Source organism: Crocuta crocuta, unplaced genomic scaffold (assembly GCF_008692635.1).
Source record: "Crocuta crocuta isolate KB4526 unplaced genomic scaffold, BGI_CrCroc_1.0 scaffold72, whole genome shotgun sequence".
In the NCBI taxonomy this organism is placed as follows: Eukaryota; Metazoa; Chordata; class Mammalia; order Carnivora; family Hyaenidae; genus Crocuta; species Crocuta crocuta.
In genome coordinates, this window is record NW_027529427.1 from 532519 (window position 1) to 604607 (window position 72089).

A 72089-nucleotide genomic window follows, 5' to 3' on the forward strand; every position below is an offset into this window, starting at 1 on the left:
CTTTTTCCCTAGATATCTAGACTTCCACCAAAATCTTACTGATATTACATCAACTCACTTGTTACTTCAGGTCTATAAAAACTTAAGATGTTCACATAACCATTCCCATAATGTTAGCAAACCAGATTATCATGTGCTCCATGGAAATGATTATACTTCTGATCATGATATTCTCTCTTTCATTTTACAAAAATGAATATGGTCAAAGGGACCCAACTATGCCCAACTATGTCCTATGCTTAGAATACACTGGATATTTCTTTTTATGTGGAAAAAAGTGCATATTCTATACTTCCCCTTAATTGGGAGGGACATTGTGGGATCGTTGCCCTCACTCCTGATGCCAAAATTAGAAACACTCTCTTCGAGCCCAAATGTTCATCTACAGATGAATGGATAAAGAAGATGTGGTGTATATATATACACAATGGAGTATTAGTCAGCAATCAAAAAGAATGAAATCTTTCCATTTGCAACAAATGTGGATGGAACTAGAGGGCATTCTACTAAGTGAAATTAGTCAGTCAGAGAAAGACAAATATCATATGACTTCACTCATATGAAGACTTTAAGATACAAAACAGATGAACATAAGAGAAGGGAAGCAAAAAGAATATAAAAACAGGGATGGGGACAAAACATAAGAGACTTAAATATGGAGAACAAACAGAGGGTTACTAGAGGGGTTTTGGGAAGGGGGGTGGGCTAAATGGGTAAGAGGCTTAAGGAATCTACTCCTTTTTTTTTAATGTTTTTTTATTTATTTCTAGGAGAGAGAGAGAGAGAGAGAGAGAGCGTGAGCAGGGGAGGGTCAGAGAGAGAGGGAGTCACAGACTGAAACAGGCTCCAGGCTCTGAGCTGGCAGTCAGCACAGAGCCTGATGCAGGGCTCGAACCCACGAACCGTGAGATCATGACCTAAGCAAAAGTCGGACGCTTAACCGACTAAGCCACCCAGGCGCCCCTTAAGGAATCTACTCCTTAATCACTATTGCACTATATGATAAGTAACTTGGATATAATTTTTTTAATTAAAAAAAAGAAACTCTTTTCTCTATTGCTTATATACCTAAAGTAGAGTCTTTCTCCTATCAATTTAAAAGGAAACAGCAGAACTGGGAAGGTTATAATTTTGAGTGGATGTCTACAAATGTCCCTATAGTAGATAGAAAGAGTTAGGGGCATGCTTTCTCCAGAGACTTTTGAGCTTGGATTGGAGTAGCAGACCTTGAAAAAGCAATCTGTGATCTCTCTATAGTCATGTCTACCACTTTCAATGCTTCTGTCCGAGCTTTTGACTGTCAACATGTCCAAATAAGCCTTCCAGGAGTAGTGCTACAATACTGCAGAGCCCTAATTCTGCTCCACAGGGGGAATATGTTCCCCCTTTGGAAAATAATGTTGTTTTTATGTCTGTAATCTGAAAAAAATAACACAAGCACTAAAAATAATGAAATACCATATCAGGCTGCTAGCAGAATTTGGCCAGACTCCTGGAACTTGAGACGTTTTTGATCTACTAAGCATAGGCAATTGGGCAAATTGGCTGAGAAGTACATTTTAATCACTAGCTGTCATTGAGGTTTTGGTCATCAGTTTACTTGTTTTCTTAAATTCCTATGGTTTTGTATAAGTAAATAAATGTCTTCTTCCCAAATGCAGGTACAAAATAAAGTTCTTTTCCTTTCAAAGGCTTTTCCTGAAACTCAACTAACCATGGAAATGAAGCCATCCACCGTAGAGGGACATAGCTGGGATCCTTCGTTTTCAACCCTCTTGTTCAAATAAGGCCAGTGAAATCCCATATCATGTCTGTCCTCTGTGGAACAAGACACATAAGGATGGTCCTCCTCGGCTTCACGGAAAAGGACCCCTGCACCTGAGTTCAGCCCTTGTCAGCTCCATGGAACATACACAATCTCTAAAGAACTATACTTTTATAACAAAAATTAACAAACAGCTCCTGAATGACATAATTGATCAGCATTGTTTTCTATGAAAGATCTTGATCAAAGGGGGAAATGTGGGGGGGAGGGAGAGGGAGACTGATGTGAAAGAATTTCTAAAATGGAAAATGGAAAATCTCATGCATGTGCCTTCAAGAGAAAAAAACATAAGGAACGAGAGAGAGGCTGATTTCCCATAACACTGGGATTCCTGATTTCCTGATAACAGATAATGTTGGACTTTTCTTAAATGATACAGAATTGGTCAGGAACATTGTGGAAATTTTTGCTTATGGTTTCCAGAGACACGAGCAATGAACTAGGTCAGGACGATCTCACAAAAAGTTGACTTGAGATTTATGTGTATGATTAAACTGGTTTTTTCTGCTTGGGGACTTGTCAACGCTGGTCTATGCCTTATATTTTAACAGATTCTAAGTGACTTCTTCCCCCTTTCCATTCCCTTCCCATAAATACAGCCAACCCCAAACCCTCAACACACTTGCCTGTAGCTTGCTAGAGTTTGTGTGTCTGAATTGCAATTCCTCTGCAATTCCCAAATAAATTCATCTTTTTCTGAAAAATTTGAGCTTTCCCCGGTTTACTTCTTTATTAGGTCAACAACTGCTTTCTGCTTTTTACTACTTTGTCTTATTTTTCATATTTGACCTTTTTTCTTTAGCACACATTTATTTTTCTCTTTTTCAGGTTTCATTTTTAACTTGTTCATTATTTTAACAGTATATTACACGATTTTAACCATATCTCTAATTATTTCACCTTTTCATGGAATTACCTGTTTTGCATTAGAAAGCATTACCCTGAAAGTACAATTGTTTCAATTTCTGGACTTTTCTCACAATCTTGCAAAAGTTCTAACTTCCTTTTTTTTTTAATGTTTTATTTATTTCTAGGAGAGAGAGAGACAGCGTGAGCAGGGGAGGGTCAGAGAGAGAGAGGGAGTCACAGACTGAAACAGGCTCCAGGCTCTGAGCAGGCAGTCAGCACAGAGCCCGACGCGGGGCTCGAACCCACGAACCGCGAGATCATGACCTAAGCGAAAGTCGGACGCTCAACCGACTACACCACCCAGGCGCTCCAAAAGTTCTAACTTCCTTAATATCCACTCTGTTATCTCACTTTCAGCTTCCGCTTTCTCAATCCCCGTGCTATAAATTTGAAATAGTAATTCTAAATATTTATAACCCCAAATCTCCACCACTATCCCACAGTACTCACACATCAATGATGACTGTGCTGTCTTTTTTGTCCCATTCCATGCATAGTCCAATTCTTCCAAGAGAACAAATGAAATATAAAACACATAATATCTTACATACAATTGCTCAGTGCTGATTAAACCCTGAAAAGACATTATTGAATAATAGGAAAGAGAGATTGCAATTTACAGAGAAATCCTAAAAATAATTCTCAGATTTAAGTGTTAATAGTAATCAGCTTACTTCCAATAGCTTCATGGGGCTTGTTTTTCCCTGTTTCTTGTAATACATTTGTCAATTGATTTGCCAACAGATAAGTAAGAGAAAGAACCTATTTTTGTTAGTCTACATTTTTGGCAAATAGAGTTCCATCTTTCTGTTTCTGATTTGGTGAAAAAAAATAATATCATAAATATAATGATACAATAGTAATGTTGGATTGATTTCTTGGGAAAGATGTGGAGTGAAATGCACAAGAAGCTCTTATGGAATTTATTTTAAACATCTCAAAATTGGGGGTGCCTGGGTGCCTCAGTCAGTTAGGCATCAGACTCTTGATTTCAGCACAGATCTTGATCTTAGAGTCATGAGTTCAAGCCCTGCATTGCTCAGTGCTGGGTGTGGAGACTACTTAAAAATAAATAAACAAACAAACAAACAAACAAACAAACAAATGACAAAATAAGCAGTTATTTAAAAAACACTTAAAACTTCGCAATTTTGTCTCGAAATCTTGACTGATAAATCCCCACAAGAATCTGTGAAAAACCTTGAAATCCTGCACACTACTTGGAAGTCCCCAAAGAAATCTGGTGTATATGGAACATGGAGGATAGAGAGGGGATGATCTTCCATCCAACTGCCCTTGCCTTGTTTCTTGGCATGAGGAGTTTCACCAGGCTTGTTGTTCTCAAAAGTCTTAGATCAAAAGATAGGCAGCAATTCCCCTGTTGGTGGATTTTCCCTGCCCGAAGGATGGACATTTGCCATGATGTAATTGCCGCATTGTTGAATACAACCTAGTAGTTGGAGAAGGCACATAGGGCATAACTTCTTTTTCTCACAACATTTGTCCCTCTTTCCTCTAGCTTGGAGCTCTTTTAGGAGATCTGGGTAACTAAAAGATCCCTTTTAAAAAGATTTTCAGCATAAAACATCTGTCCCTGAAAACAATAAACTTTTTTTTTTTCTGAGTTGTTCCTTAAAAATGTATGCTTACTGGGGCTCCTGGGTGGTTCAGGTCATGATCTCATGGTTCGTGAGTTCAAGCTCCATATTGGGCTCTGTGCTGACAGCTCAGAGTCTGGAGGCTGCTTCTGATTCTGTGTCTTCCTCTTTCTCTGCCCCTCTCCCATTCCTTCTCTGTCTCTCAAAAATAAATAAATCTTTAAAAAAATTTAATGTATGCTTATCGTCTTCTTAGAAAATTGCAGAATAGCATCTCTCAGAGTCACACTTTTATTTGGAAAAAAATCAGGATTCAGAAACTGTTATGTTACTCTTAGTTATTGCTATACACTATTATTTTATTACAAAACCAATTATGAAAACATGTTTACCACTGACACTGACCTTTGACCTTGACTCTCCGGTCATTCACTGGCTATGGAATAAGTTATCTGGACTCAAAAAAAGAGTTTTCTATCATTTTACAAAAGCTTTATTTTAAAAATACCTGAAAAATATTATTATATAGAAATATTCTACCATCAGAAACAATAATAAAATCAGGACAAGTATGAAAGAGAACTGCATTTCTATCTTTCTTACATTAGCTGATATCTTGACCATTTAAAAACATGTTTACATGTACAAGATATGTATTTTTTCCCATGTCATTGGCAAAAAGGAAGCAATGTCCTGTGTTCTGTTGATAAAAGTATATAATTGAATCTTGTTAGGTGATTTCTTGCAGAAAGACAAGCTCAACAATACATTAGGTAAATCTTAACTCATTTGAAATGTTATTGTTTGTTCCATATCAAATATATACCTACAGTTCCATTGATTCTTTTATAATTTTTATTTACTTTGTAAGAGAGAAAAAGCAAGTGTCATGTCTCATGGGCTCATGTTTCTTCATTCATTTACTCAACAATGATTGGATGCTTGTTATTATTGGATATAGTTCCCATTCACAAGAATCAGTGATCAGCAAAACATAATTTATATTCCAGTGAGAGGTGCCAGGCAATAAGCAATAAATATAATAAGAAAGGCATTATATAACATGTCAGAAAATGATAAGCATTATGCTGATCACAGCTTTTAAAATGGCTGTCTACCTCCCTATCTTGTGGTACTACTGACCTCCCTTGCTCTGTTAGTAATTGCAAGCATTAACTCATTACTCATTGAATAAATGAGTGAAGAATCGTGTGCCCATGAGGCATGACACTTCTCATTGAGAAGATGATAGGTAAGCAAAGGTAGAACGTGAGGAAGTTCGCCATGTCAGCATCTGGGAGAAGAGGAATCCAGGTGAAGGGAATAAAAAGCACAAAGTTTTTAAGGTGGGAAAGCTTCTAGGTCCTGGAGGAAAGTTAGTCCAGTATGGCCAAAGCAGACAAGGTGGAATCAGCAGTTTGGGCATGAGGAGACTCGGGATTGCAGGACTGTGGGGGAGGGCTGTGCGGGCATGGAAAATGTGATTCTCCTGAGCAAAATTTCCAAATGAGTAATCAGAGGCAGGAAATTGAACTGCAGACAACATTACTTTGCCACTGGAGCAGTTTTCAATGATGTCCATGAAGAAAATACTACTGCAATCTAAATAAAGAATCACAGCTCAGCTGACAAGCCCGTTGGCCTGATCTCTGAATCAGCATGGTGATATTAAACATGAGTCTTTCTAATAAGACCCTTCCCTCCCCAAAAAGCATATTCGTTATATTCTTGTTATCATTCGCCTTGCTTCTCAAAATCTAACTGGAAATACTTAACAGATAAGAATGTGTCCTTTATGCCCCAGAATTTTCCAGCCTGCTCTCTACTAAGTCAAATAGTCACAGGGAGAAAAAAATAGATACCCCAGATCAGCAATTTATTATAGAGGATAAATGATCACAGCCTGGATTTCTGCTTCTTTTATCCATTAAAAACATTGCTATGAATGTCCCATGTGTGTTAATATGAGTTTTAACTTTATTCTACACCTGGCAATGCTTCTAACTCTCCCCCCTACTCAACATACACTAAGGTGGCAAGGACATTCATTCTCACCCACTCACAGTTGCTCAATGCTCTGTAAATATACTTTTCTTTGAAAATAACATTGGTTTAGAAATCTGTCCAAAGGTAATGATGACTTTCATAAAGTTTTTTAAAATAGATTTAAGAATTTTAAAAAAATTGATCTGTTCAATTAACATTATATCAGCATTATTAGTAATACAAAGTCAACTCTTCATGTTTTCTTATTCTCCTCTAATCTTCATTTATGTAAATATTTAATGCATGATTAGAGCCATAATTTACGTTTTGTTCTCTTTTTCATGTAGCAGTAAATAACAGTAATCATTTGCATGTTAACGGATGTAATCCAGTCATACAGCAATTATTGTTATTAATTCAATTTTACAGGTGAAGAAGCAGAAGCACTGAGAGGTTGTGCAATTTGCCCAAGACGGCACAGGAAGCGAGAGACCTGGGATTTCATCCCGGGCAGTTCAACAAGTGAGTCTATTGTGTTAACCCCTGGTCCTACTTCAAGTTCAGTTATAATATTCTCACATTGTATTTCACATTTCTTCTTTTCTAGACACTTTTCTTGCTTATATGAACATGATTTTAGCCAGGAAATGATGTCAAACTACTTTATTTTTTACTTCATTCAACAAATATTTATTAAGTGTCTATTAAACTGATGCTTGGAATTTCATTACTCTATGTTCATTCACGTGAGTTTCGTGGCTACCTACTATTCAAAATCAGAATACTGTGACATTGATCTCTGACCTTATCATTTGGCTAAAACCTGTCTTTAACATTCAGCTTTGGCCTCAACCTATTTCAACATCATTTCTGAATCCCTAAAAACTGCATGATCAATAGTCCTATGATTTTTGTGGGTAACGATTATATAAAATCATTATCATAATGTTGATACTATAATCGCTTTTCAGCCTTTGGGCTAAGACCAAGTGCATAATGTTGATAATATAATCAAAGCACAATTTGCATATCTATTTTAATATATGAACTTTAACTTATACTTCTATGTATTTTAGATCTATCTTGCAATAGAAATCTTCTTGCTCACCTCTTCCAAAAGGACAATTCAAAATATTGATATTTGCAAAAATTCCCTTAAGTCATCAAAGCTCATTGTTGACCTTATTCATCCATCTGTCTTAAACCTATTCCTGGCATAAAAAAATATAACATTATAAATAGGTAATTTAGGCTCATTTTTGAATTCTCTGTACTCACACATATCATAAGGGTGGGTGGCAGAAATAACTATCATGTAAATCCCCCACCTCTTTTCTGCAACTCTGGTCAATGTCTATTGCTCCTGAGAGTTCCATAGGAAGAAAGCAGAGAGCATGAGAAGAAATACTGAAGCCAACTGTCTACATCTAGACAACAAATACCCAGGAAGATCCTACTTTATCTCAGAATTTAGAAGTCAGACAATTGTCATAGGGATGCATATTTATAGGCTTATTAGAATTAAAAATGAAGGAATAGTTGTACTATCAGAAATGTTTCATTTGACCAATTATTTTGACAACAAGAACTGGCTTTGCAAAATTAGCTTTATTGGCAAACATTCTCTAGAAATTTAATCAGTTAAATGTGTAAGTCATCATTTACAAAATAAGCTAAGGAATTTTATGAGTTTTATATTTATAAAAGTATAATCAAATTAAAGATATTTCAATTTTCCAAAATTTCTTAAGTATATTAAGTGTGTGTCTTTAAGTAAGAAAGCAACAATCAGGTGCCATTTATAAGTGCTGTTAAGTATTTTTTGTGTACTTTCTAGGGACTGAATATGAGGGTGATTCTAATGCATCATCCAAATTCTTTAGCAATTGACCTAGTTTCCAATACTTGGCTCTCAACAAAATTAAGGAGGCTATTTTTTTAGCTGATAGGTAACTAAAATTATTTTAATAATTATTATAATGTGACCTTTGATTTATAACCTAGATGCCTAAATAATTAAATGATATTGTTCTAATAGAACTTCTCTCATTTCTGTGTCTTTATTTTAAAAAGTTGCCTTGGAGCCTACACCTTTATGACAGGAAACAGAACAGGAATATTTTAGAATAAAAATAGAATAGAATCGGGTCACCTGGGTGGCTCAGTTGGCTAAGCATCAATTCCTGTTTCAATTCAGGTCATGACCTCACGGTTCGTAGATTCTAACCCCACCTCGGGTTCTGTGCTGACAATGCAGAGTCTGCTTGGGATTCTCTCTCTCAGTCTCTCTCTGCCCCTGCCCTACTCATGCTCTCTCTCTCCCTCAAAATAAATAAAGGTTTAAAAAATTAGAATCAGATAGAAAAAAACAGGATGTAAATAGAGAGCGGAAACTTGTCTCAATCGAGCAATAAATAATATTCATCCAAGGATACAAAATTCATCCAAGGTACCAGATGGATGAAATATACAATTTTTTTCATGAAGAAGTTATTTTCAAACAAAATTTTATCTCTGGTGCTTATTTATTAAGATTGTAGTATATATGTATGATCTTAATAAGTATCATTACAAGTAATGATAAGTCAACCCAAAAAATTGTATTCCTACTCAGAGCCTTACAGGTACAAAAAACTTTTTTTATAATTTTGATTATCTTTAGTTACAGAAATGAATGATAAGGTATTCATTAAGGTGTACTGAAGAATAACACCAGGATAAAATTATGTGGGGAATTAGGATGGAAATACAAGACCAAGAAGAAACAAGAATGATGTAAAATTTCCAACTGGTAACAAAGGAGTTCATGTATGTTTTAAATGGATGATGGTAGGCAATAAATGACCATGGTATTCCCATTTCATCGCATGTGTTTGAAAAATGATATTGCAGTTTTATTTTTTAAGTATCAGGATTTATAATACGCTTTTTTGTCATCTTGCACACGGTTAAAAATTTAGGTTAAGGAAGTGTGAGGAGTTATATGTTTAATAAAATTCTTTTAGGGAATATAAGAAGGAAAGGTTGAAGACCAAAGTGTATAAAAACCTTAGCTGAGAATTCTGGAAAGAATATAATAAACATTTTAAATGTACCTGAAAAAACTTGCAATTAAAAAATCAAAATGATAAGGGTGCCTGGGTGGTTTAGTCGGTTAAGTGATTGACTCTTGATTTCGGCCCAGGTTATGATCTCACAGTAGTGGGATCAAGCCCTGTGTCAGGCTTCATGCTGAGGTCCAGCCTGGGATTCTATCCCTCTCTCTCTACCCCTCCCCTGCTCATTCTCTCTCTCTCTCTCTCTCTCTCTCTCTCTCTCTCTCTCTCAAGATAAGGAATTAACCTTAAAAAATCAAAATGGTAAAGTCTTGATGACACCCAATATATTCTTCCATTCTCAAAGTTCAAGCTATGATGATGATTTTTGTTTCATCCAAATACAGATTTTTATTTTCCATTATTAGGCATTTGGCCAACATAGAGGGTGGTTGGACATCCAAAAAGTTTAATTATGCCTGGGAAAATAGCATAGGGTCCTCTTAAAATCATTCATTATTTATTATAAGTTAATCGATCCAACATTAAGTCGGTAGAGGGTAATGGTGTTATTTATGGCAGTACAGAAATGGGGGAGAGGGAGCACTGAGGAAATCAATAGAAAAGAACATAAAGATTCTAGTGACGGTGCCGCCCAAAATGAAACAGAAGAGTTTTACATTCGTTCATCAAGCATCTGCCAACTACTAAGGGCTAAGACAATGTGTTATTACAGTTTATTCTGTTTGGCTTGGCATTATATCTCCCATTGAATTTATTATCCTCCATGACATTTTTAAAATCTTAGGTATCTGTAGTTTTACAGTTCGCAAGAGTTGCCATGTAAATTATCTTCACTTCTCACCCTTTCAGGTTATTCACAAAAATGTATGTCAAAACCAAAATATACTTCCTCCACAGAAGTGCCTGTATTTCATCACATCATATTTTAGAGCTTAAATCGATTCTCTATTCAAAATATGCACTCTTCATTTTGTGGGGTGTTCAATTCATGTAATAGTGGGGATCTTTCGTGTTTGCAGGATTCCATAAAAATAGATTCTAACACCTGAATCTCCTTGGAAAGTCAATAGGATGATGAGTCACTATTGATAAATATTTTTACATTGCTCAAGGTAAAATTAAATAAGAGCATTCATCAAGTAAAGGTCATTTCCTTAGGGAATGAAATGGATTAATTGGCTTTATATTCTAGATGTTCACTGAACTAAGAAACAATAAGTATGTATTACATGGGTTGTATCCTAATGAATGATCAATTTTCTTTATAAACAAACATAGGATAACTATAAAAAAATGCAAGCTTTAAACTGCTAAGCAAGGGAGAGATTGTCTTTCAAGTTATTGTGTTTAAAATCCTGTGATAAATTTCACTTCTTTGTTTCATCAAAGAACCACATGGGATGAAGCCTGTTCCTGGGACTATCAAGAAGATATTTGGGATATGTATTTACATTAATAGTTCTTTTTTTTTTTTTAGTATTTTTATTAATTTTTAGATGAGGTTATTTTTTTTTACAAATAGTTTATTGTCAAGTTGGTTTCCATATAACACCCAGTGCTCATCCCCACAAATGCCTTCCTCCATGCCCATCTTCCCCCTAGTTCTTTTTAAAAATTGAAAGTCAAGAATACTAATTGAGGGGCACCTGGGTGGCTCATTTGGTTAAGGTGAAAACTTCTGTTCAGGTCATCATGGTTCACGGGATTTGAACCCTGCATCAGGTTCTCCACAGGGTGGCTCAGTCGGTTAAAGATACAACTTCTGTTCAACTCGTCATGGTTCACAGGTTCGAGCCCTGCACCAGGCTCTCAGCTGCCAGCTCAAAACCTGGTGCCTGCTTCAGATTCTGTGTCTCCCTCTCTCTCTGCCCCTTCCCCACTTGTGCTCTATTTCTCTCTCAAAAATAAATAAACATTAATTTTTTTTAAAAAAAGACAACTAATTGATTTCCTCAAGTCATATAATTCATTTTGCTCCTTCTTAAAAATACGTAAGGTACTGATTAATAATCAGAGCCAATGTAGCTTGGAAGTAATATTTTTCAAGGACAGAACATTTGAGAAAGTGGATAAAAGAATACTGATGGTCATAGAAATAATCTGGAATTGATTTTTTTATACTGGAAGTAGTTAATATGTTACAAAACTAAATGGTTAGCAGTTTACTTTCACTGCCCACCAGGTGAAATAAAAACCGGTGAGTCTAGAACAAGAACAGAGTTCAAGGAATCAAGGGCCCAGATTCCTGTTATTTCCTGTTTCTCTCCACAGCATGAAGGGAAATCAACTGCCCAATCCACTCTTGATTCTTTTTTTCCTGGTTCTTCCCAGAGATGCATCCACTACCTCAAAACCGTAAGCAACATTTTCAGAAAATTCTGTTGTCCTTCTCTTTCCCATTGTTTTATCTGCTTCTTGATATTTCTCTCTTATTTATTTGCTGATGTCCTGTGAAATTATCTGCTGTTGTAGGAGCTTAGAAAGGTCAACAAGTTGTTTTTGCTCATGTGGAAAGAGGCATACTCTAATTCTAGAAAGCACAGAGACATAGGGCAGTAACATTTATGAAACATTCACCAAATAAGAATACAGAATTATACAACATTTGTTAAATAATAATATAGAACTCCTACCAGGAAGGAAAACAAGGATACATTCTTTTTTTTAAATATTTTATTTATTTTTGAGAGAGAGATAGAGACAGCATGAGGAGGGGAGGATCAGAGAGAGAGGGAGGCACAGAATCTGAAACAGGCTCCAGGCTCTGAGCTATCAGCACAGAGCCCGATGCGGGGCTCGAACCCATGAACCGTGAGACCATGACCTGAGCCGAAGTCGGACGCTCAACCGACTGAGCCACCCAGGCACCCCAAGGATACATTCTTTATTGGCTCATGAAAAGGGCTGCAGTGTCAGTCCATTGTGAGAAAACCCAGTCTCTGTATTTTTCCCCAGAGATCACCAAGGTGTATGCATCACTCTCAGAGAAGCCAGGATTCTTGTGTCACATCACTCACCTCTTCAGCAAACCTGTAGGGGCTGGTGTTAGATCTTGAGAATACATGGATTAGCAAAATGTGGACCCTGTCCTCAACCTCTCACAGTATGGAAAATAGAAAAGGATAGTGTGCAGATAAGGGAAGACAGCGCAAAACCAGAAGCAAGCATTGCAAGATTCTGTGAGAACGCTCACAGAGACGACCTACCTCCTCCTGGACCCTGTGAGGGATACAAGGGAAGAGGCATCACCTAAGTTTTCAGAGAGAAACTTGTGTGGCGATAAGTCTTATGAAACAAAGAGAACTTAATCCAGATAGACAATTCATTGGTGAATCACATTTTGTTGTTCCTTAAAAAAAACCAAAACATATGTTTTCAGCCTTATAGATAGATACATAATTGACAATTAGAATTATAAGATATTTAAAGTGTACAACGCGATGGTCTGATTTGCACAGATAATGGAAGGATTCCTCCCATTGGCTTAATTAACACATCCATCTCCTTGAATATTTACTCTTCTCTTCTTTTGTGTGTGTGTGTGAGAACAGTCTAATTCTACTTCCAGCAAATTTCATTCATACAATGCAGAGTTATCGACTATAGTCACCGTGTTACACATTGTATCCTCAGACTTTATTCATCTTATTATAACTGAAAGTTTGTACCCTTTTACCAACCACTCTCTATTTCCTTCAACAGCAGCTCCCCCTCGCCCCACCCCAAGCAATCATTCAACCATTTTTTATTCAGTTTCTATGAATTTGACTTATTTTTAAAGAGTTTATATAAGTGATAGCATGCAATATTATCTTTCTGTGGCATATTACACACACACACACACATATATATATATCTTTAGAGAGAGTGGGAGAGTGCACATGAGTGGGAGAGAGGGACAAAAGAATGGGGTGGGGGAGAGAATTCTAAACTGGCTCCACACTCAACACAGAGCCCAACACAAGGTTCAATCCCATCTCAACTGACTGAGCCACCCTGGTTCCCCTGGTATATTTCACTTATAATGCCCTCAAAGCCCATCCATGTTGTTGCAAACAATAGGATTTCCTTTTGCTAAAGGTGAATCATATCCCATTATATATCATCCCATTTTCTTGATCTGTTTCTAAATTTTAAAGCACATAATGACTCACAGATTGCTTCTCCATAGCTTAGGAATAGTTCTATGTTTGGTGATTACAGAAAAGATTATCTGGAAAACAGCCACAATCATGATGTCTTTTTAACCTTTCCGTGGTTGACCTGGGCCCCTCTTCTCCACAGGCAGTACCTGGTGCTGGTCCCATATCAGCTGTACACTGGGGTTCCTGAAAGGGCTTGTGTCATGCTGAGTCGCCTGAATGAGACAGTGACACTGAAAATAATTCTGGACTACGGAATGCAGATCAGTACCCTCCTCACAGAGACACTGACAGAGAAGAACGCCTTCTTCTGCAGCCCCTTCACTGTCAGTAGGACTCTTTGGGATCTGGAAGTTCAGTAGAGAAAAAGCATATTAGCTAATGCCTTATAGTCTGACCCCCAGCAATAAAAAAGCATAATGAAAAATATGAGAAGTACAAAATAAATTTCAAATTAGATTCCAAAAAGGAAAGTTTCTACTGAATACACTTTCATAATATTTACAAACAGTCCTAGTGCAATATATGAAAGGGAATAGTAGTTAGAGGAAAGATTTCATTGGCTCCTACCCTTCAGAGGTAAATAAAGCCCATGCCGTTTTCCATTACAAGCACCAAAATTCATAAATTTAAATGACTTAAGATCTCACAAGTGGTTGATGGTTACTGTACTGTCCTTAAACTTTTTACTACATAAGGTATTAAACGGTATTAAAAGTATTACTCATACTGGCTTATTACCAATGACAACATGTAACAGTAATGTTGACCATTGGAAAATAGCATTTGATAATTACTTTAAGGCAATCATATGGAAATTAGAGTTTGTTATTGCCTTCCCTGTCATGACCGTTTGAATAGTTGTTTTTTTTTTAATAGTTTATTGTCAAATTAGTTTCCACATAACACTCAGTGCTCATCCCCACAAGTGTCCTCCTCCATGCCCATCCCCCCCTCCCCCCACATCCATCAGTCCTCAGTTTTTGTCAGCTTGAATAGTTGGTTTTATTTCAGTGACATATTCCCTTTAAATCAGCAAAGTGTTCCTGTCATGTTACAGAAGCAGAATTGTCCAGAATTCTTGATTTATCCCTTACTAATGCTCTGGGACTAACCAGAGAAAAAAGAAAGTCAGAAAACCTGAGCCGTTTAGAGGACTTTTGACGTTCGCGGCAGACTTTTCAATGCTTTTCTGTTTTACAGATTCCAAAGCTGTTCACTTCCTCAGGGGTCATTACTGTGGAGGTGAGAGGGCCAACCCATCAGTTCATAAAGAAGAAGATAATAAATATACGGAGAGCAGAAAGCGTTGTCATTGCCCAAACAGACAAACCCATCTACAAACCAGGACAAGAAGGTATAAGGAACCAAATTGGCAAGGGCAACTTTAAGGAGTGGGTGGGTGGTTGTCTATTACTTTATTCGGCGGTCATGAAAACTTAAGCATGCTGTTATCTGTGTTACTACCTTGGATTCCCCACCGGAGGGCTTCATGGGAAAAATCTCTATGTTTCAGTGAGATTCCGCATTGTCTCTGTGAATGTCAATTTTCACCCTGTGAACGAAACGGTAAGTCTCCTAACAGTGGATGAGTTGGGGGAAACCAGATACAAACTTAAGGCCCATTCTTCTGAAAACCGTGAGACCAATCTGATCTCATAAGAGTACCGCTGCTGGAGAATGAGATCATTGATCAACTACATTATCAAAAAAATATTCAGTTGAAATTATCTTTTTAAAGATCCCAGTAATTTGGGGGGCCAACCCCGGGAAGCTCAGTCTGTTAAGTGTCCGACTTCAGCTCAGATTATGACCTTGCAGTTCCTGAGTTCAAGCCCTGCATCGGACTCTGTTGTCAGCCCAGAGCCAGCTTAGGATCCTCTGTCTTTCTCTCTCTCTGTGCCCCTAACCTCTCTCCCTTCCTATTCTGCTCCTGTATGTGCACATGCTCTCTCTCGCTCTCTCTCCCTCTGTCTCAAAAAATAAACATTAAAAAAATATTTTAATGTTTATTTATTTTTTGAAAAAGACAGAGCATGAGTTGTGAGATGGCAGAGAGAGAGAGAGAGATGATGCAGAATCTGAAGCAGGTTTGAGGCTCCCAGCTGTCAGCACAGAGCCTGACACATAGCTCAAACCCACTAACTATGAGATCATGACCTGAACCGAAGTCAGTCGCTTAATGAACTGAGCCACCCAGACACCCCAAAAATAAATAAACATTTTTTAATCCCAGTAACTTTTATGAAACAAAAGAAACTAAGTGAACTTGATTTCTCTCTTAGACAGATGGAGAATTTCTCAGAGATAAATTTTATCTGCAAAAGGAACTCACTATTTTGACCTTTTTACCTAAGTATAAGTTTCCTCCATTGTACATTATTTCATAAAAGGGAAGTCATGACTTCTCAAGAGATATATGTCCCAAACTAAACATGTGAAGTGCATGCAAACCAAACTGGGGCACATTTCCTTGTTAGAAAAAAATATACACAGACTCATGTCCTCTGATCCAGATAGGCTATCAATGTTGATGTTATGGCTTTCTTTTTCGAACTTCTACCTCACACTCATACTTTTGTTTCTCTTTACAGTTCTCGGTGGTTTATATTGAGGTAGGTAAGACCTTATGCATCTCTGTTGGGTAGTGGACTTACTACACGTTATGTTCCATCGCCTCCTGCCACCTCCTTTCTCCCTAGTACTTCACCAAAACAAAACCCTGTTTTCCCTCTCTATCTTAAATCATCTGAAGAGTGGATAAAATGTAAATAAAAGAACAAAATTCCCTGAGATGATACAATTTAGTGACTCTTCCAATATTTCTGACCAAAACAGATGCCCGTGGTCTCAAAAAAGGTACTGTAATTTGTAACATCTCATAGCTAGTAACCTTGATGCCTTTTTCTCAGCAAAGAATTCCTAGAAACCTTTGGTCAACACGTTTGGTGTCAATTTGCCAACTGACTGTCATCCAACTCCCCGTGCGTCCTCTGTGAAAAGCTGTCCCTCTACTCAAAATATGTATTTCGATGGTCTCCATGAACTCATGTTTTTACCCATAGAATCCCAAGAAAAATCGAATTATCCAATGGCAAAGTGTCAGACTGCAAGGAGGACTCAGCCAGTTCTCTTTCCCACTCTCGATGGAGCCCACCCTGGGCACTTACACAATTAAGATGGAGAAGGAGTCAGGAGGAACACTACAGTTCCCCTTTGAGGTGAAGGAATATGGTAAGAATTCTGCATGTGACCGAGACATTTATGACAGTACAGTAGTTAAGAGTTTAAGAGTTTTTATACATAGGTACAAGCAAAAATCTAGCATATAATAGTTGAAAAGTAGCACTTTTTTTTCCATTTACCTAAATATTCACTAAGCGCTTTTCACGCACTATCTTGTTTAATCCTCACATAACCATCTGAGGCAGATGCTGTATTAGCCCCGTTTTCCAAGGACACCGGTACTAGAACTGTTAGTAACTTACTAAAATCACAGAGCCAGTAAGAGGCAAGAGATTTTAATAGGTCCATTTGACCCTCTTCAATCAGAAATTGTTAACCAATACAAGAAATATGTACATGCACCTGTTGATCTATATCTTATAACTGAAGGTGCCTCCTGGCCGCACCTATGACCTATGCCTATACGACTCTAATCAAAGTAGTCAGACATTGAAGCCCCCTTATTAGTTATTTGTTATGTGGGTTTTCTAATGTAAATTGAACATGGATGAAGAGACTTCATCACAAAAGCAGGATTCCCCATATTCACCAGAACCACCACAGGAATTATAGAACAAGGATTTATCATAGGAGCAACTAATCTTACACAACTGTGAGAGAGGCTGGAAAAGTAAGGGGACAGTAGAAGGAGCTAATGAATCGGAGGAAATTACTAACCAGTTCTCCTGAAGCATCAGTGGGGACAAATAAGTTAACACCTACAAGAATACCTTCAGATGTCAAAGGGGACCACAAAGGGCCACGGCCATAGAACAATCTATGGCAGACCATATGTATATGCACCTCTTCATATCTACCACTCTAGTATTTCTGTAATCAAGTGTCTAGTGGTAGATCTTGTGCCTGTATCAGTCGACAGTTCTAGCATCTGGGAAGAAAAGGACACAGAGAGGGAAAGAATTAGGACACGTTGAAATCAAACAGCCTCTCTGTGCCTGTCACCTCATCTCACCATGATAATCTTTAGAGACTAATGGCACTTCTTTCCTTCCATCTTTGATACTATGGTCATAAACACATCCTTGTCAGTAGTGGTTCTGTTGTCTCTTATTGTAATTGAAATCATTTCATGTGATCCTATGTTATAAGGTTCTGTAATAGAATCATTCCTAATACTTGGAAGATAGGCCGCTCACCTTCATCTCTTTCTTCCTTCTGTTGACAACAGTTTTGCCCAGATTTGAGGTCCAAGTGAAAATGCCCAGGACTATTGGCTTTCTAGATGAAGAATTTGTGGTAACCGCCTGTGGCCTGTGAGTTACATTTTTTTTTATCCCATTGTTATTTCCCTGCTCTTTTTGCATTGCAAATAACTGTTCACTGGATGTCAAGGTATTTTAGTTAGAGAATGAGTTTCTCCAACTAGGAAGCATGAGCACTTTTACCACTAAGAGTAAAAGTATTGACTGACCCCTGAAAATGTGCGAGACCACGTTTTAAGCTCCTTGCCCCTATTAACATCTTTGTTCTCACACTAACCTTGTGAGATGGGGATAGTTATCCTTAGTTTGCAAATGAGGAAACTGTAACACATAGAGGATTAAGAAAAACCTGCTCAAGTTTCTACATTCTGAAAACGGCAAACTAGAATTTAAATCCAACAGTCAGGCTCCAGAGCCTGAGCTTTTCACCCCTATCATACATTGCCTCTACAATTAAAAAAAAAAAAAGAATCTAGCTTCATGAAACTTTCTACAACCCAGACACTGTGCCCAACTGAGTGCAAGACATTCAACTCAAGGTCATGCTCATGCTCACAAATTCTGTGTTATTCTGTGTCCTGTAATTCCCATGTTTTTATTGCTCCTGAATTCGGAAACTATGGAAAATCAGAAAAAGTTAAGCAGAACTTTTCTTAAATAGATATATAATGTATAAATATGTAGATATATATAGATGTATATACGTGTCAGTTATTTCTTCCCTGGTTGCCTTTAGGCGCAGTAGGACAGTCTTCACATGTACTGAAGAGAGACACTTTACTGCTTGGTTTTGAAAGCAATGTGATGATCATCACATTTTCATCTTTCTCTCCAATTTTGATGCTTTAGATCTTTTCCTCTGAAGGCGGAGCACTTTCAGTCAGGTTTAAAGATTCCACAAAGTGAGATTCAGTAAATAATTTATTGCTTTATTAGCACTTCTAGAAACTGGGGGTGGGAGGGCTATAAGTAGAGGAGGATCAGGGCCAGGAAGCCAACTCTCATCTACCTTACCTCACAGTTTTGGCTAAGCAACAGGTCTCAAACTTAGGTGAGCATCAGAATCTACTGAGGTGAATATTTAAAATGTAGTTTCCTTGGCCACACCTTTAGAGATTCCAATCATGAATCTAAAAAAAGATTGAGGACTCTGAAGTGCAATATGTATCTCAGGTAATTTCAGGGTAGATGGTCCATGAAGCATACTTTGAGAAAGTACATACTAATTTGGCTTCACATCATATCTTCATTCAGCCTGCCATGACAAGTACCACAGAATGGTTAGTTTATAAACAACAGTAATATATTGCCCACAGTTCTAGAGGCTTGGAAATCCAAGGTCAAGGTGCTGGCATGATCAGATTCTGGTAAAGGTTCTCTTTCTGGTTCACAGCTGGTTGCCTTCTTCCCATGTCCTTGTATGACGGAAAGGGCAAAAGATCTCTCTAGAGCCTCTTTTATAAAGGCACCAATTGCATTCGTAAGGGCTCCACCCTCATTATCTAAGCACCACCCAAAGACCTCACCCCTAATGCAATCATCCTTGGTGTTTAGGATTTCCACATACGAATTTGGGGGTGCAAACATTCCGAGTATACCATAGCATATCTTTCCAACAGATTTGGCAGAATCAGACTCAGTCATTATGATACTGTTCATTTGTAATATTTCTGTTCTGTAGCTAGTGGTTTTGAATATATAAATTTCCATTTAAGTTCTCATTTATATTCTTAAAATATGCATTAATGAGAGATGACTTAGAAATATGCTATCTACATAGCCTTAAATTTCCCCCCCAAACAATTTAGGAAGTGTTGTCAGACTAGAATTATAACATAGGTAACCTGATGGCAGAGAAAGAAGGAAATAAGACAGTCCTAGTAAAGCTTCAGCTGGAAGGGAGGAAAGATCCGGGGAAAACTACATTGTTCATTTTTCATTTGGAGGTGTTTCAAAAAGATTCAGTAATTATTTTCTCTCAGAGTTGTAGATGTATGTCCACTTAGATAATTAAGACATGGTCTCAGAATAAGTGCTTCTAAAGTACAAATGTGCTGGAGTCCAGCTCTAGTAGGTTCAAGAGTCCCTGAAGGATGGATGGTGTAGGCAAGAGAGGGATGAGAGAGCCACGAGATTCTTTCTGGTCACCAGCCAGGCATCTCCGCACTGAGACTCAACTTTATATTATGATTAAGTGTTTGGGGGGTGGCACAGAAGTGGCATTCTGATGATAAATTCTTTGATCAGTAAAAATTCTCCAAAACATTGATATTCATAACCTTATTATTATGATTTAGATAAGGGTACTCATGCTCATCCTATGAGGAAAGAAAGTATCTTTAGCATTCAGATACAAACAGGATAATGTTTTTAACATAGTAAAGGCAAAAGTTAGTTCTTTGTGAACAGGGATCAATAGCCTGTTTATCGCTTAACAGGTTTTTCAGAAACGCGATGTTTGCTCTCATAACCACAAAAGAAGTTCCTACAGTAAGTTCCTTCACAAGGTGCAGCCAACATATCAAGGCCAGAATAAGTCACTCCCGATAAATCAACAAGGTGTCTTGGGTGTTGGTTCTCAAGAAGAAACAACTGAGTGGGGGTGGGTATCGGTCGTCATCTGATGGCAAGAGCCTTGCAAACTTGCCTTAACCTCACAAGGAGTTTTCTCAACTACTGAGTTCAGAAATGGCTCCCGACACAAATGTTATGGAAGGAATTATGACTGCTACAGATGAACAAGATGGATATATGCATGGATCCAATCATGTGAAAACATATCTGAGTTATTTATATTAAATATATTTTTGTCTATAATTGCTTGACTGCCGTAGATACACATATGGAAAGCCAGTCTCTGGTCTGGTGACGATTAATGTATGCAGAAAATATTCACGATACCGCTCCAACTGTCACGGAAGATATTCACAGAGTATCTGCGAAGAATTCAGTCAACAGGTATATGGAAACCACTCCCCCCAGGGCACTAACACCAGATCTTGTTTTCTCAGGGATTATAATGCAAAAAAGAATATCACACAGTTTAATACAATATTATATTGTGAAAGCAGTACAACAGAGAGTAGTGTTTGAAGTGGTCACCTAGAAAAACATGTAGAGTAAGGGAAGCATTGTAAGATTGCCTGGCAATTTTAGGAGCCCTCTTGAGAGTTGGATTTTTGAATTTATACTGGTATTTATTTGGCCAGTTTTATAATTCCTTCTGACAGCAATCAGGATGCCAGATATAAAGCAGAAAATAATGTGGAAGAATCAAAGTTGGCTTTTATCAAATAACAGAAAAAGAATGTAGCCAATGTTAAGAATTTGGTCAGTGAGAAGAGGGCGCCTGGCTGGCTCAGTTGGTTGAGTGTTGGACATTTGAACTCGGGTTTATACATTCCAGCCCCATTTTGGACGAAGAGCTTACTTAAAAAAAAAAAAATTTGGTTAGTAGGAGAATCAAATGAAATGCTGTAGAATCAAAAGGGCATGTGGAAAAATAAATATGAAGCCAGCATCAGATAAGAGAAAGAGACCTACAGGAACAATGAAATCCTCGATTACATCAAAGAAGATGCAATAACTAGAGAAAACCACAGAAAATAGAATATGTTGTGTTAAAAAAGAAATGTATAAACTACCGATTTCAGAGAAAGAGTACATAAAAGCCCAGAGAGTGACAATGAGTGCGCATGATAAGTATATGGAAAAGAAAGTTATCAAAGCTACAGAAAACAAATAAATTAAAGGCTAGGATGATGAATATGAGAATAAATGTCAAGATAAACATCAATAAGCAAAATAAACATGAGAGGAAATTAGTTACAAAACTTCTAATATATCAGGGGCGCCTGGGTGGCTTAGTCGGTTAAGCGTCCAACTTTTGCTTGGGTCATGATCTCGCGGTTCGTGGGTTCGAGCCCCGCGTCGGGCTCTGTGCTGACTGCCAGCTCAGAGCCTGGAGCCTATTTCAGAGTCTGTGTCTCCCTCTCTCTCTGACTCTCCCCTGCTCATGCTGTCTCTCTCTCTCTCTCCTAGAAATAAAAAAAAAAAGGAGAAAAAAAAACAAAACTTCTAATATATCAGGGATAAGGGGTTAATTTTTATTTTCAAGTGAGTAAATTAAAATAGGATTAAGTAAATTAAGCATTACATTTTATTATGCAATAAATGTTTTCATGTAAATAAGTTAAAAAAGTGAAAACTTATCTTTCTTAAAATATGAATCCCAATATTTAGTTTGGAAATCTGATTACTATAATGATTCATCTATTCAATGAATATATGTTTTTATTAATGTCCTAGACATGGAGAAATGCAGTTAAGAAAATATAGTCCTTAGTGATGTTTAGATGAAGGTGGTCACAGAGGAGATGTTATGTCTTTTTTTATATATAATGTTTTACTGATTTTTTTCTGAGAGAGACCAAGGGAGAAGGAGAGAGAGAATTCCAAGCAGACTCCATGCTATCAGCACAGAGCCCGATGTGGGGCTCAAACTTACAAAATGTGAGATCAGGACTTGAGTCAAAACCAAGAATGAGGCACTTAACCAACTGAGCCACCCAGGTGCCCCAGAGATATTATGTCTGAGCTGAGTTTAGAAGAGCAGTTATCTGTTAGCCAAGATAAGAATGGAAAAAGAATGTTATCCTCTGAGGAACAGCATTTGCAGATAGACAGAATTACAAAATATGTGGCACATTTGGAAACTGGGAAGTTTACTTGGGCAGAAGTGGAATAGGCTTTCAGCAGAGAAGAGGGAAGGCAGAGGCAATGAGTAACTCAATTTATGAAGAAATTTGATGTCATCTTTGGCTTGGGAAAGGATAAGCACCTAAAAGACGTTCAAAACATTTGTAAACTTTCCTTTGGCAGGAAATTTTGAACACAAAATTTTCATAGATTGATACCTGACTTTTTTGGCAGCAAATCAGAGGACCCAGGAATTCTCTTTTTTTCCTTTCAGGCAGACAGTAAAGGCTGTTTGACACAACTCGTGAAAACTAAAATATTCCAGCTGAGACAAAAGGGGTACGACATGGAGATACAAGTGGAAGCCAAGGTCAAAGAGGAGGGAACAGGTTGGTATTGTTTTTAAATATTTATTAATTTGTTAGACTACTAATTTATTAACCTTTTATCAAACTTCTATTTCAGGTAAAATATTTTGTAGTTTCCAGGGACTATGGAACTAACATGGTCCCTGCAGTCCAGGAATTAGAAATCTAAAGAGAAATTACGTATATGTATGTATGTATGTGTGTGTGTGTGTGTGTGTGTGTGTGTATGCATATATTTATAACCATAATAACATTTTCACAAGAAATGTAAAAACTAAGGGCACCTGAGTGGCTCAGTGGGTTAAGCATCCAAGTCTTGACTTTTGCTCAAGTCATGATCTCACAGTTGGTGAGTTCATTGGGCTCTGCACTGACAGTGTGGCATCTGCTTAGGATTCTCTCTCCCTCCCTCTCTGTCTGCCCTGCCCACACTTGCACTCTCTCTCTCTCTTTCAAAATAAAAAAATAAACATTAAAAAAAAAGAAATGTAAAAAATAAAGGTCAAGTGAGCATAAAGAGAGATAATTCTAATAAACAAAGTTTATAAAGTAGCTATGAGGTGATTTGTACAGAATGGATAATATTTTGAAAACCAGCGATGAATCTGAAAATATAGGTCGGGGCTAAAGTGTGTAAAAAAGTAAATCATATGCCAAAAAATTAGACTTTATTATGAAAAGCCTTGGATATCTTAAGCCATATTGGAGTAGAATGTTCTAAATAAATTAATATTTTTAAAATATAATTCTAGCAAACATGAAAGGGACAGGCTAGATGAAACAATTTTAAGGTGTTACAATGTGATACATCATATTATTCAACATTGCTTCAAAGATTACAGATCTGGGGCCTGGAGAATGGAGATGCCATTAACCAAGATAAGGAGTATATGAGAAAGAGAATGAGAATTTGTCAAAGATAATTAATTATAATTTGGTATATCAACATAGAAGATGATTCAGTTTCAAAGATAATTTTAAAAGAAAACCAGAGCAAAATCAGGACCAGAAATGTAAATCTGAAACAATTCCTATTGTATCTATATCCTTGTAAGAGTAAATCCAATTGTTCTGAAAGTGAACTCACGTAGCCTTGCTAAATTGAGGCTAGAGACAGACAAGGAGAGGCCCAAGGGCAGAAGTAATTACATTTAGGACATAATATCAAATCAGTCTGAATAATAAAATTAGAAGTCCTAGGGGAATTTGGGGGGGGGGGAATAGAGTTTCTTAGAAGACACTGGAAGGGTTTCAGTGGTACTGACATATGAAGTACTTCTGAGAATTCATTTGAATGAAGTCTGAGATGAGAATACTATAGTGGAGCAAATAAGAGATTTTTAGACTTTGATAGAACAATGCTTTTGATAATGAAGATAAAGTACAGATTACACTTCAATGAATGGAAAGGCACCAGGTGTTGTCTATACCTCGGAAGGGCCATACAGTGAAAACAAGTGTCTTTCTGGGTAAGTAGTTTGTGATCGAAAATAAGCCTATTTTGAACATGATTCCACTGTAAAGAATCATATTGCATGCAGAAAGTCATGGAGGAGAAGGCAGGGATCTGAGACAGAAACAAAAACAGAGCAAGATCACAGAAGAGGTGAGAAAACTTAAGAACATAGATGGAGCAAGTAGGATACTTGTGAAACCAGAGGAATTGGGGGATGAGGTATAATCATTTTTTATACGAAGGTGAAGCTAATGTCAAGCTGCTCATATTTTCTAAGTGTGAGAAATTCTAGAAAGAAGAAGATATAGAATAGAGATAGTAATTTGTTAAGATGGAGTGAAGCTGGCTTGGAGGTAGGAGGTGAGTTGAATATATAGAACAGTTCAACTTCACTTATTTCTTTTTCAGAGTTGGAATTAACTGGGCATGGATCAAGTACAATCTCAAATACCTTAAGCAAATTGAAATTTACAAAAGTGGATATGTATTTTGGACGTGGGATCCCTTTTTTTGGACAGGTAAAATATCTTTTCAATAAAATCACAATGTGGGGGATGTGGTCTTTAAGAAAATGAATTTTTATACCCCAAAGTATAATTTATCATAAAAATAAATATTTATTTAGAGTGAGGAAAGAAATCATGGCAAATGACAAACTTAAAAGGCAAATACCATCACATCCAGAAAAACAAAGCACACTCTTATTAATTAACTTCTAACACGCCTCTATAATACTTTTTCTTCTGTGAAGTTTGGCTGCATACTCTATGCTTGTTTATAAAAAATGATTTTGTTTTATAATTTTTTAAAGATACTCTTTCATCTAGATGATTGAATTTTTCATATCGATAGTTTTTAAAAGTTTTTTTTCAGCTTCAAAGATCAATATCGATAATAACATTGGTAAATTTTCAGACTGTTCCCAGCTTAGTAAGTAAGCCATAAGTTTCCTTTCATATAAGAGATATAAGCTTTCTAGGCATTTAAAATTTTCTTCTTTAGTAACTTATCTTTGAATTGATGGTTGAGAGGCAATTTCCTTATTTTAGTGACATTATGTATTTTATATTTTCTTCATTTATTGCAATGTTTTTGTCAAATTGGCAAGAAATTAATAAATGTATAGATATAGTTGGATAAGACCATTCAGACCAAGAGGAGAACATGAGAAAATTGAGGACTTTAAAAGATGAATATGACTTGGCCAGAAATTTAAGAAAGAAGGTAGAGTGGCCAAGGCTCTAGGTTTGAAATAGCTTTTAAAGAGCAAGGAAGTGGGCTGCCTGGGAGGCTGAGTCGGTTGAAGGTCTGACCCTTGATTTCAGGTCAGTTCATGATCTCACAGTTCATGAGATAGAGCCAGAGTCAGGCACAGTGCTGACAGTGAGGACCCTGCTTGAGATTCTCTCTCTGCCCTCTCTCACTTGTGCCCTCTGTCTCAAAATAAATAAATTAACTTAAAACAAAAATAAAGAGCAGGGGCACCTGGGTGGTTCAGTGGGTTGAGCGTCCGACTCTTAATTTCAGCTTAGGTCACAATCTCATGGTTCTTGAGTTCATGCCCCACATCCAGCTCCATGCTGCAGTGTGGAGCCTGCTTGGCACTCTCTCTCTCCCTCTCTGTCTTTCCCTTGCTTGTGCTCTCTCTCTGTCTCTCAATAATAGACTTAAAAAAACTTTAAAAAATAAAATAAAGAGCAAAGAACTAAGAGGTAGCCAGGAGCCACTGACTGAGATGGAAGATATAACTGGATTGACTGACTACATAGTTGTAGGTAAGCCAGAATAGATCTTGAGGGCCGTTTAGAATAAGCTCAAAATTTTGTATTGAGGAGTTACTGAAGGTTTTAAGGAGAATAACAGGATCAATTTAGCTCAGGCACTACAGAGAATGGTTTGAAGCCAGCAGGAAGCAGGAAGAGGGTGTACTGTGTAAGATTAAATAAAAAGCTATTGGAAACCAGATGGAGAAAAATACTATGTTCTGTCATCCAAGAAAAGAGATGGAGTTAAAATTTTAAAAAAGCATTTATTTGGGGTTTCCGAATTGCAATTCAGGAAACATAAATTTGGGCAACAATTCAAATAGTGTCCCCTCCCCCAAGAACAAAAATCAAGTTTTTCAAGATGAAGGAGAATTCTTATACATGTTTTTTAATGAGGAATTTTTATTGGTATTGGTGGCAGAAAACTAATCTAGACTGAATATAATTGGTTGCTAAGGCCATCACTGAGCAAAATCTTCTGTAGCATGTTGCAGGTGTTTGGGCTGAGTTTGGTCCATTTCCAAAGTTCAAGGTGCTTCCGGTGAGGATGTGCATAAGGCTCATCTCCTTAATGGCCTCCCAGCTCCACTGTAAACTTTTTGATAAGAGACCTTGTTTTATTTCACCCTCCACAGGTTTTAACTGGAATGGTAGCAATGGATCTGGAGAGAAGAAAATAGGAATAAAATGTGTTGAACGGGGAAAGATATAGCATTTGACCAAGGGTTAGATACAGTCAGTCAAAGAGAGAAAACAATAAATAAATAAATAAATAAATAAATAAATAAATAAATACTTCTCGATATTGCTTCCTAAACTATGGGATGGATAGAAGCAGCATATACTGAGACAGAGAACACTGGGGAGGAAGAAAATTGGGAAAGATAAAATCATGAGTCCATTTTTGGATATTCTCAATTGTTTTGTGCTCAGGAAATAGCTAAATGGAAAGATCAAATAGTCTAGAGCCCAGAAAACAAATCTTACTTTCAGATTCTAAGATCTTCAGTAAATGACAGCTGCCAAGAGGTCAAGAGATGAACGCAACAAGGAATGGAAGATGCTATTGCTATATAACCCTTGACACCATCTATCACTTCCTCACTTCTAGGTTCTTCTAGTCAATGAGAAGGACCAGCCAATCCCCAATAAAACTGTGGTCGTCACTGTGAATGTAAATGCATTTCGTTCCACCTTTATCACGGATGAAAATGGTTTGGTGGACATTTCCATTGATACCAGCGACTTCACATTTCCTTCGTTCACAGTTACGGTAGGTGGGAAGGGATATCTGGGCCTGAAAAAATATTGCTGCAGCCACATAATTTAAGGATATATGGGAAGCATGTAAATTCTATGGAAAAGAAGCGGCAACACAGGAGAAAATAGAAATTAAGCAACGTGGAGACCTAAATGATAAGAAAAAAATGATCTGCCAGAAAATTTTGACTTCAGATTGACTCCATTTACAACCTGCCCTAGACATTGATTCGATCGGTTTGACATTCCCTCGTAAAATTCAATATTTTCACAGTTTTATTTAAGATTATATTTTCTTGATTTCTTTGATGTATCGCTATTCCTTGGTTTCTGTAGAAGATTCGAATATCTTTATGCAGTTTATAGGCATAAGGGTATTAAGAAAAAGTAATTGATCTTGACTGTGAGTGAATATTATCTACTGAATCAGTATGGCACAAGCTTAAATAAACTTAGGAAAAGTCACCCACAGATTATGCTTTATTTGGGAAAACAGACTATCATGGAGCCAAATAAAAACGGTTCACATAAAATCTTCAGTAAATGACAAGAGTGATCAATGTACACGTAGTGTATACTAACAAATGGACTTTTTAAGACCTTTCTTCTTTCTACTAGGTCACTTACAAAGAGAATACCCACTGTTTTGATGACTGGTGGCTTCAAGAATTTCATACTTCAGCACAGCACACTGTAAGGCATATTTCTTCCCCAAGCAAGAGTTACGTACACCTTGAATCTGTTACTGGTACTGTGGCTTGTGGACAAATCCAGGAAATCCGGGCACAGTACATCCTGAATGAAGAGATTCTGAAGGATGAAAAAGATTTGACCTTCTATTATTTGGTAAGAACAGAAGTAACTCTTCCTGACTGTGTAGACCTCAAAAAGATTGAGTTCCTATCTAAGTAATACCCTTTGTAAGATAACAGTGTAGACCTTTTACTTTCCTTGTTTTTATGCGTGAAGAGAAGTGGCTTCCAAATACATTATTAATGCTTTAATTTCTCATTTATGTTCTGGTCTCCACTGGAATTTCTAAGCTTTTTTCTGAGTTCCAATGGAAAATTATTGAATGAAAAAGGAAAAAGCCAGGGGAAAATGTCTTGTTAGACAAAAATAATGTTATTCTTAGAAATCAATAGGTGACTAAGCAAAGGGTAAGAAATCAAGAATTTATTCAACAGGAAATAAAATGATAGACAGTCTTCTGGAAAATATTCAATTTTGTCAATTCAAATTTTATTCACCTAGACATTAATTGAAGAGGTGAAAAATAAAACCATAAAACAGTAGCATTTTACACCTGTAAAGCTTCTACATAATTTACAAAGCTCATGACTGGTGTAACTGCAGGGAAAAGTGCATTGACAGGCATATCATAAATCAATATGATACTTTTGAGGCCAATAACCCTATTTGTGCCCTGAGCTTAAAAATATACTCCAAAATGGTAGTTACTAAAGGAAGTCATTTTAAAAAGAAAAATTTATGTGTACAAAATTCTATATAGGAAGATTGACTATAAACAGTAGTTTTTAAATGCTATTGAAAAATTAAAAAAAATTGACATTAAGTTAGAATCTTAGTTTTATTGTTTGTTAGTTATGTGATCTTGGGCAAATTACCTGATCTCATTTGTAAAGACAAATGTCAATCATCTTACCTGAATACTAGCAATGCGATTTATACCCACTTCATGGGAATACTGTGCACATGAAATAAAATCCTATAACCAAATAATTTACCTCAATGCCTGGCACACAGAGAGTGTCAATACATTCAGTTTTTTCACAATAGAGAATACTTACATATATTTTATATCATTCTGCCTTTAATGTATATTGCCTGGTGAATGTTTAAAATATTTGTTGAAAGAATATCTGAATTTGCACGGGAAGAAATAGAAAATCTGAACAGACCCATAACGAGTGAAGAAATCGAATCAGTTATNGTGAATTTGATGTATTAATATTCAAGACAAATAGCAAATATTAAATGAAATACTGAAACATTGCAAAACATATATTTGTTATTTAAAGTATGTAACTGTATATAGGAAAATGTTGAAAGAGAACTTTAGTGTTCAAAACTTCTGTGTTACAGTAGTGAGATCATTTATTTATATATTTTAAATACACTCATGTAAGTTTAATATGTGCCTTTTAAAATGATAATGCATATATTTCCCTCTTCAGATCAAAGCAAGAGGAATCATCGCCCGATCAGGAACCCATGTGTTGTCCATTGAGCGAGGAAACAGTAAGTACTTCCACGATTTCCTTTTTTTTTCTCTCATATACTCAAATCCTGAACATTTTAGCAAGATGGAGTATTTTCACATTTTACATTTACATTTTACAGAGGTAATGGTCACCAACCTTCTTCCATCACCCAAAGATGAGGAAGCTAATACAAAATAAATAAATATTTTAAAAGGTTGGGGGGGGGGAACTTGGGTGGCTCAGTCACTGAGGCGCCTGACTCTCGATTTCAGCTCAGGTTGTGATCTCACAGTCGTGAGATCAAGCCCTGTCTCAGTTCCACACTGGGCGTGGAGCCTGCTTAGGATTCTCTCTCTCTTTCTGCCCCTCTTCCCACTAGCAGTCTCTCTCAAACATTCAGAAGGATGGCACATTAGGTTCATTTTAGTCCATTTAGTATTTTTTCTTCTTTTTCTAACATTTCCATATTTTAAATTTTATTCCTAAAGTACAATCTATTTAGTTGATAATTAAATGTTTTAAATGCATATATTTTTATAAAAATATTAATTTTTATTAACTTATTTATTTAAAAGTGCAGAAAATCACTAAAGAAAACCTTTACTGTGTATGTCTTCGTATTTATTTCCTATTGCTGCCGTGATAGATTACCACCCGCTTTCTGGCTTACAACTGTGCAGATTTATCATTTACACTTTTGTAGGTCAGAAGTCTCACAGGACTAATATCAGGGTGACAGCAGAACGGGCTGCCTTCTAGAGCTCTAAGGAGTTACCCCTTGTCCTTACCTTAGAATCTGCTGCATTCCTGTTTGTGGCCATTCTGTCTTCAACCCCAGGAGCACTTCATCTTCAAACCTCTCTCTTGCATTTCTGCTTCCTCTTTAAAGATCACCCAGATTCCATTGGGCTCACTTGGATAACCTAGGATAATCTTCCCCTCTCAAAGTCCTTGATGCAATCACATTTGCAAAGTCCCTTTTGCTATAACATGAACACCAGTTTTTCAGATTATAATATTTTGGGGGGAGCATTACTCTGCCTACCACAAACTACCCTCTGGCCGCAAAGATTCACATCCATCCCATATGCAAAGTACACTCACCCCATCCTAAAGCTCTAAAAGGCTCAATCCTTTATAGCATTTACTCCAGTCCAAAATCTCATGTAGGTCTCATCAGCTCAAAAGTCCCAAATATCATCACGTTAATTATCTAACTTGGATATTGGTGGGGCCTTAGGTGTAATGCTTTCTAGGACAAAAAGAGTCATCAGTCCCAAGAAATTTTGAAAGCTGGTTGGACCAACAACGTTAGGTTTCAGGTCCTGCTTAAGCTGCATCCTACAAGTATGTGCATGTGATATTTTCATTGGTGCTCAGTTCAAAACATTTTCAAATTTCTCTTTTGAGTTCTTCTTTGGACTATGGGTGATTCATAAAATAAATTTTTTTTTAGTTTCTAAATATTGAGATATTTGTCAGAAACTTTGCTTAGTGATTTCTAACTTAATGCCATTGTGATCATTTCTTTTAAATTTACTGAGACATGTTCTATGTCCCCAAATATGGTCTATCTCGATAAATGTTAGAACTTCTATTCTTCTGCTCCTCAGTGTTTTCTATGGTCATTTCAGTCAAGTTGGTTCACAACATTTTTATATCGTACACGGCACTTTCCTTCTGAGTTTTCTTGAATCATCAACATCTCTTGATTTCTGTTATCCCAGGAAGAATAATTAACTTTAAAAAAAAAAAACGGTCTGTTACAAAACAATGAATATATTTGGTCTGTTGATTTGTTATGTGTCCCTAGGCTAAATCTTATAAATAGCTTCCCTTTTTCTATTCATTTGTAAAGTTATAGGCTATCGTTTTACAAAGACAAAATAATAATAAAATAAAAACTTTTATTAGCAGCATATTTTGGAATCAAAAAGCTCATTCACCCAAGATGAGTCAGTATATCCAGGAAAAAAATGAAGAGTACATGTTACAAAAATTAAAATGTGTTTGATCTTTTATCTTTGGAACCCCATTTTGTGTCCTTGGCACACAGTAGGCATACAAGAAATATTTTTAAAGTAATTCATAAATAAAGGATAGGCTACTGTTTACAACTTGTGAGAGCTAAACTTTATTTAAAGTTTATATATTCGAACTATATTTGAAGAGAACTCAATTTGAAGATAATATATCTTCCTGTCTTGATATATCTCTATAATAAGAATTTTGGATAAAAACCTTAATGAGTCCATGCTCTCAAAATTCCCTCAAGAAGTTGTTATGCTTTTTTAAATGTTTATTTATTTTTGAGACAGAGAGAGACAGAATGAGAGTGGGGGAGGGACACAGAGAAAGGGAGACACAGAATCCAAAGAAGGCTCCAGGCTCTGAGCTGTCAGCACAGAGCCCAATGTTAGGCTCAAATGAATGAACCATAAGATCATGACCTGAGCCAAAGTCGGATGTTCAACCAAATGAGTCACCTAGACGTCCCTGTTGTTATGCTTTTTATACGCTTTTAATATGGTTTTAGTATTATGGTTTCAAATTATTTTATTGAAGTATAATTAACACAGTTATATTAGTTTTAGGTGTACAATGTATTGATTTGACAGTTCAGTACATTTTTCAGTGCTCCCATGATAAGTATAGTCACCGTCTGTCATCATACAGCATTACTACAGTATTATTGACTATATTCCTTATGAGATTTTGTCATTTGTGACATCATGGATGGACATAGAGGGTATTATGCTAGATGACGAAGTCAGGAGTTTCCAATTTATTTTGACCCTGCTGTTTCTGTGCATCTTCACCCCAAGCTGTCCTCCAATCTTCTAAAGATACAGGAAAGCTATAATTTTGAAAGAATTTTCTGCCATAAAGAACTTAGACCATTTATGAGAAAATTAAGTATGTCCATCATATAAACACTATGTAATGCACACTAAAAGAAACAACTAAGATAAATATAGGCAATTCGTGGGTAAAAATCAGAGTCACACATTGTTTTGTATGTAATTATTTGTACCTGTATCTCAGCAGTATTGAAAAATGACCTGAAGGTAGAGATTAGGTTGCATTCTTTGCCTTATTCTTATGGATATGACAGGAATTGGGTTAATTTGGATCACAAATAGAAATAATTAAAGATATCTAGAAGTTCTCTCTTGATTTCTTTCTTAAGAAATCTTTTTTTTTTTTTTCCCTTCCAGGATTTTACTTAAATCCTGGTTAAGTGCACCCTTCTGTTTTTAAATGGAAAAAAGATTTAAGACTCTGCTGTGGAGAACAAAACTGAGGGTTGTAGGAGGGGCGTGGGTAGGGGATGGGCCAGAAGGGGGATGGGCATTGAGGAGGGCTCTTGGGATGAGCACTGGGTATTGTATGGAAGTGATGAATCACTAAATTCTACTCCTGAAGCCAATGCTACACTATATGTTAACTAACTTGAATTTAAGTTTTTATCCATGAATTGCCTATATTTATCTTAGTTGTTTCTTTTTGTGTGCATTACATAGTGCTTATATGATGGACATACTTAATTTTCTCATAAATGGTCTAAGTTCTTTGAGGGCACTTGTGGGGATGAGCACTGGGTGTTATATGGAAACCAATTTGACAATAAACTATTTGTAGAAAAAAAAATTAAATAAAAATTTAAAAAATTTAAAAAAATAAAAACAGAAAGGTGCGTTAAATGTTTTTTTCTACTTCAGCAGAGGAACAATTTGTCCTACGCTTTTAAGGAAAAGTGTCATTGGTTCAGCATGTAGGTACTAAACACTACTACATCCACAATGGTATCAATCCAAGTCTTCCCTTACTTTAGTGTGATCCAAATATTAGAAGTTAAGTAACTAGAGACGTTCTTCTTTACAAAGTTGAGAACTCATCCCTCTTCTAATCAATTATCTTGAACATTTTTTACTCTACAGTGAAAGGGGTATTTGCCTTCTCCTTTCAAGTGGAGCCAGATATTGCTTTTGCTGCCCAGTTGCTCCTTTATTCTATTTTGCCTAATGGAGAAATTATTGCTGACACAAAAGAAATCGACACTGAAAACTGTTTTGCCAATAAGGTGAGTCATTTGCATAAGCAATCCTTTTATTTATCTTCCCTTTTGAAGCATGGAGAAGAAAGATGTCGTGTACGTTTTTTTAAAAAATATTTTTATTTATTTCTAGGAGAGAGACAGCGTGAGCAGGGGACGGTCAGGGAGAGAGGGAGATACAGATTCTGAAATAGGCTCCAGGCTCTGAGCTGGCAGTCAGCACAGAGCCCGACGCGGGGATCGAACCCACGAACCACGAGACCATGACCTAAGCGAAAGTCGGACGCTTAACCGACTAAGCCACCCAGGCGCCCCATGTCGTGTACATTTTTAAAACTGCCATATAGTGCTTCTGGAACATTCCAGAGACTGAGAGTGATGCCATACCCTGAGAGGGCTAGTGAAGAAACTCAAAGCACATGACCCTAGACACAATGTTTTACAAGTTTCTTGTTATATCATATCCATGTGGAATTCAAAATCTATTCTGTTATAAAACCTGAAGAGTTTTAATTTTGACATATTTTGCTCCCCAAATTTTCAGTTAACGAAGGATACTTCTCAAGGGTGTGTCCCTTTTATCCCATCATACCCCTGACACACCTCAATGTATGATTGCAGGAACCAGTAACTCATTGTGAGTTTAAATTCAGCTTGATAACACAGGGCATAAAGTATGTGCCCCACGTTGAGAAACAGCCTGGGCACTCTAATAATGACTAGAGCATAAAAATCTAGCATACTTGAAAAACCTAACATACTTGCATATTTCCAAAGAATATATAGTTGCAACAAGAAGCCTGTATCCCAACAGAATTTAGGTGCTTAACAATAGCAATCAGATAGCATCCACCGACTTCACTTACCTTTTTAAAATTATACCTAGGACTCTTTAACATGAATTTTATGGACATTAAAACTATGCATTTAGGGGCGCCTGGGTGGCTCAGTCAGTTAACTGTCCGACTCCTGATTTGGGCTCAGGTCACAATCTCACGGTTCCTGAGTTCAAGCCCCACACTGGGCTCTGCAGTCACAGCACAGAGCCTGCTTGGGATTCTCTCTCCCTCTCCACACCTGCTATGTGCCCATGCTATCTCTCTCAAAATAAATAAATAAACTTAAAAAGAAAACTATGCATTTATAGCAAGTGAACATTTCTGCAATGAGAATGGCATTAGATTATCTTCTAAAAAAATATAATGATCTAAGAAAAATACACAATGGATTCTGATATCAAATTTTAATTCCATCTTACTAAAGAACATAGCTTCTTCTGCAGTGTTCCATGTGAACCAAGAAGAAATTTCCTGTCTCAGACTTCAATGCCCTTGCTGCTTATTGTGGGCAGTTAGTTGGAATGGCCATCTTATGCTACAGCTTTCGGCACCCTTCGCTCATTCCATCAGTGGTTTCTTGCTGTGGAAAACGTGTGACAATCCCTGAGTATCACAGAAACATGAGCCCCTGGACATTATTCTCAGTCTTTTCATATCAAATATCTTGTAACTTATCCATCAGGAGTAGACATAGTGTGAGAAACTGAAAAGTATTTAGAAGAAAGGTGACTATTTTTATTTACCACCTGAAGGTAGAAAAGAGAGCTATTAAAAAGTTAAACATTGAGGACCTTAGAAGGTAGGCAACCTGGCAGGTTGATGAAGAGAGTGAATTGCAGGCTGAGAATGTGAGAGAAGTTCCAGGTGAGTTTGAGACGTGTGTTCCCTCAAACCAATAATATACTTCAAGTATTCTCTTTAATCTTCAATGGGATAGAGAAAAACTGTTTTCCATCCAAAATTCATATCTCTTCTTTCTTACTTTAAAAATAACAGATTTTGTATGTAGGTTAAATACCATGTAACGCTTTGAATTGCCTGGCATTCTTAACTGGATATGATTATGTATTAAGGATAACATTGATTAACTCTCTCTTTCAAAAATAATTATATATTAAAAAAATTTTTTTATAAAGGGGCACCTGGGTGGTTCAGTTGGTTGAGCATACAGCTTCTGCTCAGGTCATGATCTCACAGTTTGTGGGTTTGAGCCCCATGTCAGGCTCTGTGCTGACAGCCAAATCCTGCTTTGGATTCTGTGTCTCCCTCTCTCTCTGCCCCTCTCCTGCTCAGGCTCTGACTCTCACTCAAAAATAGATAAATATTAAATTTTTATGTTTGGTTTTTTTTTTTTAATTTGAGAGAGAGAGAGAGAGTACAAGCAGGGGAGGGGAAGCAGGCTCCAGACTCTGAGCTGTCAGCGCAGAGTCCAATGCAGGGCTCAAACTCAGGATCAGTGAGATCATGACCTGAGTTGAAGTCAGACGCCCAGCTGACCAAGCCACCCAGGTGCCCCCCAAATAAATAAACATTAAACAATTTTTTTTAAAGAACAGTTTTAGTATACAGGTTAAATACTATATAACAGTTTAAATTGCCTATCATTCTTAACTGGATAGAATTATTTATTAAGGATAACATTGATTAACTCTCTCTCTCAAAAATAAATAAACATTACAAACATTTTTAAAGGATAACACTGATTAATATAGATAAGTGCAGACTCTCAAACTATGCCTTAAAATTCTTTTGTGTTCTTGTATCAATAAAACTTTTACATTTTATAACATAGCCACTTCTTGATTAATAGTAGTTTCAGTTGATTATAATCCCAAATAATTCATGTGTTCATTTGAAATAGGCACTCACAAACATATTTTCATACACTTAAATTTTCTAAAAATAAAAACAAACGTGTTTAAAACAGAATTCTCCATAAGCAATGTTTTCATAATATACTGAACTGCAGAGATGAATACTTCTTCATTTTGATAGTAAACCTATTCATGTTTTTCATATAGGTCTCATGATACATGAATCCAACTGTTACATTAATTCACAGACCACACAGCAGCATTATCAAGGTTAAATTCAGCAATCCAATTCAGATATTATTTTCACAAAGCATGCTGACATTTCACTCCAATCTAAATCAACTCACAGTTCAAGAATCTGGAAAGTTACCCAATGCTACTACAGACTCTAAATTCTAAATTATTTTCTTTTATAGTTTGAATATAAAATAAAACTCGGGCTCTACTCAAGAACTGTTTACAGAAACATAAGAAACGGATAGATTCACTGATCAGTGAGTTTCTCTTGGCCAAAGCACAATCAAATCTCTGAAAAAAAGTATGGATAATTTTGCATTATTTCATAGTTCTTATTCTTTATTCACAGTTCTTTGAATTTTCTCAACCAGTTAACTGTTAGGGTGCATATTAGATGTCTAGTTTTTTTTTTTAATAAGCCAACAAATCCCCACTCCTGATAAACAGCACTGTGCCCCTTTAGAATGCCAGATAACTAGGACTGCGACCTGGAGTCGACTTCAGGTGGCTGATCTCAGAGGTGGAGTGTGACTTTCCATGCAAACTATACACATTCACCACAAAAACTCTGCAAGGAGACAGATCAACTACAGCAAAGTATGTAGCTTTGTCAGCAGTGTGCTCATATTCCCATTTGGGATTCTATTTCATGATCAAAACCAGTTTACACTTCACCAGTTATATAAGGACCAGGAAATCTCAGTCAACTGCAACTGTATTTTCATTTTATTCCAGAGATAGTTAACTGGCAGTCCCTAAATGTATGCACCTCTTAAGCCTGTTCCAAAACGGATGAAGGGAAACCAAGTGTGGAAAGAATTAGTCCTTGCCTGGGGTAGAAGAAAGTATTGAGGTTGTAATGCTTAGAACATTTGCTGTCATAATCATATCCTTTTCACAGGTTGGTTTGAGCTTCTCCTCAGTCCAGAGCCTGCCAGCCTCAAATATCAACCTGGAGGTCTCAGCCACTCGCCATTCTCTCTGTGGCCTCCGTGTGGTAGACCAGAGCGTTCTGCTGATGAAGCCTAGAGATGAGCTCTCACCTCAATTGGTGAGTCCCCTTTCAGCCTTGGATGTCAGAAAATGCACATCTACTAAGACCAGTTATAACTGAGATGACACATTCTTCAGAGCGTCAGGCACACTCTAGCAAGCTATGTATGAACTGGACTTAAATTCAGTTCCACAAAAGACATTGCACAAGGGGCTTAATGTAATCTCCTCTCACTTCATTCTCTCTCATAATATATTCTCAATGAGGGAGCAATATGGCTCCCTACTGCCTTCACCGCCTAGCATAGTACCTTATGTATAAAAGATGCTCAAAGCATTATTAATGAATGAATACATGAATACTAAATCTTTAAGGTGGTTAAGGTGGTTATTATTACCCTAATTTTATGAGTAAAGAAAACATAGCTAGGGCAGATAAAGCTACTCTAGAATATATATATGTATATATTATATATATATATATATGTATATAATGCACCACATCAAGGTAGTATGTGAAATGCCTGATTTTTAAGGTTTCCCTAAAATCTAGACACTTACTCACTGGTTTGAAGTATGGACAAAAGAGAGTCTCCATTCAAACTTGTCTTATAGAGATGTCTCTTGTAATAGAGGACTTTCAAAAAGTCCCTGTAGTTTACTTTCATTGTCCCTTTATTTATTTAACAAATCTTCACTGCATCTTCATTAGAGGCCGAATCCTGCTCTGGGAACAGCGGTTCTAATGGTGAACTTTCAGATACCGGTTTTGACCATCTTAGACCTATGGTCTTATGAGGCATTAAAATAGACAAGCAAGCAACACAAACATATAAACATATAATAGTTCCAAATTTGGGTAAGGATAATGAAAGAAATAAAAAAGATGCTGAGATAAAGAAAAAACAAGTTGGACATTGTCTCAAATGGTGATTCGGAGTATCTTCCTAGATGGTCAGAGAATGGGGGTGGGGTGGGGAAGGGGAGGTATTACAAAGAATGAGAGCAGCGTGTCAGAAGGGCTTGAGGTCAGAACAAGACTAGAGTGTTCTAAAAGGAAAAGGTAATAACCTAATAAATAATGGGGAGAGAAGAGGGTGGTAGAGACTGTAGGTGAAATGGAAAGTAAAGAAGATTGTGACGAGCTCTGTTAGCCTGGAGTGGAGTTTGGAGTTGACAGTAAATGCAATGGTAAATTTGAAGAGTTGTAAACAGAAGAGGGCCAATTCCGGTATCTGTAAAGGAGATGCTGTTTGCTGGTGAGAGAATGAGAGCAAGAATGAAAGAAAGGGAACAATTAGTAGGCTATTGTAGGAGTGTAGACAAGAGGTAAACGCAGCCAGATTAGGAGATCTGTGTGGAGGCCTGTGTTTATTTAATGGCCATGTGATTAAGCAGATGGCCTGCCCCCAGGCTCTGGGCAAAAACTGAACTGCAATTGGTTTATTTCTAGGTTGCCTGACATCTAGTTTTTTGTCAAGCTAGAGTTGGAACGAAAATAGTAGACTAAAACAAAAACAAAAACCTCAGTAAGAATTCAAAAGAACTTAATCATAGAAAGTGGGAAAAGGAATGAATTGGGAATTTACAGAGATTATTTCTGACTGTTGGGATTATAAGTGGCTTTTGTGCTTCTGTCACACTTCTCTGTACTGTCCAAGTTTTTGGCCTCTTTTTAAATGTAGGCATATTGGGAACACCTAAGTGGCTCAGCTGGTTAAGCATCTGACTCTTAATATCGGATCAGACTGTGATCTCATGGTTGTGAGATCGAGCCCCATGTTGGGCTCCACACTAGGCATGGCACTTACTTGGGATTCTCTCTCTCCCTCTCTTTCTCTGCCTCCGCCTATCTCTCAAAATAAATAAATAAACTTAAAAAATAAAATAAAAGGTCTTAAAATATTTTTATTTTATTTAAGTTTAAATAAACTTAAAAGATAAAAGGCATTTGGTCTAGGAGACAGGAGACTTGAGTTTTATTCTCACTCGACCAAAATGGGCTCTGAGACTTTGATCAATTAATTTCATTTTTCTATGTGTTCATTTCCTTTGCACAACAAGGGATCAGGATGCATAACATTTATTATCTCCCTATGATTTATCTGTTTATTTTATCACGCTGGCATGGGAGCATTAAGTAAACACCATGATCTTTTGAATCCCAGATTGAACATTATCACACTAAAAATGAACTTAAAAAGGAAAACAAAACAAGAGTTTTCCCTTTCTTCTCTCACGTTGCAGGTCTATGATTTGCTGCCACCGAAGAAGGCCCCTACCTTTATGTACGGAGGTTTCATCGATGACGATGAAAATGATGAAAAATGTACCCATGTGAAAGACATAGTTCACGATGGAATTATTTATACACCAAAGTGGGGTGTAAAAGATGATGATGTTCTCACTATTTTTGCGGTAATTCATCTTCCCAAAAATATAAACAAAATTGAGTTTTAAGTTTTGTTAAAATGGAGAACTAACAGACTTCTAAGCTATAGAATCTGATCCTGCACCCCCCAAAAAAAACAAAGCTAAGATTAATAGAAAAACACTGGATCCTCAGAAGTATGGAGAACTTTGTATACATACAGATATTCATTCAATCATCAATTTATCTTGCACTCTTTAAACTGCAAATGGTATGCTTGTAGGGTCCACAGCCTTACCCAAGTTGATCCCAAAGTTACTTACTACTGTCATATCCCCCTCCCAGTGATTGTCAGAGATTCTAGTACATGAGAATAGTGAAACATTTTCCACAGTGAAAGGTGAGTACCTTATTGGTGGCCATTATATCAGTTTTTTGCACAATAAGATACAATGTTGAACGAATAAATGACTGAATACACAAAGTATAATACTTTCATCATCTTTACTGAAGTAAAATTTCAGGAAAACTGAAAGTAGTCTTTCACAAGGAAAAGATTTACAAACCTCAGGTCGTAATGTTAGCATGCCTGGGGTATGTTACATAAAATGTTTATTTTTCAGACAAACTGTAACCAGACAGTGTTATGAAGGAAGAATTTGTCCAGCTTGTGAGATTATACCTTATCGCACTACCAAAGAGGACTTAAAACTCTTACTGTATCTTGAGGAAAACATGCCCTTCTTCTGCAGCTCAGCAGAGAGCCATTTAAATCTCCTTTTTCTAGAGCCTCCAGGATCATAAATCAATTGGTGGGAGAGGGGTAGGAAGAGCACTCTTTAGGTTCATTAGCTAGCTGTTTAATCTTTAAACATTTATTTCTGACTTCTTTCTCCTTATTTCATGTCCACCACTGATAACCGTGTTTTGGCCTCCCACAGTTTCCCATGTACTTGGAGATATGACAGCGAGTAGTATTTATCGGTGACTAATAGTGAACAAAAAGGCCATTGGGACCAAGTGGACTAGAGGAATCAGGCTACTGTAGGCATCTGCATAAATGTTTTGGATGCAGAGATTCAAGATACCTAAAAGAAAATGAGAAAGAAAAGAAACAAGAATAAATTAGGAAAGAGATGAGTTGAGCATAGATATTTAGGGAAAGGCAGATTTTCCGATAAAATCTAAACAAAACAAAGCTTACTGCGAAGAAAAATCTCCAATATGCATCTCTATAATTTCAAATGAAAAGAAACATAAACAATTACTCTGTGCAATAAAGCCATGAGGTACACACACACACACACACACACACACACTATATATATATATTTGTTTGGAGAAACAAATATTTGTTGCAGAAAAGGAAGGGAAGGTAAATATACAGGTATAAAATAGTTTCTTACCTGCAGAAGATAATTAAAGAGGCATCAGCATATAGCACACAAAATTCAGAAATAGAAATCAGTAGACGTGGGTCCTAATCCCAACTTTTAGTCACTAACTGGATGAATTGGACCGTCTGTGGCTCTGTTTTCACATTTATAAAATAGCTTTTTTCTTTTTGTGTGGCATTTTCATGATTGTCCTATGAGCTATATGCATAATAATAATGAAAGTGTGATCATGTAGGGAAGGAAAAATTCCTCCTCTACCCTCAGGGTCTTCCAGCTGGACTAAGAATTGAATTTCCATGAGACATTAGCGGGAGAGAAAAAATGGTTATATTACATGCTCATGGAGGCCCAATAATGAAAGTGAGACCTAAAGAAATGAACAAACAGGAAGCTTTTGTACTTTTTAGACAAAGAGAAAACCAATTTGTGAGAAATTGACAGGGTAAAGAAAACATATCCGGGGGAACCTGGGTGGCCCAGTCGTTTGGGCGTGCGATTTCAGCTCAGGCCATCATCTCATGGTTCCTGGGTTCAAGCCCCACATCGGGCTCTGTGCTGACAGCTTGGAGCCTGGAGCCTGCTTCAGAATCTGTGTCTCCCTCTCTCTCTGCCCCTCCCCTGCTCATGTTCTGTCTCTCTCTGTCTCAATAGTAAATAAAAACAGAAAGAAAGAAAGAAAGAAAGAAAGAAAGAAAGAAAGAAAGAAAGAAAGAAAGAAAGAAGAAAGAAAGAAAGAAAGAAAGAAAGAAAGAAAGAAAGAAAGAAAGAAAGAGAGAGAGAGAGAGAGAGAGAAGGAGAGAGGGAGGGAAGGAGGGAGGGAGGGAGGAAGGAAGGAAGGAAGGAAGGAAGGAAAGAAGGAAGGAAGGAAACATGTTTGGCAGCTTTAGAATTCTAAGTGGAATTTGGGCTGAGGTCATGGATTAGAAAAAAAAAATAACAGGGTTTGTTTCTACAGCATTCTTGGCTTTAAAGTTCCTATCTCTGGTGATAAAGAAATTTTTTTTCCTTCTTAGTACAGGGAGGGTACCTTTCATGTGGGACATTTATTTACTGCTATGAGGACAGAAGAGGGACTGAGTGTTCTTGAACCAGATGTTTCCCAAGTAGTTTCAATTCAAAATAATCAATATGCCATATTCATTTTGGCAGCCTGCTCTTGGCCCCTACAGTAGAAATGTATTAAAATATTCCATTCTCAAGACTGGATTGCCAATTTGCTTTAATAATATCTATTTTCTTCCAGTATGCAGGAGTAAAAATTTTTACCAACTCAGAAGTCTACAGTACATCTTTCTGTCATCTGCCTCCACCATATCCTTTAGCCTATGCAGAAGGTAAGGGCGGGAGATCTTTGCCTGCTAGAGTAATAGGGAAAAAAATGATGTTTTGCTGGGGTGGTTTGGGACGAAAAGTTATTTTTCTGAGTATTGAATGTTGTGACTCTGCGGCGACTTCTTGCTGAGTTTTCTTCAAATAACATTCCCTCCCCTTCAAAAAGAAATAGAATTTTTTTTTTACAAATAGTTTATTGTCAACTTGGTTTCCATATGACACCCAGTGCTCATCCCAACAAGTGCCCTCCTCCATGCCCATCTCCCCCCTCCCCCCCCACACCCATCAGTCTTCAATTTGTTCTCAGCATTCAAGAGTCTCTCATGGTTTGCCTCTCTCCCTCTCCCCCACTATTTCCCCCCTTCTTCACCCCCATGGTCCTCCTTTAAATTCCTCCTAATCCTCTTATATGTGCAATCATATGGTATTTGTCTTTCTCTACCTGACTTATTTCGCTCAGCATAACACCCTCAAGGTCTATCCATGTTGCTACACATGGCCAGAAAAAAAGAAATAGAATTTTTAAAGCTATTATTGTTTCTTTTCTTTACTCTCTCTCTCTCGCTCTGAAATCAAAATGGACTGCTTTTCTGTCCTAGCCTTCAATAGTCTTGCGATTTCAAATCCTCCTTATCCAGTGTGGAGTCAACATCTAAATTAGTCAGAATAAGACAGATTACACTGCAATAACAACCAAACTCTCACATCTCAGTGACTAAGATTATAACAGTTTATTTTTCTTTTTTTTGCTCACACAACACCGCAGATGAATCCAGTAGCTGTCTGGAACAGCACTCTACCAATCAGTGACTTAAGGGTACCCATTCTACTTTCATCTTGTGATTCTATCTCCAATGTGCCGTTCAAGATCATTACCATGAGAAAGGAGTTTGTTGGCCAGACTTTTTTGGCCTGCTGTGAAAGTGGCGTATCTGCCCTTACCGCCAGGAAGGTTGAGAAATGTGAGGGATCATATGGACACTAATTGTCTCTGTCACGTTCTTTTATGAAAGTCAAAGTGACTTTGAAATGTTGAACAAAATAGAATGGCCAACTTTTGGCAGATCGACTATTGGTCTCCTTGTGTGTTTCAAGTATGCCCGGCCATGAGAAAAATTGGAAAAGATTCTGAGTATTCTTTTTTATTGCTATCAACCCTAGGGAAATCTCTCCCTGCATATTTGTGTATCCACGAATCCTACTTTCTAATAAGTCTAGTCTAGTGCTAGTCTAAAGTATTTCTTAAAAATAAAAGAAACACATACTTGAATACAGTAGAAATTATTTACCTAAGAAGACAAAGAATAAAGTTCTAGTTGATGACAGAAGAACAAATCAGAAGATTCCCTCAATGGAAAGAAAATTCTAGATAGTGAAAACAGTTGCTAAGAACCAACGGACATGTTCTCATCATACTCCCATGTGGTAGATCATATGGGACTTTGCAAATTCGCAGACTCATTTAAACTTTCAAAAGCTCAGTCTCTTCAAATCTCAAGTCAGAATGACAGCATCAAAGTTACTGACCGTATGTTGTGAGCATAAATGAAAAAATATAATTATGATTCCATGAAGAGCATATTTTTAAAAAAATAACTGAAAAGAGGGGCGCCTGAGTGACTCAGTCCATTAGGCTTCTGACTCTAGATGTCGGCTCAATTCATGATCTTGTGGTTCATGAGTATGAGCCCCACATCAGGCTCCGGCACAGAGCCTGCTTGGATTCTCTCTTCTCTCTCCCTCTCTCTCTCTGCCAATGCGCTCCCCCCCACTCTCTCTCTTTCTCTCTCTTTCGATGAAGAAATAAACTTAAAAATAATAATTGAAACACACTATTACTTTATTTTCACAATTCTCTTAATACCAAGTGTGTATTTTCTTCCCAATAATAAGAGAAAACATGTTGATAGAATGACCCAGAAAACCAAAAAACAGAGTAGTGTTGTTACATTCTTTCCCCAAATATTCTGCAAGGCTCTGTGCAAACTTTGCATTTGTATTTATCACCTATCCATTCTTTCCTCCTCCTTTTCAGTTACACCACCTTACCCTTGTGCCTTGTTATCTCAAAATGAAATTACTTAAAAATCACCCTAATTTACTTTTCTTGGCCCCGGTCCTTTTTCACTTCAATCTATCCTGGATACTGTGAAAGGCTCTATCACCTTTAAACATTAGTTTTATTGTGTCATTTATTTCTCATAGAGGGTCACCATTTCCAGAATTTATAGACTTATTGTCCTTAAAGATTTAAAAAGGCATGTCCGACTATATCTGTCTATCTATCTATCTATCTATCTAAAATCTGTATATCATACTTATATGTATATATTTACCTGCGTGATCTTTAGATCTTCTGCTCCCTAGAGTATTTAAATAAAGCTAACTCCTACATGAACAGATCTACTTTAAACGTCCTAATCTTCATGGCACTTCATTATACAACTATACCTACTATTTACTCAACAAACCCTTAAAATAGACATCTTACTCCCTTTCCCCTGTGGAGCATCCCTTCTGACCTCTATGTACATACTTTTAGAGCCCTTTCATTCAAATATCTCCTTAATTCTCCTCTCTTTCTCATCTTTCAATGATCATCTAAAATTCTACCTCGGTAAGGTCTTCTCTGGTCACTCAAAAGTATGTTTTCTGTCCTTTATTGAGTTCCTGGGCTCTATAACCAACTCTACTGTATTCAAGTGGTTGTGTTCATATCTCAGTCACTGTCAAGGACAAAAGCATTCCTGAAATCCTTTCTGTAGCTACTATTCATTCTTCTTGTTCATGCCCACTGCAAGTGAAAAACACATGATCATCATTTCAGCGAAAAGGTAATATCTGGTATGTTACATTACCCTTTATTCTTCCCTTTACTCATTGAATAATCAGTTTACAGAGAGCTACGTTTGTTTTCATTTCTAGAGAAAAATCCATTTACCTCCAAACTCTTTGAAGGAACCGTAGGATTAGCTTTCCCACAGGACAAATAGATAAGTGAACAGAGTAAAAAGTTGGTAGGTTAAATTGTTCTGATGAACATTTCCCAAGGCAAATGACCTTATTCTGCTTGAGAAACTAGGCAACGCTAAGAAATTCGTGTTAAAAATGAGGTTTACATGGGGCCCTTTGTATTGTCTTTCCACAGCCCTTCCACAAGCCTTACCACAACTAGCACCTGGTATGGCAGGAAGAATTCAACTGCCGGTAATGCATGCGAGTGTTCCAGCCATGGTACACAGTCCCATGAAAGAGACAATCCGGAAGTACTTCCCTGAGACCTGGATCTGGGACTTGGTGCCCCTTGAGTGAGTTGTGTGTTGCCCAGAATTTATTTTAGAAGATGTGACTCCTCCTCTTTGATTCTGGCCTTACCCTTGGCTCCTGAGCCTTTCAGTTCTATTTCATTTCTTCTTGGTAAATATTTGGGCTCATAGTTCATTGATCTCATAGTTCAGCAATGCAAAATTGTTTCTAATTTCATCCTGAGATATCTAAAATAATGGAAAGGAGGAAGCTACCCATGCCTCTAAAAAGAAAGGAAAAACTTCCAGAGGCCTCGCTAGGAGTGCCGAGTTTAGCACTGGGCGCGCTGGTATCGAGTTTAGCATTGACCACACAGGGTTACTGAGTTACCGTGCTCTAGAATCAGCTACGGCCTGTGCTAAAAAAGATATTGACTCACAGTGTACCTCTCTTTCCCTTTTCCAGTTCATCAGGTAAAAGAGAGTTGACAGTGAAGGTCCCTGACACCATCACTGAGTGGAAGGCCAGTGCACTCTGCTTATCTGAAAACACAGGACTGGGCCTCTCCCCCATCATCTCTCTTCAAGTGTTCCAGCCCTTCTTCGTGGAACTCACTCTCCCCTACTCTGTGGTGCGAGGAGAAGCCTTTACTCTCAAAGCCACCGTGTTCAATTATTTGTCCCACTGCATTCGGGTAAGGGCACTTCTCTGGGAGCAAGCAAGAGTACAATCGCCATTCATTATCCAGGGCTCCTAGGTGATCCCCCAGCAGATCATAGCTGAGTTGTCACGTAGCCTAATTTGGGAATGGCATAGGTGTTAAGAGCAAAGCTACGTGACCGGTCATTTGCTTTNTCTTCTTCTCCTTCCACCTCGACTAAAGCAAGTTTCTCTCCCTTGTGTTGGCACAAGCCTAAATCCTGGGAATAACTCAATCCCCATCAGTTTTTCAGTTCCCTCTGGGCAACATCTAAACTACAAAGCACTGGACAGGATTTACCTTGGTTGAACCATTTCTCGAAGCCCGTCCAACAGTTCGCATGGTCCCCGGAAGCCCCTTTCCTCTGTTATTATCCTCTGCTTGTGTTTTTTCCCCACACTTTGTGGGCGGGTACGGGGGACAGGTCACAGTGCAGCTGGACACCCTTCCTGAAAACTCGGCCGACCTAGTGAAAAAAGATGAAGCAACTCACTGTGTCTGTGGAACGAGTCAGAAAACTGTGTCTTGGGCTGTGACTCCGAAGTCACTGGGTAAGTGATCAAGGCGTTGACAACTTTCACTTCCTATGTTGTAGTGATGTGCTTGCCACCCTGATCCAGATTTTTTCCCTCCTCCTTCAACAACGATGCACCGAAAGAAAACCATTATATCTACTGGAGAAATGTAAAAAGAGAAACCATTCAATATAGAATCACTGTTTAACTCTTAAGGATCTCATTCCCCAGGAAAGGTGAATTTCACAGCTACCGTGGAGGCTCTGCAGTCCCAGGAATTGTGTGGAAATGAGATGCCAATAGTCCCGGAGCTTGGACAGAAGGATACTGTAGTCAAGCCCTTATTAGTTGAGGTACGTGGATAAACTTCCTCTGAGTTTCAGAGGCCTTATTATACTATATAGCAGGGTCTAATATGTATGTGACAGTGCCATTTCATTCCCAAGAATAGAAGTGTATCTGTAATTCAGTGTCTTACTAACATTTTCTCCTCGCCTTTAGAGTGACTGGGTTTTTTTGCTTTTACACCCAATATGACTTTACTTTTTTGCCTTTTTTTTTTCCAATGAAAAGCCTGAAGGAATAGAACAAGAGAAAACTTTCAACACACTCCTCTGTGCATCAGGTAAGTGTCAAAAATAGACAAAATTGTCCTGTTCCGCCGTTTACCAAAGTGTAGAGCTGCAGAAGGCCATCTGCAGTCTGTTTTCCTCTGGAGAACAAAATTAGCGTGCTCTCCTAAGGGTATTTGATTCAGAACAATCTTTTCCTGGAGGCTCAAAGAAATTAAAAGGCTTACCTAAAAGCTTCTGGTTAATAATGAGACCTAAAGCTGATGACCACGGAACAAGATTCTTTCCAATACACCTGGGTGTTTCAAACTTCTCCCCTAAATAATTTTCAAAGTATTGAAACACCTGTGTGGCAAGAGTGCTCTTTATTATTCAATTGTTAGTTGAATTCAATTGCTAGTTTCAACGTGCTCGAATTGAACTTCCTCATGTAAGTGATTTGAAGAAGAACTTCAAGTCACTAGCATATATAGGAAATCAACATTTTACCAATATCATTCATACAATCACATAAAAATTACCATTAAAATGTTCAACTCTGCACCATTTGGGTCATCTTGAGGACAGTGCTCTGTGTGCAGAGCTCTCCTCTGTAAGCATCCCTTGATAATCTCATTCAACCACAGAACTTGAATAACAGCTTTGTGGGGCACCTGAGTGGCTCAGTCAGTTAAGTGTTCGACTTCAGCTCAGTTCATGATCTCACGGTTTGTGGGTTCGAGCCCCATGTCAGGCTCTGTGCTGACAGCCAGCTGAGAGCCTGCAGCCTGTTTCAGATTCTGTATCTCCCTCTCTCTCTGACCCTCCCCTGCTCATGCTCTCTCTCTCTCTCTCTCTCTCTCTCTCTCTCAGAAATAAATAAAACATTAAAAAAAAAACAGCTTTGTACTGGAGACAGCCAAATGTACAACTTGGACCCACACTGCTTTCCTGATTCTTTTTTTTTTTTTTTCTGAGAGAGAGAGAGAGAGAGAAACAGCATGAGCAGGGGAAGGTCAGAGAGAGAGGGAGACACAGAATCTGGAACAGGCTCCAGGCTCTGAGCTGTCAGCACAGAGCCCGACGCGGGGCTCAAACCCACGAACCGTGAGACCATGATCTGAGTCGAAGCCGGACGCTTAACCAACTGAGCCACCCAAGCGCCCCACTGCTTTCCTAATTCAGACTCGTGTATTCAGTCGCCTACTTATCATCTCCACTGATGGACCTGTAGGCTATGAGGCATTTCAAAACCAGCATGTTCAAAAGTACACGTCTCCCAGTTCCCACAAACCTCCTCCTACAATTTTTTATCCATCTCAGATTATAAAAATTCCATTCTTCTCCTTGCTTGAGATAAAAACTTTGGAGTCATTCTTCATTACCACTTCGTTACATTCCACACCCAATGTCTTTTCAAAGAAGCTCCACCTTTCCATTTTATCCAGAATCTTCTTACTTCTCACCATGTCTACTTCTCCTCTCGCCTTTTCTCTCCTGAGTCATCTCAATAACCTCCCAACTGGTTTCCTGGTCATCTTCCCTTGATCCCTGACAGCAAGACAGATCACTTAAAGCATATTTTAAATCCTGTGCCTCCTCTGTTCAAACCTTCCAAGAATTTTCCATGTCCCTGAAAGTTACAGCCTGTGTCTAGGAGTTTATCCAAGGGATATAGGAGTGCTGATGCATAGGAGCACATGTACCCCAATGTTCATAGCAGCACTCTCAACAATAGCTAAAACATGGAAAGAGCATAAGTGTCCATCAACGGACGAATGGATCAAGAAGATGTGGTTTATCTATACCATGGAATACTACATGGCAATGAGAAAGAATGAAATCTGGCCATGTGTAGCAACATGGATGGACCTTGAGGGTGTTATGCTGAGCGAAATAAGTCAGGCAGAGAAGGACAAATACCATATGTTTGCACATATAGGAAGATTAGGAGGAACTTAATGGAGGACCGTGGGGGAGAAGAAGGGGAAAAATAGTGGGGGAGAGGGAGGGAGGCAAACCATGAGAGACTCTTGAATGCTGAGAACAAACTGAGGGCTGATGGGTGTGGGGGGGAGGGGGGTGATGGTCATGGAGGAGGGCACTTGTGGGGATGAGCACTGGGTGTTATATGGAAACCAATTTGACAATAAACTATTTAAAAAAAAAAAAAAAGTCTGCTATGACTTCAGGCCCTGTTACTCTCCTCTCACGCACCCTCCTCTGGCCACAGAAGACTCCAAGTCTCATCTTGGAATGCAGTCAGCATGCTCTAGTCTCTGGACCCTTTTCACTTTTTGTTCCTTTTTCCTGGAATTCTCTTCCCCCAGGTTTGTATAAATCATATATCTTGATATAGTTCAAATCTCCAGTCACCTACCATTTTGTTTTATCAGAGAGGGGAGTCGATTTCACATCCACCACTTGCCACTTCGCTTTGTCTTACCAGCTCTCCCACATAAACATTCTGCTTTAATTTTCTCTATAGAATATTATCAATTCTATCACACTAAATCTTTGTTATCTTATTACTCCTATGAAAATGAAAACTCTGGGAAGTCAGGAAGGTTTTTTTTTTGAAATTGCTGCAACATTGCACCTCAAGAAGAAAGTGGTATATAGTATGCCCTGAATGCATATTTATGGAATGGATGTTATTTTTAAAAAACACTAATCATATATATTAACATAAACAGTTAGGGGAAGAAAATAAGCATAACAAGGTATGCTATCATTAGGAAATCTATAAAAATTTAACACAGATATACAGTAATAAGGATTTCACTGCGAGAAACTTGGATTGCATCAAAGAAATTATATGGTGATCAAGAGAAATGACAGGTGGGAATTTGACCAAAAAGGGGGAAACTTCAAACAAAAGTAGGACGTTTCTCTCATGTTTTCCCTCCCTTATACATATTTGTCTTCTTTCATTAGAAACTGGAGTGTCTGAAAAGTTGTCACTGAAAGTTCCTTCAGATGTGGTTGAGGGATCTGCCCGGGCGATGTATTCGGTTTTGGGTGAGTCTGCCAGCCAGAGGCAAACAGCTGTCCATCTCATTATTCTCATGCGTGCAGCCTCGCCAGCCACGGTTAATGAAGACATTGGCTGGAGGCATTGGTTTGAGAGAAAGAGTGCTAAGCTAAGAATTGCATTGTGTATTTGTCAGAAAGGGGGCTGAACAGATGTTGTGCTACCTTGACACACTCTAAAAAGTAACAAGGGTCCTCTCTTGGTGACCCCCATCTTCAAGAAATTGACTAGACGGTGAGGCATCCTAACAGTTGGTTTTTACTGGACATGTTGTTCATCAGAAAAGATATCTCCTGCGATTCAGTTTTTTCCATCCTTGAATTATTGACTTTAATTTCCCCACTTTTCTCTATCCTTTCTATTTCTTGTTTTTCTTCGCCTCTTATGGTTTCTCATCCTTCTCTCTATAAGAGATTTGGCCTCACACTTAGCTAGTAATCTTCCTTATCCCAACATAGACTAGCTATGAGTTCCTCTGATTTTTTTAAATGTCTTTCATTCCCCAGGTGACATACTAGGCTCTGCAATGCGAAATCTTCAGAATCTTCTCCAGATGCCGTATGGTTGTGGAGAGCAGAATATGGTCCTTTTTGTCCCTAACATCTATGTCCTGAACTATCTGAATGAGACGGGACAGCTGACAGAGAATATCAAGTCCAAAGCCATCAGCTATCTCGTCAGTGGTGAGAGATTGCCCCAAAAGGAGAAATCTTAATTGATTCCCTAAATAGCTCTTTCACTGAACTCAAATTAGCCTCTCTTCGGTTGAGATTTAAAAATCACTATTGCTATGATAACCAATAAAATGTCCCACTATACTACCAGAACATTCAATGGCATTATTAAGTCTTGGAAACATGTTGATAAAATAGTAGTTTTCCTAAGATTCCCTACCAAGTTTTGAGGAAAAGACTGATTAATTCTCCAATGTCTCTGCTATTTCATAAACCTATGAATACTTCCTTTTCAGGGTACCAAAGGCAGTTGAATTATAAGCATGGAGATGGCTCATACAGTACCTTTGGGGAGCATTATGGTACAAGTGAGGGAAACACTTGGTAAGATCATTACTTCCATATACTCCCTGTGGATTCATTATGTTTTGGAATTCTGGAAATACTTATTCTCTGATACCTGAAGTTGTTTCATGGAATGCATTAACCTTTAATAATCCTCAAGTTTGTCATCACTATTGTGTGATCTCACAAACTCATGTATGAACGCTCACCTACTGTGATAGTACAGTAAATAGCAATAAAATAAAGATCCCCCAAAATGGAAATATAAGACAGAAAGTGTTTTAATGTGAATGGTAAGAGAAGAAGCACCTATACTATGCATTAAGGGAAAGGATAGAAAGAGATTGTAATGTAATGAAGATCATTCAGGAAATGGCAGTTTTGGTGATGGAAAGGGTTATCATGCAAACATTTTGCACGAAAAAAGTGGGAAAAAAAAGGAAAAGTTCTTCATCAACTCTGAAGAAACCAACAAAGTTTAGAGATTTAAAAAAGAATTCAGGTATTTGCCGCACAAACAAAAAAATATTTAGTGTGCATATGTCCTGTCCCCACCAATCCCCCCAATGGTTTCTTCCACTGAGTTGCGAAGACCAATGTCTGAATGCATTTGCTCAAAGTGAGCTTTAACTGTGAGACGGTCCTAATGTGTGTCTCTTCTGTGTGGACAGGCTCACTGCATTTGTGCTCAAGTCCTTTGCTCAAGCCCGGTCATACATTTTTGTGGATAACTCACACATCAAGGATTCCCTCACCTGGCTCTCACAGAAGCAGAAGGAAAATGGGTGTTTCCAACGCTCAGGATCACTGCTAAACAATGCTATTAAGGTGGAACCATTAATTTTGTTCTGGTCCCTGAATATAGTGACATGTAGGAGCAAAGATGCTCCTATGGATTCCTCAAGTCTTGGTGATATAGATTTGAGGTAGGGCAGTAGACTCTAAAGCTTCTGAAATCTGACAGTAAATTAGTCTTTTATTTTAAGGAATTAAAATCATGTGCAAAAAGCCCCAATATATTATTAAAAGAGAGGGAAAGTGATCTGGAATAGATTCAAGAATTTTAGAGTGGAGGAGAAAGGGGAAAACCAATCATACTGCACAAGAAAAGATGCTTTCTAGTGAGAAGTGTGCAAGGGGAAAAGTGGAGTTAGCCAACTCTGGCTAATGACTACTGGAATGTTTGAGTATCTCTGCCTGTGGTCTTTACAGGGTGGTGTAGACGATGAAGTGACGCTCTCTGCCTACATCACCATTGCTCTGCTGGAGATGCCACTGGCTGTCACTGTATGTACCAGCACAGTCCCTATACCTCTCCCACAAATATAAGGGACACAAATCATGAAACTATGAATCTCTGAGGAAAATGAGTTGTGGTTTTTATGTTGTTTAATTTTGGCATATTTCAAGACTAGAGACCTTCAGAAGCTGCAGAGGAAATGATTCTCTGGTCAAAACCGTGATGTTCCACGACACAGTTACATTGAGGCTATTAATCCGGTGTTAGTCTGGAGACCATTCATTAGTCTGGTTCTGCTAAGTAAAGATCTGTTCCCATCTGCTTTATAGGAACCTGTTGTCCGCAATGCTCTATTCTGCCTGGAAAATGCCTGGAAAGCCATCTCAGAGTCAGAGGCCCAAGGAAATCCCGTCTATACCAAAGCGTTATTGGCCTATGCCTTTGCCCTAGCAAGAAACCAGGCCAAGCGAAAAGAGCTGCTTGAATCACTGGACAAAGATGCTGTGAAAGAAGGTAAGAGCTGCAACTGTGAAAGGAGATAAAATTTACCTCCAGAATCACCAGCGATCAAAAGAAGGAAGAGGACCTATCATGATTATATTATATCACACATATCATATTATATTATTATAATGATGATAAGATTATCATTGATCCAACACTTCAATTCTCTAGGCAACATGATTATTTTTTCAGTTCACACATGATAGACTATACAGTCCAATCTCTAATATCACACAAGTATGTACTAGACACACACACACACACACACACACACACACAAATGTGATTTACTAGAAGCTTAAAATTGACTTTTTGGCAAAGAGGTGCTTGATTGGTGATTAATATTTTTACATCAGTTCACTAGGTGAGCTCTAATTATAATGAGTATTCATGGCTTAGATTTAAAAGTCATTCTTTAAGTTTAAGATCATCTTTTTTTTCCCTTTCAAAGGTGAATCAATCCACTGGCAGCGTCCTGAGAAAGTTCAAGAAGTTCTATCATTCTATTATGAACCCCGGGCTCCTTCTGTTGAAGTGGAGATGACTTCTTACTTGCTCCTTGCCCATCTTACTGCTTGGCCTGCCCCATCTTCGGAAGACCTGTCTGTGGCTTCAAAAATCGTGAAATGGGTCACCAAGCAACAAAATCCCAATGGGGGCTTCTCCTCCACTCAGGTCTGTGGAGAGACTCTGGGAAGAAAAATAAATATAAAAATACATATGTCAACACACTCATATTCTAAGAGTTGAGTAATTAGATACTATTTCTAATTCATACTTTCTCCATTCCTCCATCAGCAGAAAGGTTCCAGCCTCGTTTTTAAATATATTCATTGTTGCTCTGTCCTCTGTACGGTCTTTCTTATCTTCTCTCCTTAGTTGACCCTCAGCTGTAAAATAGGTCAATCTTCCTAATGCAATATTTCATAAAACTACTTCCTTGATAAAGTAAATCTTTTTTTTCATCCAAAGACTAGTATCATCTAATACTTTATTCAAGATATTTCCTTTCCCCAGTAAACATGCCTACTCCTATCTACTTAGGCTAATCCTTTTGCTTTTTCTGGAAATGGCTCTCTCCTTTGTCTATGTCTCCACGTATTTCCCACCCTGGTAGTCCCTGATGGCCCTCTTCTGTCTATATAAACATTTCTCATGCTTCATACATAACCGTATTTCTAACATTTCTCGCAGTCATCTCTTACTAATCTAGTCCTGATTTCTTTTCTTTGAATGTTTACACATATATGATTACATAAATTTATAAATTATCGAAATAGCCTCTGCTTTATGTCAAATATCTAAGTCTAATTTCCATGTGTTTAGTGTAAATGACTTGAGTAGGGAAACTTTTTTATATCCCCCCAGTACATAGAATAGTTTATGAAGAATAACAAGTCTGTGTTTGTCACTAAATAACTCCAAGAGAGAGTAAGGTTGATATGATTTACATCTAGTATGATTTTGTTACCTTCTCTCCTGTGACTTCTGCCCTGTCTTTCTTCAGGATACAGTGGTAGCTCTTCAAGCCCTATCCAAATATGGAGCAGCAACTTTCAGCAAAATGGAGAAAGCCTCTGTCATCACTGTCAAGTCTTCAGAGACCTTCTCAAAAGAATTCCAAGTACACGATGCCAATCGCCTATTGTTTCAGGAAATCAGGTTGCCAGAGATCCCAGGAGAGTACACCACAACAGTGTCAGGATCAGGATGTGTGTATATCCAGGTGAGACTGCCAGGGTGTAGAGGATGCTGCCAAGGAGAGAAAAAGTCTCAAGAATTAGATAGGAATCTCCAAATGGAAAAGGAAACATCTCCTAAGAAGAGAGATGAATCATCTAGAAGAGACAGACTATTGGAGTGCAAAGATAAGGGATTTTTTTTTTAATTTGTTCTAGACATCCCTGAGATATAATGTCCTGCCTAAGAAAGAAAGGAAAGCTCCCTTCACTCTGACAGTTGATACCCTCCCCAAGAACTGTGATGGAGTAGATGCTCACAGGAAACTCCAGATTCACATCAACATTAGGTAAATCCTTTTGTAGGAAAAAGCCTTTGTAGAATATTGAGAAACTGATTTTCTTGTGCGGGAACCTCCATTGTCCAGAATCACACAATGTGAATATGTAATTCTTGCCATGTTTACTAAGAAAATGTTCTTCACTCTTACTGAAAAACCTTTACATTGAGAGTATGATGTCACCATACCTGCAGAGTATGAGTTCATAATGATGGGTTTTCCAAACAACCATAGCAGAAGCATGTAAGGTAGACAGGGAAGCTGACTGGTGGTTAAGGATAGAAAACACGAGAAATAAAAGAGAAGGGGAGATTTCTGTCTTGACAAATTCCAAAGGATTTTTCTCCCTATGCCTTGACTCCATAGTTACACTGGGGAACGACCAAGCTCCAACATGGCCATTGTTGATGTGAAGATGATATCAGGCTTCATACCTGTGAAATCATCAGTGAGAAAGGTAAAACATGAGTCCCTTACAAGTATCAAAGTCATGATAAATGCTGATATTTATGCTTGTCAATTTTATTTTACTGATTCAGTTTTCAAGAGGCTTACTCCCTCAAATGTACTTCTCTAGATTTGCATCATTTTAAGAGTGAGGCATCACCGTTATGTAGTCTCAAATGTAATACATAAGTCCTAGACATGATTAGTATTGCCCCAGAAGGTCCTGATATATCTAGGTATGTGGAGAGGTATTGAATTATCTTCCAACCATGTATTTAAAAAGGGAAAATATATCACATGTATACACATGTGTATGATATAAAATATGTCATATATACAGAATTATCTGTGATATTCTCCCTTTTCCTTTTTATATGTAAAGTATAATTCTCTCTCATATATCAGGAAAATATATATGTTGTAGATAGATTAGATAATTAGATGATAGACTGACAGCTACATAAAGACAGATGATAGACGATAGAAGATAGATAGATAGATAGATGATAAATAGACAGACAATAGATGATAGACATATAGATAGATAAAGGGATACAGAGGTATAAATAGATGATAGATAATATAGAAAGGGCTTAATAAATATTACTATTATTCCTGAACAAATCACAATTAGCAATTTGGATGTTTCTGAGCAGCCCGTTAGATCATATATACCTGAAAAGTATTCTCAGCCTAGAATTTCCTCATCTCATATATCTGCCTTATCGTCTCGATCAACAGCTCCAAGAAAAGCCTCAGATTCAAAGGACTGAAGTGAGCACCAATCATGTCCTGATTTACTTTGAAGAGGTAAGATTCTGTGACTCTGTCCGATGTGGGAACACTACTAGATATTCCAACACACCAATCCACCTGGGTGGCTCGGTTGGTTAGGCGACCGACTTTAGCTCAGGTCATGGTCTTATGGTTCGTGGGTTCGAGCCCCGCATCGGGCTCTGTGCTGACAGCTAGCTCAGAGCCTGGAGCCTGTTTCAGATTCTGTGTCTCCCTCTCTCTCTGATCCTCCCCTGCTCATGCTGCCTCTCTCTCTCCCAACACACCAATCCAGATCCTAGATGATAATGTTTTTCATACACACAGGTGAAGGAGGAGAAAATAGCTATAGAGGGAAATGAAGCCTGAACAAGTCAATTTACTACACTTCACTGTCCATAGAATCATCTTTTTTGTCCTTTCTATGTCAGTCATTCTGCAAGTCTCAAAATGTCCCATTCTTTCCATAGGTTTTGTTGTAGGTGGATAACATAACCATAAGATTTGATGACAGCATAGGAAGAGAGGATGGCAACTGGTAACTAAGTTCATCTTTGATTCCAATTTGGTTTTTCTGTCTCTCCAGCTAACCAATCAAACATTGAGTTTCTCCTTCTCCGTGGAACAAGACATCCAAGTGAACAACTTAAAACCAGCTACTATAAAAGCCTATGATTATTATGAGACAGGTAAGTGGGATTCATACAGGCTGTGCTTTAAAAAGAAAACACTGACTAACCTGGTAAAGGGTCACCTTAACTAAAACAAAACTGCACAGCCTTTCACTGGAAGAACTCGTGAGTCTGTGGTCATTGGCTGGTCATGTTCTTGTATATGAACCTCTCATGTGCCCCCTAAACTTGTCTTAGAACCATTCTTAATTTTTAAGAATCAAAAAGCAATAAGAGGATCAGTTCTTTCTAAATTCTCCTATAGTTATTTGTTCTGACCTGGATTATTCCAGAAATTTAAGAGTAGCAATAACTAAAAATCATCTCAGTATTGATTTCTAAAGTTTGATCCATTTTTGGCTTGTGCCTTCAGGGGTCTCACAAAATTTGGGAAGTTCTGTAATACATCAGGAAATTCTTCCATTCCACTTTAAACTGAAACATACCAGCATCATAACATGCTGGTAGTGTTAAAACTTTACACCTTCCTGGAGTTAGAAAGAGTTCAGAGAGAAAGATACAACTCCAATAAGAAGAACCCAGCTGTGAAGAGGGCTACACAGTGTCCAAAGAAAGACAACTTCCGATTTGTGAAATCTGGCCCAGAATTCTGTATCCAAGCCCAATTTTCTCTTCCTGCCCCCTCCACCAATCTCACATGGTTTAGAAGTCATTCCTTTTCATAGGCTCCATAACCATGCTTTATACTTTCTCTCTTAGTTTACAGTTTATTTATAATTAACTGCTCATAAGCTTATTATTGAATGTCTTCACTCTTTCTGTCTTATCATTTTGTGTTTCAGAAGAATTCACCATTGAAGAATACAGTGATCCCTGCAGTGCTGGTAAAGTATAAACAATAATATATAATGTCAACATAAAGAATACAAACATCTGTTGTCCGAATAGGCTGTTGCTTGAGTATATCCTAATCATATTATAAAAGTCTATGGTGTGTTGTTTATGAAGCAAACTATTTCAAATGGCTTATAAAATTTCTCAGTAAGAACAAAATGCATGTGGGGCGCCTGGGTGGCTCAGTCAGTTAAGTGTCTGACTTCTGCTCAAGTCATGATCTCACGGTTCGTGGGTTCGAGTCACGCTTCAGGCTCTGTGCTGACAGCTAGCTCAGAGTCGGGAGCCTGTTTCAGATTCTGTATCTCCCTTTCTCTCTGACCCTCCCCTGTTTGTGCTGTCTCTCTCTATCTCAGAAATAAATGAAACATTAAAAAAAATTAAAGAAAGAAAAAAATACATGTAAAATATAATTACTGAATCTGGGAGGAGTTGTTTGCAGATGAATCCAGGAATTTGCCATATTTAAAAACGAAATCATCTACTATTTAGTTTATATCCTATACCCACTGGTGATATATTTATCACCTATGACATTTTTAGGATGTTTCTACACTTATGTCTATTATGGTCAGGAAACTTTTCCCTGTAATTATCCACATAGCCCAACATGAAAGACCTGTAAGATATTCCTTTAGACTTGTCAACAATGTTCCTCTTTGACAATAGAACACTTGCTTTGAGATGCTCACTTCTCCATTCTAAAATGGGGGAGGGGGACAAAAAATCATTAAAAATAATTAAAATTTACTAAAGTTGAATATTTATGATGGAAATATGAAAATTATTCCTGTAGTAGATGACAGAATTTCCCTAATTTTCCTACCTTTCATTCTACTGTTTAGAATCTGAACACAGAAATACTTAAAAATGGAAACTCGCGGACCCCATCCAATGATTTTCTCCAGCAACGAAGAACAAAGGCTTATCTGGAGAAAAGATAGTGAGAGAAACAGGAGCTAGGAATTGGAATACATAAAATTTGTATGTGGATTAAATTTATGACATATACACATTTACAATTTCTTTTGTTCTTTATCAATGTTCTGTTTCCCTTCTGAAATGTGTATCTATTCCCCATAGTATTTTTTAAAACACTCTAAAAGCTCTACAAAAAGCTGTACTCAACACACTACAGCTAAATCAAAATGGAGTTCCAAAAAGTGTTCAAATAACCCACAGGAAGGTGGGGAAAAGAAAACAATGTTTCCAAATATTGGAAACATCCAAAATACCCATCAGTAGGTGAAGGGCTATACTAACTGTGGTACATTCATGCCATGAAATACTACTCAGCAATAAAAAAGAACAAACTATTGATTTACCCAACAATTTGAATGGATCTCAAAAACATTATGCTGAATGAAAATAAAGCCAATTTCAGGGGCACCTGAGTGGCTCAGGCAGTTAAGCGTCCAACTTCAGCTCCGGTGATGATCTTGTGGTTCATGGGTTTGAGCCCCCCCACCGGGCTCTGTGTTGACAGCTCAGAGCCTAGAGTCTCTTTCAGATTCTGTGTCTCCCTCTCTCTCTGCCCTTCCCCTGCTCACGCTCTGTCTCTGTCTCAAAAGTAGATAAACATTCAAAAATCTTAAAAAAAAAAAGAAAAAGAAAAAGAAAATAAAGCCAATTTCAAAAGGTCATAGTGTATGTTTCCTTTTATCTAAAACTACTGAAATGGCAAAATTATAGAAATGGAAAACAAGTTAGTGGCTTCCAGGAGTTACAGATGGGAGGGCAAGGGGGAATTGGCATGACTATAAAGGGATAGCTTTAGAGAGATATTTGAGATGATGAAATCCTGTGTGTTTCTTTCACAAGTCAAATATTGGAATTTGTGTAGCTCAACAAAATGTTTTAATAACTACGATGGCTGGTCCCTCTCATTTCTCTGTTTGCATCTTTTCTTTGCAATACTGTTTATTATTTACTCCAGGTAAAACTTTGAAATCTTTTGTCACGTTAATTATCTCCATAGTCTTACTGGATACTATTCAGTAGTGCAGTGACTATTAATCAACTTATAATGATTCTGAAAGTCAGTCAATATTTTACAACATTCAGCCTTTCTTACTCAGACACAGTTTAACTTCATTTATTCATTTCACAAGAAGTGAACCCTACATTTGATTTATTTTCTGAATTTGGACTGAGCTACAAAGTTAAAATGAAAGATTGATCTCATAAATATATGTAGTATAATACGTTAAAAACATAAAGTGGGATGCCTGGGTGGCCCAGTCAGTTAAGGGCCCGACTCTTGATTTGGGGTCACGTCATGATCTCATGGTTTGTCAGATCCAGACCCGTGTCAGAGTTTTCACTGACAGATTACAGCCTGCTTGGAATTCTTTTTTTCCCCTGACTCTGTTCTTCCCCTGCTGGTGCTCGCTCTCTCTCTCAAAATAAATAAATATTTTTTAAAAATAAAAAGAAAAAATATAAGCATAAAACAACATATACACATGGAGGCAAATTAAAAGGTATGTGCAAGAATAAAATTACGAGGGGTGCCTGCGTGTCTCATTCGGTTAAGTGTGACTTTGGCTGGAGTCATGATCTCATAGTTTGTAGGTTCAAGCCCTGCATCAAGCTCTCCCTGAGAGTGCAGAGCCTGCTTAGGATTCAATCTCTCTCTCTCTCTCTCTCTCTCTCTCTCTCTCCACCCCTCCCCAGCTTGTGCTTTCTCTCTCTTTCTCAAAATAAATAAACTTAAAAAAAAAGAATAAGATTAAAAGGAAATGAAAAACTAGAACAATATTTTTCATTTGTTAATAGAAACTGTAGAAAGATTTAAATAGGGAGAATATTTCAGACTTGCATTCTGAGAGTTCACCTTCTTGGTAAAGGAAAAAGGGAGTTTTTGCTAATCTCCAATACACAGGCCATTTGTGCAGAGCCAGCCTGTCTTCTTCATGCTTAATCACATGGTTTAGCACACATATCTCTTCCACGCTTATGCATACTTTAATTTAAAACAGGCTAAAAATAATTTTCCTCCCATCTCTGAATCTGATCTCTTTGAAAACCAAACCTGTATCTCAATCATGCTTGCAGCCTATTCACTTAACACAGTACTGTGCATATTGTAGGTTCTCAGTAAAACAAAAGTGTGATAGAACGGGCCATTGCCTGAGTGTGCATATTCCCAAATGTGGATAAGTGAAAGAGAAATGAAGTAACACAAAGGTGTTGGAATGTACCAGTAAAGAAAATGAACTAGAAAGATCGTTTCACTCAAACCTGAGTTGAATTGCTTAATGTGTCACAAATATTTTATGGAAAATATTTTCGTACTTTTCCCAAGTCAAATAAATGAGGAGAACAGGGAACTTTGCTCATGCTTAAGCAAAACTTGTTTAGAAGTACATTTTATACATTCACAGAGCTCTAAAAGGAAAATTATTGCCTCTGTCTTGCAGAACTAGCTGTCAGCAATCATCAAAGGGGTAAATGTACATTGTCTCTCTTGGGAGTTGAACTGTGTCCCCAAAAAAGATATGCTGAAGTCCCAATCTCTGGTACCTGGGAATGTGACCTTATCTGGTAATAGGGTCTTTGCTGATGTAATTAAGATGTCAGTTAAGGTGAGGGGCGCCTGGGTGGCTCAGTCGAGGTTAAGCGTCGGAGTTCAGGTCGTGATCTCGCAGTTGGTGAGTTTGAGCTCCGTGTTGGACTCTATGCTGACAGTCTGGAGCCTGAAGCCTGCTTCGGATTTTGTGTCTCCCTCTCTCTCTTCTCCTCTCCTGCATGTGCGCGCTCTCTCTCTCTCTGAAAATAAGTAAATAAATAAACATTAAAAAAAAGATGGAAGTTAAGATGAGATCATACTGTAGTCAGATGGACCCTTTATCCAATATTACTGTGGTTCCGTAAGAAAAGGTGAAGATACACAGAGAAAAATCATGCAGAGGGAAGACAATGTCAGACATGCAGGAAAGATGTCAGGTGATGACGAGACAGAGACACAAATATCAGGACTGCTGGCAACAAATGAAGCTAAGAGAATGGAAGAGATTGCCTCTTAAAGCATTTGGAAGGTGCATGGCCTGGTCAGTACCTCGATTTGTGACTTCTAGCCTCCAGAACTACGAAAGTACAAATTATTATTGTTTTAAGCCACCCAGTGTGTGTAATTTATGATGGCAGCCGCAGGGAACTTCTGTGATGGCCAATGAAAATAACGTATTTCCATTACTGGCTCAGTTTACTTAGTTCATTGTTGTTTGTCTTTTAAATCAGAAGAAATAAATGAGCATATGCCAAATGACTGAGTGGTGGAAGGTTTTATATATTCCACACAGTTTAACAATAAAATATCTTGTTCTATAACTTGAACCTAAAATGAGATATGGGGTCTAGTTTTTCATGTCTAGCCTTCTGTCATGTTTACAGCTCATCTCATAAAAGATGAATCAGTTCTTGTTATTCAAGTTCTCCCGGAAGAGTTTCTTATATATTTCTCCTGTGGTCATAAGGAAAATAAAATGATTCAAAATAAAAATAAAGGAATCCAATGGGTCATTAATATTGCTTGACTTCAAGACACATTTGGGTGAAAATGCTGACTTGTAGATTTTAATCTGTTCTGATACACTCCCTCAAGAAATATTTGATTGGCACTTAATACAAAGTAAAGTATTGTTGCAGACCTTTCTTCTCAGTGATTCTAAAAACATAAAAAAGTCACTGTTATTTAAATGGCAATAGTGTGCAAAATATCCTTATGCTTTTCACTTAATATTCTCAGGCATTTTTCTTATAAAATTTAGGAATCCGAATTAATGANATGCACAAAGTCTGCAAAGAACAAAGTTTCGCCTGAAAAAAATCTGTGCCAAGATGTGATGTGTACTTAGATCTGACAGAATGAAACTTGTCATGTCCAGTAAATGATCTTGGATTACCAAACTCTGTTAATATATAAGCCACACAAAAGACTTTCATCCTTAGTACACTTTGATATCATTTGGCCTAAACATTCTCTCTCCAAAGACACTGAGCTGCTGAATATAAAATTAAACCGCTTCTTGACAGCAGGCATCAAAAAAGAAAAGATTGAAAATATAAGAGAATGCCTTTGCCAATTTGTGTAAAATAAAACAGCACCCTGGGGTGCCTGGGTGGCTCAGTTGGTTAAGTGTCTGACTTCAGCTCGGGTCATGATCTCATGGTTCATGGGTTCAAGCCCCACGTTGGGTTCTGTGCTGACAGCTCAGAACCTGGAGTCTGCTTTGGATTCTGTGTCTCCCTCTCTCTCTGCTCCTTCTCTCCTCATGCTCACTTGCTCTCTCTCTCTCAAAAATAAATAAGCATTAAAATTTTTTTAAAAGCACCCTTTCTATAATTTTTAAAATAATTTACACAGGGACTCATAGATGGATATTATTAACTCTGGTATCACTTTATTTTACAAGTTGTTTGTCAAAGTATAACTTCCAAAAAGAAAATATATATTCATACAAATATAATTTATATTCTCAGGCAAACAAACTGAACACAGTGTCTAAGATCTTATTTAATGTATTAATTAAGTAACCAGTAAAATGTTATAACAAATTCAAAGAGCATCAAAAAAGCTAGGAAATGTACAATTTTTAGAAAACTGTGAGAAGAAGAATGATGAGTTACATATAAAACTAAATAATGTAAAATAAGCCATAAAATTGTAGAGATTATCTGTTCCACTGGGCAGAAGTTATTTGCATGGGTACCTGACAAAAATCAACAAGTAACCCCACTAAGCCTAGAGCCTTTCATTTGTAGTAAATAATGAAATGAACTAGGCATATGCCCCTTGATAATCTTTAAGTGGCCCTTGCCCCTAAGTTAGATAGACAGAATGTGCTATTCCCCATTTTTGCTTTACTGCTGAGTTTCTGATAATTTTTCTGACAGTCTCCTCTCTCTAAAATTATTCTTGATTTTAAAAAAAGAAAAAAGAAGTAGCCATCTTACTAGGTTTGTACTCATCATTTTCATAAGTGCCCAGGAGTTAATGAGCCTGTAGGCCTCCTTCAGTTGGTGTGCAAATCTTGAGCCTTCAGTATTAAACAACTACTAAGGCTGCATACTTAACTTTTGTCCAGCAGCTTTCACAAAGAATCTTGGCTTAGACTTCTAAAATCCTCTATGACTTATTATTTCGCCTATAGTACCTACAAAGTTAGATGAATTCCTCTCACCTAAAAGTCCCTCAAATTCCAAGATCTTTGGCTTGCCAAGAAATCATCTGATCTATTCTCATGAGATTGAACCCCTGTAAGTAATAATACCTACCTACCAATAAGTCAGGTACCAGGTCAGCTTCACGAGAGAACTTTGTAGGTATTGACACCACTGACATTTCTCAATAGTGAACCTATCATGTCTGATTAAATGAGAATTATTTTCAAACACTATTGCTCCAAGTATGCCTTGATTACACAATCAGCCTACCCAATTATATCCATGCTAAAAGAAAACAACAAATTCTTATTAAACTATGGAATGTTTACCATGCAAAGTATAAACATTCAGTGAAAGTATATGTTTGAATTCTAAGGGAAACAGTGGGAATCAGATATCATTTTTAAATGTTTTGTTTCCATCTACAGAAACAAAATCTACTAAATTAGGGGTTAGATATAATGTAAAAAGAACGAGAGAAAGCTTTTCCTATATTTGTTTAAAATACAACATTTAAAATAATACCTACCTATCATATTCCAAATAGATAACCACATTTAAAAAAAATTTTTTTTTACTGTTTTATTTATTTCTGAGAAAGAAAGAGAGAGAAGGAGACAGCATGAACAGGGGAGGATCAGAGAGAGAGGGAGACACAGAATCTGAAGTAGGCTCCAGTCTCTGAGCTCGCTGTCAGCACAGAGCCTGACGTGGGGCTCGAACCCATGAATCGTGAGATCAATGACCTGAGCTGAAGTTGGATGCTTAACCGACTGAGTCACCCACGTGCCCCGATTACCACATTTTAATTCCCTTCTTGGGTTTGGTCAATCCTTGTAATTCTCATTTGGCTTGGTCTCAGGTCAAGCATTGTTCTCTCATGAAGTATATTTGCTTCTAAACTAAAAAGAGTCCTAGAAATCTTGCCTGATCCATTAGTACAGTCTGAAAGTTGTCTAAGGGAGAACAGCTCAGAAACGTGAATCCAAGAGTCTATTCTTTGAAGTATAAATGTTCATAGTATCTAGTAGAGAACTTTCCAGAAACATTCAGCAAGTATCGAGCAGCAGACAACTGTTTGATAGTGAGATTAGTTCATTTATTACAGTAACCAATAACATCATAGTGAAAGAGAGAAGATTTCCCATAGGCATACTTTACATAGCTATTTCACACAGGTTTGATCAATATTATCATAAAAGTGAGATTATACTATGGGCAATGAAGACATTGACAAATCTCCAGTATCTTCACATAAAAGCTATAATTTCTGAAATATTTATGTTAACATTTTGCCTGTGCAAATTTAACCTAGAGAAGGCTGAGTAATATTCTAATTTGATCGTACTTCCCAAGTAGGTTTTACAACACTGATAAGCTAATTAACAAATATAATGAAAAATATCCTGACTTTATCATTTTCTTTTAAATTCAGGATTCCATCTGAGGAAAGCAAAAGAAAATTGCCAAATTGCAACTGGTAACTAGATTAGATAGGGAAAACAATAATTTATTACTTATTACCTAATCAAAGTGAAACTATTTTTAAATTAACACAAAAGAAGAAAGATAACATGATTGCAAAGTCAACACATAGCAGAAAAAATATACTGGTGCAACACTGAATAACTGCTATCTGGACACATTGCAATGAAAATAAGTAATATTCTCAACCATTGTTGAAAACAAAATCTACTAGAGGGTTAGATATAGCATAAAAAGAAATAAAAATAACTTTTCTTCTATTCTTTAAAAACACAATATTTAAAATAATCCCTACTCTATTCCAAATAAATAATCACAATTTAATTTCTAAGACCACTATACCATAAATAGAGATAGGGTAATTTTGGTTTTGCATTAATATAATATTTTGCAGTAAAAGTTTTACAAGTTTTTAAAATTAACAAACCCATCAAAATTGAGCCAAGAGTAACATCAGCAAAAATGGTGGAGGAAATAATTCCAAAATATCAAGTGTTCATGAATTGAAAGACATATATTAATATAAAAGATATCATATAAAGTAATAAACTATTAATATATAAATTTTATTGTACTAATATTTTCATATTATTAAGGTGACAATATCCCCCCCAAATGATCTGTGGATTCAGTGCAATCTTTACCACAATTGTAACTGCTTTTATTTTAAAAATGGACAAGTTGATCCTGAAATTCATTTGGAGATGCAAGAAACTCAAATTAGTCAAAAAAAATATTGAAAAAGAAGAACAAAGAAGAAAGACTCACAATTCTCGTTTTCAAAACTATTTTCAAAACTGGATCTACGATCCTCGCGGCTCTTGGGTGGCTCTTTCGGTTGAGAGTCTGACTTCAGCTCAGGTCATGATCTCACAGTTTGTGAGCTCCAGCCCCGTGCTGGGCTTTGTGCTGACAGCACAGAGCCTGGAGCCCACTTCGAGTTCTGTGTCTCCCTCTCTCTCTGCCCTTCCCCTGTCATGCTCTGTCTTTCTTCCTTGCAAAAACAAATAAACATTTTAAAAAACCTGAATCTAGGATCCAGAACACATAACTCTTACCACTCATTCATAAGAAAAAAAATTAAAATATGGTAAAGAAATTGAATAGAAACATCTCTAAAGAAGATATGCAAAGTCAATAAGCTCATGAAATTATGCTCAGCATCATTAGTTATCAGGGAAATGCAAATCAAAACCACCATGAGATACCTTTTCACAGCTGGTAGAACAGGTATAATAAAACAAACAACAGGCTTATTTGAGGGGGAAGGGCAAGATGGCGGAGAAGCAGGGAGCTCCGTACATTGCACTTGCCCCCATATCTCACACGGAAAAGATCTGAAGCCATAGGAAACCTTACAGAACCCAAGAGACTGGGAGAAAAAGGACGCAGAATCCACTGAGAAAGCCTTCTAATGTGAGTGCGAACTGGGGAAGATAAAATCGGGCCAGGATCAGAGACTCCAGGGAGGGGGGCGATCCCCCTCGAACAGGAAGTGAGAGGGGAAAAAGAGAGAGTCTGAAACTACTCAAGACATGGTCCCTGTAGCTGGGAAACAGAAGAACCTCCCCTCGGGGCACAGAAGGACCATGCGCGCCAAATCCCTGGGCACCAGGTCCCCACACGCCAACTCGTCAGGGAGGGGCCGCGCCTGTGGACCGCTCCTTTGTGCTCCTGGCTGGCTGGACCCCTGGAGGAACCACATGCCCCCTGGCTTGGCTGGAACTCTAGAGGAAAGGCGAAGGGCTTAAAACTGGGAGATTAGCCTGCAAGTTCGTGTTTCGGGTGACAAGACACAGAGGGATCTGGTTTCCCGCTCTCCAGTGAGCCCCGCGAGCCCTCCAGGCAAACCCCCATCCTTGCTTGCAAACCCGACCTGGAGGAGAAGGGAACAGCGATTCTGCCTCCATCCCCAGGACTAGGCAAGAGGCTTGGAATTGCCCCGAGGGGATCACCTGCGAGGTTGTGTCTACGGCAAATTTAATGGGGTGCGCAAACTTGGATTTGAAATGAGGCCTGGCCTGGGTTAAAGAGTGTGACCCACTTTGGCTACATCCCCCGGCACGGGGAGTTTACACACCCAAAAAAGCGAGATGGAGCGCTTGGTTCAAGAAGGGATGGGGGCGGGGCGCCTGGGTGGCTTAGTCGGTTAAGCGTCCGACTTTCGCTTAGGTCATGATCTTGCGGTTCGTGGGTTCGAGCCCCGCGTCGGGCTCTGTGCTGACTGCCAGCTCAGAGCCTGGAGCCTATTTCAGAGTCTGTATCTCCCTCTCTCTCTGACCCTCCCCTGCTCACGCTGTCTCTCTCTCTCTCTCTCCTGGAAATAAATTTAAAAATATATTTAAAAAAAAAAAAGAAAGAAAGGACGGGGGCACCATCACTCTCCTCCCCACAACCGCCAAGGCAGAACTCCCGCCTGAGACATTGGATCATGCCACGCCCATCCCTGCTTGAGAGCTGCCCTCCTCCCCTAGTTTTCTTTTTTCTTTTTTTCTTCTTCTTTCTCTTTTCTCTCTTTTTTCCCCAGAACACTGACCTGATTAACTCTGGTCGCCGGCTTGCTTAAATAATCACAACGAGTCCATTCTGTAGATGTACATTCTACACCTCCTGACATTTTCATCTCTTTCTCTCAGGAGTAATGAGACTATATAGTTTCTCTGGATAATACCAGTGTCCTTCTCTCACCTATCCAACCATATTCCACCCTTTAGCTCTTTGAAACAAGCTTCCTATCCCTTCTGCCTGCTCATTCTATTTCCAATTTTGCCTCATCCCCACCTTGTCTTTCTTTCGCTATGCTCTTGAACCAGCACTGCATACACCCGCCTATTTCATTGTAGCTGGGAAATCCGATTATATGCTTTAAACCGTTCCTTGTCCATTGGTTTTCTTTTTTCCTTTCCTTTTCTTCTTCTTGACCTTTGTATGTATTTTTTTATTTACCATTATTCGCCTTCCCTCCTCTGTCATTTCTCTTAACTTTTTCATTTTCCCTCTTGCTTTGCATGTTAGTTGAATTAGCCTGTGCGTTTATGTGCCTCTGCTCCCTGTGTATTTGTCTGTCTGTTTTCTTCTCCAGGACTACCTCAAGAAACAAGCCAAAGTACACATGGTGGAAAGTCCCAAATATCACTACGAGTAAGAAAATAAAATAACAAAGGTTTCAACAAGAGACACCAAAAGATACCATTCAAAAAACACTCTCTGAAAAGATAGGTCCTGGACACTCAAAGAGTCTTCTTAGATACAGCAGCGCTCACAGGTGCAGAGAGCATTAACAGGTCTTTAAAACTAACAAGAGCCAGAAAGCTAACTAAAATAACAAAACGAAAGAGCTCTCCTCCAAAGAAATTCCAAGAAGAATTGACAGCTAATGAACTGCTCAAAACAGATATAAGCAGCATAGCTGAACAAGATTTTAGGACAACAATCATAAAATTAATAGCTGGGCTTGAAAAAAGCATAGAGGACATCAAAGAAACTATGGTTACAAACACCATGGAGAATAAAAATAGGCATGATGAATTTTAAAATGCGATAAATGAGATACATAATAAATTTGAGGCATCCAATGCATGGATTAAAGAGGCAAAAAGGAGAATAAGTGATTTAGAAGACAACATTATAGAAAGAAAAAAACTGAGAAAAAAAGAGACAAACTGATCCAAGAACATGACAGAAGAGTTCGAGAGCTCAGCGATATGATCTAACACACAATATTTGTATCATAGGAATCCCAGAAGAGGAAGAGAGAGGGAAAGGTGCTGAAGGAGTCCTGGAACAAATTATNGAGTCCTTGAACAAATTATAGCAGAGAACTTCCCCAACCTGGGGAAGGAAGTAAACGTGGAAATACAAGAGGCTCAGAGGACTCCCCTCGGATGTAATTTGAATTGATCTTCTGCATGGCATATCATAGTAAAAATGGCAAAATATAAGGACAAAGAATTTTGAAAGCACCTAGGGAGAAAAGGGCCCTAACATACAAAGGCAAACCTATCAGAGTGGTGACAGACCTATCTACTGAAACTTGGTAGGCCAGAGAGGAATGGCAGGAGATCTTCAGTGTGATGAACAGAAAAAATATTCAGCCAAGAATCCTCTATCCAGAAAGCCTGTCATTCAGAATAGAAGGAGAGATAAAACTCTTTCCAAATAAACAGAAATTGAAAGAATTCATCACCACTAAGACAGCCCTGCAAGAAATCCNTATTTACCATTATTCGCCTTCCCTCCTCTGTCATTTCTCTTAACTTTTTCATTTTCCCTCTTGCTTTGCATGTTAGTTGAATTAGCCTGTGCGTTTATGTGCCTCTGCTCCCTGTGTATTTGTCTGTCTGTTTTCTTCTCCAGGACTACCTCAAGAAACAAGCCAAAGTACACATGGTGGAAAGTCCCAAATATCACTACGAGTAAGAAAATAAAATAACAAAGGTTTCAACAAGAGACACCAAAAGATACCATTCAAAAAACACTCTCTGAAAAGATAGGTCCTGGACACTCAAAGAGTCTTCTTAGATACAGCAGCGCTCACAGGTGCAGAGAGCATTAACAGGTCTTTAAAACTAACAAGAGCCAGAAAGCTAACTAAAATAACAAAACGAAAGAGCTCTCCTCCAAAGAAATTCCAAGAAGAATTGACAGCTAATGAACTGCTCAAAACAGATATAAGCAGCATAGCTGAACAAGATTTTAGGACAACAATCATAAAATTAATAGCTGGGCTTGAAAAAAGCATAGAGGACATCAAAGAAACTATGGTTACAAACACCATGGAGAATAAAAATAGGCATGATGAATTTTAAAATGCGATAAATGAGATACATAATAAATTTGAGGCATCCAATGCATGGATTAAAGAGGCAAAAAGGAGAATAAGTGATTTAGAAGACAACATTATAGAAAGAAAAAAACTGAGAAAAAAAGAGACAAACTGATCCAAGAACATGACAGAAGAGTTCGAGAGCTCAGCGATATGATCTAACACACAATATTTGTATCATAGGAATCCCAGAAGAGGAAGAGAGAGGGAAAGGTGCTGAAGGAGTCCTGGAACAAATTATAGCAGAGAACTTCCCCAACCTGGGGAAGGAAGTAAACGTGGAAATACAAGAGGCTCAGAGGACTCCCCTCGGATGTAATTTGAATTGATCTTCTGCATGGCATATCATAGTAAAAATGGCAAAATATAAGGACAAAGAATTTTGAAAGCACCTAGGGAGAAAAGGGCCCTAACATACAAAGGCAAACCTATCAGAGTGGTGACAGACCTATCTACTGAAACTTGGTAGGCCAGAGAGGAATGGCAGGAGATCTTCAGTGTGATGAACAGAAAAAATATTCAGCCAAGAATCCTCTATCCAGAAAGCCTGTCATTCAGAATAGAAGGAGAGATAAAACTCTTTCCAAATAAACAGAAATTGAAAGAATTCATCACCACTAAGACAGCCCTGCAAGAAATCCTGAGGGGGATACTCTGAAGGAAATGTTGCAAGGAACAAAGATAGCAGAGACTACCACAAACATGAACCCCACAAAGGACACAAAGACTCTAAATCCACATATTTCAANAGGGAGGCAAACCATGAGAGACTCTTGAATACTGAGAAGAATCTGAGGACTCATTGGTATGGGGTGGGAGGGGGGAGATGGGCATGGAGGAGGGCACTTGTGGGGATGAGCACTGGGTGTTATATGGAAACCAACTTGACAATAAACTATTTGTTAAAACAACAGCAACAACAACAACAAAACAGAATGACAAGTGCTGGCAAGAATGTGGAGAAAACAGAACCCTCATTTATCAAAGACGGCAAGGCATAAAGCTACAGCTGTCTGGAAAACAATTCGGCAGTTCCCCAAAACGTTAAACAGAGAGTCCCCCTGTGGTCCAGCAATTCTACTCCTACTTAAATACCAAAGGGAATTGAAAACATATATTTGTACAAAAACTCTTACACAGCTGTTCAGAGCCGAATTATTCATACTAGCCCAAAAGTGGAAGTGACCCAAATGTCTTATCAACTGATGAACGAATACATAAAATACGGTACAGCTGTGCAATAGAGTGTCTTTCA

General features: G+C 37.8%; 1 protein-coding gene across 1 annotated transcript; it reads left to right on the forward strand.

Moving 5' to 3' along the window:
- The first annotated feature begins 11607 nt into the window (after positions 1 to 11607).
- Positions 11608 to 59371, forward strand: LOC144227440 (pregnancy zone protein-like). Its single transcript, XM_077759036.1, has 36 exons — positions 11608 to 11732; positions 13662 to 13845; positions 14723 to 14876; positions 15036 to 15088; positions 16114 to 16134; positions 16585 to 16753; positions 17934 to 18018; positions 20802 to 20925; positions 22940 to 23054; positions 24898 to 25007; positions 27367 to 27528; positions 28134 to 28361; positions 29714 to 29777; positions 33682 to 33824; positions 37589 to 37738; positions 39928 to 40098; positions 42692 to 42782; positions 45929 to 46088; positions 46492 to 46720; positions 47151 to 47277; positions 47473 to 47594; positions 47815 to 47866; positions 50730 to 50813; positions 51333 to 51509; positions 51797 to 51884; positions 52517 to 52673; positions 53058 to 53132; positions 53415 to 53598; positions 54041 to 54264; positions 55097 to 55315; positions 55488 to 55618; positions 55976 to 56066; positions 56798 to 56866; positions 57417 to 57519; positions 58305 to 58346; positions 59202 to 59371. Exons 1-36 carry the CDS (start codon positions 11650 to 11652, stop codon positions 59222 to 59224), a joined length of 4464 nt encoding a protein of 1487 aa, XP_077615162.1. The 5' UTR covers positions 11608 to 11649; the 3' UTR covers positions 59225 to 59371.
- Positions 59372 to 72089: the final 12718 nt, after the last annotated feature.

Excerpts from the sequence above, each read along its gene's own strand:
- LOC144227440 (XM_077759036.1), top strand. The coding sequence starts at position 11,650 with ATGAAGGGAAATCAACTGCCCAATCCACTCTTGATTCTTTTTTTCCTG. Across the intron at positions 27,529-28,133 it reads TTCCTTCGTTCACAGTTACG|GTCACTTACAAAGAGAATAC; the intron begins GTAGGTGGGAAG and ends TCTTTCTACTAG. Across the intron at positions 47,867-50,729 it reads CACACTCCTCTGTGCATCAG|AAACTGGAGTGTCTGAAAAG; the intron begins GTAAGTGTCAAA and ends TTCTTTCATTAG.